This window comes from Papaver somniferum, chromosome 8 (assembly GCF_003573695.1).
Source record: "Papaver somniferum cultivar HN1 chromosome 8, ASM357369v1, whole genome shotgun sequence".
Lineage (NCBI taxonomy): Eukaryota > Viridiplantae > Streptophyta > Magnoliopsida > Ranunculales > Papaveraceae > Papaver > Papaver somniferum.
In genome coordinates, this window is record NC_039365.1 from 17,540,096 (window position 1) to 17,612,184 (window position 72,089).

The 72,089-nt window shown below is 35.9% G+C and overlaps 5 protein-coding genes across 5 annotated transcripts; 3 read left to right on the forward strand and 2 right to left on the reverse strand.

Moving 5' to 3' along the window:
* Positions 1-19,106: 19,106 nt before the first annotated feature.
* On the reverse strand, positions 19,107-20,204 carry LOC113305189. The gene has a single exon (XM_026554278.1). The coding sequence runs from the start codon at positions 20,202-20,204 to the stop codon at positions 19,107-19,109; it is 1,098 nt and encodes a 365-aa protein (XP_026410063.1).
* A 2-nt stretch (positions 20,205-20,206) lies between these two features.
* Positions 20,207-22,485, reverse strand: LOC113305190. Its single transcript, XM_026554279.1, has 4 exons — positions 22,312-22,485; positions 21,464-21,900; positions 21,015-21,352; positions 20,207-20,898 (listed from the first exon to the last, which is right to left on the reverse strand). The coding sequence occupies exons 1-4, from the start codon at positions 22,483-22,485 to the stop codon at positions 20,207-20,209; spliced, it is 1,641 nt and encodes a 546-aa protein (XP_026410064.1).
* A 5,258-nt stretch (positions 22,486-27,743) lies between these two features.
* LOC113304413 (COP9 signalosome complex subunit 1-like) lies at positions 27,744-31,331 on the forward strand. The gene is made up of 6 exons (XM_026553518.1): positions 27,744-28,253; positions 29,245-29,565; positions 29,976-30,092; positions 30,185-30,270; positions 30,499-30,733; positions 30,894-31,331. The coding sequence occupies exons 1-6, from the start codon at positions 27,858-27,860 to the stop codon at positions 31,080-31,082; spliced, it is 1,344 nt and encodes a 447-aa protein (XP_026409303.1). The 5' UTR covers positions 27,744-27,857; the 3' UTR covers positions 31,083-31,331.
* Positions 31,332-32,316: 985 nt separating this feature from the next.
* LOC113305192 (F-box/kelch-repeat protein At3g06240-like) lies at positions 32,317-33,331 on the forward strand. Its single transcript, XM_026554280.1, has 3 exons — positions 32,317-32,347; positions 32,454-32,522; positions 32,715-33,331. The coding sequence occupies exons 1-3, from the start codon at positions 32,317-32,319 to the stop codon at positions 33,329-33,331; spliced, it is 717 nt and encodes a 238-aa protein (XP_026410065.1).
* A 28,382-nt stretch (positions 33,332-61,713) lies between these two features.
* Positions 61,714-68,780, forward strand: LOC113305193 (F-box protein At3g07870-like). The gene is made up of 2 exons (XM_026554281.1): positions 61,714-61,807; positions 67,840-68,780. Exons 1-2 carry the CDS (start codon positions 61,714-61,716, stop codon positions 68,778-68,780), a joined length of 1,035 nt encoding a protein of 344 aa, XP_026410066.1.
* The last annotated feature ends 3,309 nt before the right edge of the window (positions 68,781-72,089 follow it).

Here is a 72,089-nt window from a genome sequence, read left to right on the forward strand (position 1 = left end):
CGATTTAAGTAGAATTTGAATTTTGGAATCATCCACATGAATATCAAACACGAGAGTTTGCAGAAAATTTGGATATTTTCGTAGGAATCGTAAGAAAGCTGGATCCTCCTAATGGTATTGCTACTCCACGCAAGCGAGTTACTGTTACTACAGTGCATGCTCTTTGGAGGAGAAATTTAAATATAGAAAGAATCTATGAGAAGGAAGTTAAAATGATATTCTATTACCGTAATCAACCGTTTTTGTTTTCTCAAATTCTTATTTTTCCAATCATAACCGGAGAAATTGTTATGATATAGCTTATATAATTAGGTTTGAGGAAAATGTTTTGAATAAGTTTTCCAAACCTCGACCACCTAATAGATCTCCAAAATCATCTTATACTGGTGTACATCAATTGTTTCCTACGAACCATCAATGTCTAGTTGAAGCTAGTTGATGGGATATTTTATTATACCGCAAATGCACGGCTGTCGATAGGACAATATATAAATGCGAGTTCGTTCCACAGGGGCTAAAGTGGTTACCTTCAATTCACAATTAAAATAAAAATGATAAGAAGAATAATAAAAGATAATAAAAATAGAAAATAAGTAGAATAAGTCTAGGGTTCCAAGAATCCACCACCATTATTCTGAAATCATTCAACATTTTTCCGTAATACTTTTCTTATTAGCACAAGACAATTTAGGAAACAGGTACATCTTGGATGATAAAACTTTATAACCAATAAAATTCTCAAAATACTAATAATTCTACCCATTTAAGTTTTGGTCTCTAATTAGAAAATGATTACAAAGAAAGCAAGCACAAGGACATATGAATAAAACTATAATTGTTAATGCTCGAGAATATAGAACCAAGAAAAAGTATCATTAAAAATGAGTTGAAATCTCTAACACATAATAGGGCTTCATTAGTAACCCTAGTGGAGAGATTACTCCATTACAAAAGAAAAGAAGAAGAAAAGGGAAAATGAAATCTCTATTATTTTTGCTCTGGACTACGGACCTCCTTTCCTTGATTGAATAACACTGTATATATAGGGACAAAAGAATTTTACCTTCCATTTTAATTCTCATTATTACATTATCAACGCAATAGAAGTTTGCCATGTGCTAAATGATAAACCAATTACCAATGGTAGTGTGCCACATCATCCCTTCCTGCATCACTTTACACCATTTAATATGTGAGAGAATATTCTAGATTAATTCTCATGCATACAACTTATTTTCTCAAATCTCCAAATCTTCATGTATCTATTTTTTGTGATGCATGTAGGTAATCCTTTCCTAATTTATCCTTTGTCAACCATAACTCCTTGGATTTATTTAGTGGGATAAAAGGAAGGATAATTTTGCATGGTCAAGGTGTCGACATTGCTAAGCTTACGTCCACGGTTCCACCTATTTGCTTCAATATTTGTTCCCTTCCAAAGTCCATATTTTCTGCGTACAAGCCCAGTTTTAGCCGTTTTTCGAGTCATAGCCCATTTAATCATAAATCACTTCATTTCCTCCATTTCACCCGCAGAATTCCGCATTTCAGTCCATCGAGCTTTATTCCTTCAAAATACTTAAAACAAGTTTATTAGAAATAAAATGAGTCCTAGCTAATATAATTATGGGTGAAAAAGCGTCGCACTTACGTGCTTATCACTAGTTCATCTTTTCCTGTTGCTGGAACAGAAAAAGACGTTATGATATTTGAAGCAGATTCTAGAGGTAGCAAAAGGTTCAGAATGGATGAGGGAAACATTTCTCACACTGCGAATAAATTGAGGATTATAAATAAAACTCAGACTACCAATGAAATACTGGTTAGCCACTCTGCACCTAGTGAACATATATTTTATCAAATTAACTATTTATGTTGTAATTTTTCATGCTTATTTTTATTTTATTTTCTCATTATCCTTGTTTTACATATAATCTTGGCTTTAAAGGTAGTGGTTTGAATGATTTTCACTTACTTTTAAATCAACCATATTTTTGTTTTGTATTGATGGATGTTCCGTTGTTATATGTTTATAATGGTGTCTTTCCTTTGTATGAACTAAGAGTTATTTGCTTTTTTTTTTATCTTAAAGTTAGATTGTCTATAAATAATTTTTTTTTTTTAAGAATAAAATCCTTAAAATGTGCAGAGTTCAAACTCTCACCCAAAATTATCTTAAAAGTGAGATAAACACTCATTCCCCTGATTTAATCTTTTTATCTGAAATTAAGACATGTTATAAGAAAATGCAATACATTCAAAAGTCTTTTGCTTATCCAAATTATGGATTTAAACTTTTTGTAGGCTTATAGGAGGAATTTGTATTATGGAGAAATGGTTTCCATATTGAAGTAATTCAAAAGGAAAGAAACTTACAGACTAGTTGAGGAATTAGTTTCTTTTCTCGTGCAGGTTGATGTGTTTGTTGGGAAATGGATATTAACTTGTATTTATGGAGCTATTTATGATCATGATAAGACCATTTAATGACCGGTTGTTCAAAATCTTGCTCATGAGTATAAATTGTGGCGGCTCCTCTTAGGTAACTTAAATATTACTTTAGATGCTTCTGAGAAACAGGGTTGACATAATTTTTATAACAAAAAACATGTTTATGCTTCTCAGATACATAGAAATTTAGGTTTCACGGATGTTGTGCATAGAGGTGATCCTTTTATACTTGGTCGAACCAACGAAGTGGTGGACAACTTATTCATGTTCGACTTGATAGAGATTTGGGGAATAATGATTGGCACAACTATTTTTGTATGCTCATTAATCTCCTTTACTCCCTGTTGGATCTGATCATGCATGCTCTATTAATTTTTTCCACAAACTTTGCATCATATCATTATGACAACCCTACTAGTTAGATCATATAAACTTCAAAAATATTATATCCGGTGCATGAAATGCTAATGATTCACTTCAAAATTTAGGTGGAATTTCATGTAAACTAGAGAATACTCAGAATGATTTACTAGATCGAAGTATGAGTATTTTTGGTAGTATTCAGGGTAAAAATTAAGTTTATAAAGAATAAGATGCATTGTCTAGTTAAGCATAATCCTCAAGCTGAGATAAATTCTCAGTATTAGCAAATGAAGTTTGAACTTTCTCATTGGTATGATGTGCATAATCAACATCTTAGGCAAATAACTAAAGATAACTATTTTGCTTATGGGGATCGAAATACCAAATATTTTCATGCTAGAGCAAATTTTCGTTTGAGCAGAAATCATATTGCTTCACTAAAATGTTCCTTAGTCATATGGTGTAAGGAAAGAGACTCTCCTAAATAGTCATTTTCATCATATTACAGCTTCATCTCATCCTCTTAAAGATCTTGATTTGCTTGATCTCATTTTTCCATACATTACTACTTTAAACAATGAACAACTTTTAAAGATACCCGATTTTAAAGAAATAAACCATACAACTTCCATCTTGGAAGATCCAGGACCCGACAGGTTCTAAACCGGTTTTTAGAAATTTACTTGGGACATTGTTGAATCATAAGTAGTCGATGTGACACTATAGTTTGTTAGAATATAATATTTTGATTTTAGTTTAAATTTTACTTTCCAGACTTTGATTCCTGAGTTAGAATGTCCTTCAACTCCTTCGCATTTCGTCCTATCAGAGATCATGGTTAATCGTATGAAACCAATCATTGCTAAAATCATTTGCCTTTCCAGGTGGCTTTTGTTCCAGTAAAATAATAGATAAATACAAGATAACATAATCATTGCACAAGAGTTACTTGATACTATGAAAAAAGGGATTGATAGGGGATGTGGTTGTTAAGATAGATATGTTTAAAGCATTTGACCGTATGAAATGGTCCTTTGTTAGAGATATTTTCAATTGTTTATGTATTGCTGAGAATTGGTACTTTATGATTTATCATTGTATTAGCACAACATCTACGTCCATTCTTATGAATGAAACTCCATGTAAATCATTTAATCCTACTAGAGGACTTGGGAAAAAGGATAGTTTATCACCTTAAATTTTTATTATATGTTTGGATACTTTATCTTGTCTTCTTAGTAATGCTGACATGAAGAAACATATTTATGGAGTTAAGCCAGCTCGAAACGGTTCAATTTCACACTTATTTTTTTGCTGGTTTCTCAGGGCTAATAAATATGAAATCAAATATGCTCAAGTTATTCTGTTGGGATTTGGTCGTGCATCTGGTTAAATTATAAATCCTCTACAAAGTGGCATTAATTTTAGTAAAAATATCCCTAGGTGTCAACAAAAAGATATAACTGACGTAATTCAAATGAAAGCTATGAAACTTTCTGATAGATACTTAGGCTTACCACTTTTTCTCAATGAATCTAAAATTACTACATTTCAAACATTCATAGATCAAATGCAGCATAAGCTAGAAGGCGGTAGAGCTATTCAGATCCAGGCTGTTTTAAACGTTGTAGCTTTGTATCGAATATCGCTTTTGGTCCCATATCGAATACCACTATTAGACAATTGAGTCTCTACAACATCGCTACTGGTGAGGACATTAGTCGAAACAGAAAGGTTTGAACCTGTTAGTGCATTGCTCGGTCGAACTCGCATGTGTTGCTATTTCAAGCATGTTTGTCAATATTAGTGATCAAAACTATATATTTTGATTTCTAGTTTACTTATGACTAAGTCTCGGTCTAGGATAGTTAAGTGTAGTTGAAGCTCCAGATTCCATGAAGATCATCTTACGAAGACGAAGAATTACTCGAGGAACAGGTGGAACTTCATCCGACTAAAAGGTATGTGGAGACTTGAAATTATCTATCACTCAAAAGTTTATTCTATCTCCTACTCTTCAGACAAAGTCGTTTAAGTATGATAGTTTTCATACATACACATTTGCTATTTCGAGCCGAGTTTACTCGCCTATCTTTTTCTCGAAATATGTGTTGGTAAGCTTTCACTTTAACCATTTTCATCTTTACCCGTGACGAAAGTCATGATGACGTTTCAATCTTGAAAATAGCTTTGATGACGATAGTCGTGAATATCAATTGTCATAACATTATAAAAGAATGTTTCAATGATTGAAATGTAGAGTTGAGATTACCATCTATGGATATAAGCATATATAGTGTGTTCGCACATTAGTGTATAAATCCATGTACCGGAAGACAAGTGCGCGCATATGTGTGCATGCGGTATTGGTGAAGGAGACATGTTGAGTACGCGTACCCGTACGCGTACCCACGGAAGTTTTCATACCGAAAATTTCTGCTGGAGTTTGTAAGTTTGCAAACTAGTAAACAATTGACCTTAGGTACATGTACCCGTACGCGTACCCACGGAAGTTTTCGAACCGAAAATTTCTTCTGAGTTTATAAACTCAAATCCGGTAGCTAAGGTACGCATACCCGTATGCATACTCAAGATGGTGATATCTCAAATCGGTAGTTCATGAACTTAAAACAATAAATTAAATGGAATGGAATCTTTGAAAACCGTGGCTATATTGTTCATGAATTGATTCAAGTGGATCAAACCGATTTTGTTTCAATTGTGTTTATGAATAAAGACCTAAGCAATTGAACAACTCTTCAACTAGTTCTTATGAGTCATTTGAACTAGTTATGAGAAAGATGAATACAGTTAATATGAAAGTGCTCATATGGTTAACCATTGATTAACTATTTGTGAACCAACTAAGTGTACACTTTTAGGTACGGTTACTCGAAACTAAATGAATGCATATCATTTGTGTGTGTGACAAGCTAAGTTTCGATATAACGGTTGAAAGATATTAGCTTGGTTGAATCAGGTTTTTCATCTAACGGTGAATATTGAATGCTCTGTTACCAAGGTAACTTAGATTGCAAACCCTGATTTGAAAACTATATAAAGGAGACATCTAGCATCTGGAAAAAATAATCCCCACACCTATTAAGTGATACTAGTTAGTTTGCTAGAGTCGATTATCCTTTAACCTTGGGTTTCTTCTCGAGACCCTGTAGGTTAACGACTGAAAGACTTCATTGAGATTGTAAAGCCAGACGAAACTACTTTTCTTGTAGTTGAGCGATCTGATCTTGCCATTTTCTATCGTACGAGTTCAATTGAATAATTGGCTTGAGATTATATCTCCGACAGGGCAAGATAAAAAGAAATCACAAACATCTTCGTCTCATCGTTTGTGATTCCACAATATCTAGTTTCGCTACCATATGATTTAGATTATTGTGAGGTGATTGATAATACTAGGCTGTTCTTCGAGAATATAACACCGGTTTATCAATTAGTTCCTTTTCACCTTGATTTATCAAAAGACAGAACAAAAAATCTTGGGTATTTCTGCGGGAGACAGATTTATTCAATTCTATAGACTTTTCTATGTGAGACATATTTGTCTATCAAGTCTTCGACTTTGGGTCGTAGCAACTCTTAGTTGTGGGTGAGATCAGCTAAGGGAATCAAGTGCGTAGTATCCTGCTGGGATCAGAGACATAAGGAGCACAACTGTACCTTGAATCAGGGTGAGATTGATTAGGGTTCAACTACAGTCCAGACCGAAGTTAGTTTGTAGTAGGATAGTGTATGTAGCGGCTTAATACAGTGTGGTGTTCAATATGAACTAGGTCCCGGGGTTTTTCTACATTTGCGGTTTCCTCGTTAACAAAATTTCTGGTGTCTGTGTTATTTCTATTCCGCATTATATTTTGTTATATAATTGAAATATCACAGGTTGTACGTTGTATCGATCAATTATGAAATTCAACCTTTGGTTGTTGATTGGAAATTGATTGATCCTTGGATATTATTTTTTTGCACCATCCAAGTTTATATCTCTTTTATTTAAACAAGACTCGCAGATTTGCTTGAGTAAGAATTAAATCAAGAGATAGAGATATAAAACTCTTTGATATACTTTTCTATTGATTGAGTCTAACTATCTAGTTGATTCTCATAAAAGTATATTGGAGTTTGTCCATACAGATTGCTAATTGAAATATTGGGTGAGGTTGTTAGACCCCCGCTTTTTCAGAACCATTAAACTTGGTATAAGCTCGGTATACCTAAAATTTTGGGGAGGTTTAAGGTTTAAAATTTTGGAAAAGTTCAATTTGGCTCTTTTAACCAAAATGGCTTCAAGATTAGTTACTCAACCTGATATTTATTTGCCTAGAGTTCTTAAATCTAAGTATTCCCCGAAACATAAACCTTATGCATACTAATCTTAGGATAAAAGGTACTTGGATATGGAACAAACTATGTAAAGGTCTGAATATTTTCAAGCAATATCACATATTGGAGGTTGTTTCAGGAGAAGATATCATCATTTCGCAAGATAGATGGACTGAGTCTGAATCTCAGCTTCTTCAAAAGCCTATTGATTACCATTTACAAGATAATAACCAGGTTTCTCAACTGATTAACCACTATAATGTTAAAAGTGATGATTTAGCTTTAGCTAAACTGTTTAATCAAGATCAAACAAATATCATTTATAAGATTGAAATTCCTATTGTAGGTACTGATGCAATTAAACGGTATCTAACCACTTCTGCGCATTTTACAACTAAATACACTTATTCGGATTTACTTAAAAATCAATATAATTCTTCACAACAAGATCAAAGACAATGGCTTATAGATGGTCTTCCTAAATTTAAACTTTTCATTTGGAAATGTCTTAAGAATATATTTCCTTTAGAATTTTATTTAAATAGATTTACAATTGTCTCTAACATGGTGTTCTCTATATGACTTAGCTGATGAAAATTTAAATCACATATTTCATCAATGTGATTTTGCTAGAGCAATACGTTTTTCTCTCTGCTCACAGGTACTTTCTGTGCTTACCTCTTTTCATAGTATGAGAGATAGGATAATGATTGGTTTTCTTCTCGACTTATACTTAAATTGAATGATATAATATATGGACTTTACATTATAGTCATGCGATAGATCTAGAAGGCTAGCTGTAAATCTAGTGTTGAACATGTGAAATAACAACCTTTAGTTGCAATCTCTGTAACATTTTTTTATAAGCATTTAACTACCACTTCCTTAACTGTTTCAACTAATTCACATTCTTTTCTCTTAAAGTCTGTAGACTTGTCTAAACATAATGATTATTCACTAATTTTTGTGGATGCTTCTCTGGGATATGTTGTAGGCTACAAAACTTTTTGTTGTGGCTGAAGCATAATCCCTCTTTCATGTTATGGAGTGGGCTCAACAAAAACAACTACAACATATCATTTTTGTTCCTGATAACCAAGCTTTGGTGAATAATATGAGAGGTGCAACATCTTATATTTGATGGACACAATTTTCATATATGTGATTGCAAAAATGACATATTTGTTATTTTCAAACCATTCTATAAATATCTCTGTAGGAAACTTAATAGAACATCAGGTGTTCTAGGTTAGCTCGAAAGTCTAATGTGATAAAAAAAATGTACTATAGCCTTTTGTCAATATTTCTGGATGACTTCTAGTTATGTTTAATACAAATCTGCTGCCTAATAGATGATATTTTGTGCCTATGGAAAAACTTTCGGAAAAAGGCAGACATTAGTTGTTCATATGTTTCAATTGACTCAGAAGTCAAACTATATAACCAAGATTTGGCTTTGTCTCTCACGGAAAAAGGAAATAACCTAAGTTACAATGCTTCATCATCTAGGTCTTTGAATCTGATAATACTACAAATTTCTCTAAAAATACTGGGAGCATATGTATGCTCCCAGGTTTCAGTTCATAGCTTGCTTTAGTATCAGCTAACTTGATTCATGATGAATGAGTGATCCTAGTTGAATTCAACAAAGCTTTTAAAGTTGCCATTTTCGTCACTATCAAAGGACTAGGAGTAACCTCTTCACACAATGTTAAGCTTTCAAAATTAAAGTTTCCAAAAACAGGGCTATCTAGATAAGGTCTTCGAGATCCTCATTTATAGGAGCAGAACTACTAGGCTTTTCACTAATCAAACGACCTAGAATGTATCTTTTCCAAGATCGTTCAGTAATAGTCTCGAGCGGCTTTGACATACACTAAAAAAATAAAAATAAATCCTAATTGAAAGGAAATTATAAACAAACTTTACATAAGATCCTCAAGGTAACTAAAGCGTTTGTCTTTTTTGTGGTATTGTGTTTGGAATTTTCAGTGTAATTTGTAGTCACTTCATTTAAGCAAGCAGCAGGATTTCGTTGAGCGGAACCATATATAAATCCATCCTTAGGATTCCAGGTGTCTAAATGATTCCGTATTGGTACAAATTCAAGCAACATGCAAGATTTTGGGGGGATAAGACAGTTTCGATGGAGGAAACGTTGAAAGTTCAATACTTAAATTTGTTGATCATCAACTATGACTGCGGTGGGCACCTCAACATCTTGGAATGATAGGGTACATAAGTTTTCCTTAATGATGCAGTTGCTAATAGAAGACTACAAGGTTTTCTGTTGGTGGAAGGAGGTAATGTTGTTTCACATTTACAATTTGCAGATGATACCATCATCTTTTTCAAGGGTACAAAGGAGGAGGTTAGAAAACTTCTCATTATTCTTTTGTAATTTGAAGTTCTTACTGGCATTAAGCTCAATTTGGAAAAGAGCTCAATCACTAGTATTAGAGATTATCATTTAGTTTAGGAGCTGGCGGTTGAGCTGGGTTGTAAGATAGAGCTTCTTCCTATCACATATTTAGGAATGCCCATTGGAGATGGTAGAAGGAGTTCTGTGATTTGGGATGAAAAGACGAGGGTACCTAATATACCTCAATCTAAAACTTTTCCACATATAATTCCTTTCTCCGAAATTGGTTATCTATGGAATGAGTCGAGACAATACAACTAATTGGTTCACACTTCGTGTGATCGTCTATGGATACGAGATCGAGACAATACGACAACAAAATAACTCGTATGATTGACTATGGATACAAGATCGAGACAATGTAACAACGAAGTATGATTACTTGATAATAGGTTCGGACTTAACCAAACACAATAGGTTTGCTATTAAGTAATTAGGAATGAACGTTTGTGTATTTTACTTCTAATTATAATAGAAAAATTATAATTGCGGAAATAGAAAAGTAAAAGACACAGCAAGATTTTGTTAACAAGAAAACCGCAAATTCAGAAAAATCCCAGGACCTTGTCCGGAATTGAATACTCTCAGAATTAAGCCGCTACAAGATCTAAACCAACTTCGTATAGTTGAGACCAAGTAACTAAACCTATAGTTCACCTAGTTCCCTCAGTATCCATGTGCCTCCAACTTGCAATAAGTCATGCACTTGGAACAATTCCTTTGGTTCGTATTCCAAACAGTAAAGGAAAAACAAATCTATTCGGTAACAACTATTTTCAAACAAGTGATATGAGTTTGACAAAATGCTCTTCCGTTTATCCCAATAAACTCCTTTGTCGGGTTCTTAGATCTATCTCTTAACACCTATCAAAGTGATTGTCTATGCAATCAATACTCTTAATCACAAAGAATTACATTGATGCCGATCTACTCAACTAATCAATCAAGGTTATCACAAAGATAAACCGATTATAGTTGGATCCCCAACCGATCAAGTTTTGTGCACACCAAAGATTACGAATTCAAATAAGAAATCTTTTTTGTCTTCAAATATTCTTAGATCTTCAATAAACACCTGCACACAAACAACTTGAATCTCTTGTGATCAATCACACAGAGAACAGAGTTTGTTAACAATGGATTATTACATGACGTATTTAGATATACAAACAATCTAAAGATCCTCGGTGATACTTCGATCTAGTTTGAGTGAATCTTATATCAGAAGAGAATATTCTCAAGCATAAACAAACTAGGTGCAATCAAATTTGAACAACCGTTAGTCAATCAAATCAATCGTAAACTAATAATAAACTGCAATTATCTAGTTTCCACCCAACGGTACTCGTAGAGCTACCCAATCCCAAAGAAGTCTTTAAAACGAGCAGTCGTAAGAGATTTCGCCTAATTAGGATACTTTCCTCTCCGAATAGATGGCTCCACCAGTAACTACACAACTAGGTAGTTTTGTTGGCTCTAAGGATTAGTTTTATTGAAATGAAAACTTCAATATTTATAGACCAAGGAAGTTTGGACACCTAGAAATTTCCAAAACTGAATATTCTCAAAGATATGCAGTAAAGGCAAAAACGGTTTTCATAATTACTGGAAATGCACTGTCCAAATATTGACCGAAATCTCAATAGAAAATCTCCAATTAGTAAATGCACATTACTAATTTTTATTTTATAAAGATATGCATTTAATTGCTGGAAATTAAAAGCATATAAAAACTAAAAACCTTAATTAAAAGATTCCCAATTTATTTCGATTTAGGATTCTCCTTTAGTTATTAAGGAATATCTTTGAACAATAAAAGATAAGAGTTATTGCACATGTTCAAAGTATGTCGGCATCTTTACTTTGTAAATCCTTTTTCATATTTACAATCTTGGGTTTCAAGTTTAGAATTTGTTCATCTGACTTCAAAGAACTACGTGATTGATTATCCTATCAAATCATCATTAATGGGTTTCACAGTTCTACCAAAACACAAATCTTCGGTTCTACCTCCATATGGGTACTAAGATCGGTCACTACTAGCTTTCCAAAAATTGGTGGACTAGGTACTAGGATCGGTTACCACATAATTATGGTATTTAACTTGTAAACGGTTGCACAAGTCATAGGATCCGTTACTAATTACTAAGACTTGTTGCACCTCTTACAAGGATCGACTCCCCATGCTTGTGATAGGTTGCACCTTTTACTAGGATTGGTTCCCCAATGTATAGACTTGGTCATCCCAATTACAACATATCGATCATACCATCTCAGGTGATTACATAAGATCGGTTTCACTGATAAAATTCATACCAATATAAAAATCAGGCATTGTGAATAGTTTTACCAAGATACATAAACAAGTTATGAACGATTATACTAAACACACATATTGGTAATCCAAAGATTTGCAATGAATAACAATACCAATAAGCCTAGCGATTTCCCTTTCGATTCATAAAACAAGTTTATGAATTGTAATTCCTTTAAACGAATGTAAAACATTGTTTCCTAGGACGAAATCTTCTCCCATACCCATACATAATCACAATAACATTCATACTATTATGTCGATGTCTTATATACGAAGTTCAAAAGATGGACGTTATACTTCGTATTGTAATTCCTTAATACTATGTCTAACTAAAGTATAATCATTCACATTTTCGCAGTTATGTTTTCAATATGCGCGACTTGAAGGATACTTTAGGAATGAAACAGTTCAGGTTAAATATTACTAACCACAACTAGAAGGATGATGTCGTCGATGTAGCTCTTTACTTCTTCACATTCTTCAAATCTTCACGTAATACTTGTAAGTCTCATATCCTAGTAACTTTCTAGCTAACCTGTACGAAGTTGGCTCTAGTAAATAATCAAGTGACTCTTTAAATGAGTTTTGATTCACTAAAATATGACAACCAAACTTGACATACCAACGCTTGGTGGGTTCAACTGAGCTATGCTCTAACAATCTCCCCCTTTGTAAATTTTAGTGACAAAACTCTTACATCACATGGATAAACAAATTACAAGAATTCATTACACATACGCTTGATTCCAAGTTTCAACAACAAAATAATCTGTATACATTCAATCCATAAATGCCGATGTTGACATTATAATAACAAAGTTAATACTCCCCCTAAAGGTGAGATAGGTAGATTTTCAATCCGCACATCTTTGTTATTTCCTTTGTAGTTAAGATAACCAAAAGTATCAATATGATATGTTACCCCCCCTAGTCTATGCTTCACTCTTTCGTTAGATATAACGTTTAAGCACTATTGGCCTTTCCTTAGTGATACCAAATCACTTGTTTACTCCATATATTTCTCCCATATTTTGTCACAAAATGACAAAGGTACGAGCAAATAAAAGATAAACCGAAAGGATCTTACAAATCTTAAAAGACTTGTAAAACCTATAAGAGTTAAGTACGAGGGTTCCTCACACCATTTTAGATAACCAATATCAAAACTGAAACCATAAAGCAATTTTGTTTTGATATGTTACCAAGGAAACAATTGATCGAAGCAATTTTCCTAATAATTTAGCAAATCAAAAATTGACTTAGCACCTTAGTTTTTTTGCTAAACCGATTGTACATATACAATCTCTTGTTCGATAAGACCAAAATAAAGATCAAAATTAACTCTATTTTTTCTCACCAGGTTATAATTATTCAAATAATAACTTAGACCTTTCACTTTTAAACAAGACAAGTACTAGGTTAGTTAACTAGCATTTCTTGTTAAGGAATTCGATTAGACTTGAATAACCGAAACCTCTACTTTGATAGGTCTAACTAAGATCAAAATTAACTTGGTTTCTCTTATCCGAAATCGAATTGGACTAAACAATTGATCCCGAAAACCCTTTTTGTTAAGCCATAAACAATTCATATAAACCACATAAATCAACTTGCATAATTATTTACCTCAACCGGAAGCAATTGAAACAACATAGACATTAAAGTACTACAATTGCACCGAAATTTCGTAAGCCTAAACAATTGATACCAAACAATAAAGCAAGATAACAACAATTTTTCTTAACCGGAAACAATTGAATCACACACGCATCCATACACAAATTACGGAATAAACATCAATTGTACCGAAATTTTGTTAAGCAAAAGAAATAAATATATGCAATAAAATCAGGTTTTTCTTAAACAGGAAAACGATTAACTAACAAATTCGTTACCTCAAGTTCCACATCCTCTTCTCCCTTGGTTTGCATCTTTTTAGGGATGAATATCACTATGTTATCATCCCATTGCAAGACAAAAAAAAAAACAAACCAATCTTTACCAGAGAAAGGTTGAAAACCGGTTTTAACTAATGTGATGTAAAAGTTGAAACCTCGAAACACATATTATTTTATGCTAAACCAAACGATTCAACATATTATGACTTTTTCACATATTAGTTTCAATCAGAACCCCTTATGATCCTTTGATAGAGCCTACCAACATGGGCTAGAACTTAATCCTGCTAAACCAAAAAGTCACCCAAACCATAAGGGTTCACACAATATGAGATCGAATATTAAGGTTAAGAAAACCGAAATCAAACATCCCATACCATACATAGAAATAATATAAAGCATTCAAGCACAGGCTATGTAATCAAAAACTATCACAAGAAAAATTATAAAATAATAATTTTATTCATAAGTAATAGTTTTATTCAAAATAGACCTTATACAATTATTGAAAGAAATCAAAAACTGATGTCTATCCTCTTTCTAATCTCAATTCTTGTGAAGATTTCTTTCAAAAAATGGATTCAAATTCTTCTGAGCATTTCCTTTCCCAGTAGATGATTTGTTCATCTCAAACAATTGAGAATGAAGATCAACTAGTATTTATTTTGAATCCTTTATCATCAGCACATGTTGTCTAATGCAACTTCTAACAGTAAGAATCTGTTTTCTTAGAGAATCTTGAGGATTATCATGCTGAGATATATCATGAGTTTCATTCAGAACTAATGCACATAGTGCTAAATCATCAAGAAACGATCCTTCTTTTGCCGAATTTTCCATTGACACAATATAGTTTACTTTTGGACAAGAAAAATATATATATACAATGGAAGAAGATCAAGGGATAATTTGGTTTATGGAAACCTAATATATTTTTCCCAAAAGTAAAAGATATCGATTAAGACTATTCTTATTTAAGGAACAAATATGTACATCCTTCCCAGATTTATGCTTCCTCACAATCAGAATTTTGGGCAACAAGTGAGGACGCATTTTTCAACACAATTAGTGTGTGTTGAGGTGAGATTTATTCTCACCATAGGTAAAAAAGATATCCTTAGGATGACTTATAAACACAATAGATTGTCTCAAGTTTTTCTAAACAGTTCTTTAGGAGTTGATTAGACTCACGGGATTCATTACTGTTAGAGTTGGCAAGAAGTGCATTACAGTTAGATATTCCTTTATAGAGTTCTTCCTCCGGAATATCATCAAGAGTAGAGACATAACCCTTGTTGCACTTTTCTGCTAAAACAATGTGTAGCCATATGTCTGGATCTACGGCGCTTGAAACATTAGATTTCTTCACTATCCTTTTTATGACAAAAAGATAATGTATTAGGAACATATTTATCATTAGATAAGATGTCCTTAACTCGTTGTGCTAGAAGAACGATTGTTGAGTCAAGCTCCTTTTCAACAAGTACCTTGTATTCTTGACAACGTTTCTCAGTTTGATTCTTCAGCAGAATTTCTCTATCAAAGATCTTTAACTTTCCTACAAGAGAGTTTCGAGAAAGTATAAAAAGATCATTTGCTTCTATTATGGCATGTTTCTTAGAGTCGTATCTTGGTGGTAACGATCTAAGAATTTTGCATACTATTTCCTTTTCAGGTATAGCCTTTCCAAGTAAGAAAGAAGCATTGATAATCTCAGAAAGTTTAGAGTTAAACTCCTCAAAGGTATCTTTATCATCCATTTTAATATATTCCCATTCATAAGAAAGGGACATAAGTCGTGCTTCTTTCTCGGAATCATTTCCTTCAAATACGGTCTCAAGAGTATCCCATGTCTCCTTAGAAGTTTCACATGACAAAATATGATGAAGAAGATCATCACTTACTACGTGTATAATAACACTAAGACCATCAGAGTTCTGCTGTGCAAGAGCTCTTTCTTCATAACTGTAGAATGCTAAGCGTTTAAACCCTACTTCTGGATATTCTATTCTTGGTCTTTGATATCCGTCTTCGATTAATAGCTAAGTATTAAAATCTCGGGATTGAAGAAAGGTTCTCGTATCATCTTTCCAAAATGGGTAATTCATCCCATTAAATCTTGGTGGTACGTTAACTGAATCATTCATAAGATTAATTTTCTTATAGGTTGGATCGCACCAAACACAAATTGTTAGATCTTTTCGTGTTTGTCTTCTCTGATACCAATTGAAAAGACGAGGGTGCCTAAATATACATCAATCTAAAACTTTTCCACCTATAAGTTCTTTTTCCAAAAGTGATTGTCTATGGACTGAGTCGAGACAATACAACTAATCGGTTCACACTTCGTGTGATCGTCTATGGATATAAGATCGAGACAATACGACAACAAGATAACTTTTGTGATTGACTATGGATACAAGATCGAGACAATGCAACAACGAAGTATGATTACTTGATAATAGTTTCGGACTTAACCAAACACAATGGGATTTCTATTAAGTAATTAGGACTTAAGGTTTGTGTATTTTACTTCTAATTATAATAAAAAAATTATAATTGCGGAAATTGAAAAGTAAAAGACACAACAAGATTTTGTTAACGAGGAAACCGAAAATGCAGAAAAACCCCAGGATCTTGTCCGGAATTGAATACTCTCAGAATTAAGCCGTTATACAAAATCTAAACCAACTTCGTATAGTTGAGACCAAGCAACTAAACCTATAATTCACCTAGTTCCCTCAATATCTCTGCGCCTCCAACTTGCAATAAGTCACGCACTTGGAAGAATTCCCTTGGTTCGTATTATAAACAGTAAATGAACAACAATCTGTTCGGCAACAACTCTTTTCAAACAAGTAATATGAGTTTGAGAAAAGTCTCTTCCGTTTATCCCCATAAACTCCTTTGTCAAGTTCTTGGATCTATCTCTTAACAACTACCAAAGTAATTGTCTAGACTATGCAATCAATACTCTTAATCACAAAGAGTTGTATTGATGCGATCTACTCAACTAATCAATCAAGGTTATCACAAAGATAAACCGATTATAGTTGGATCCCCATCCGATCAAGTTTTGTGCACACCAAAGATTATGAACTCAAATAAGAAATCTTCTTTGTCTTCAAATCTTATTAGATCTTCAATAAACACCTGCACACAAACAACTTGAATCTCTTGTGATCAATATCACACACAGAACGTAGTCTGTTAATAATGGATTATCACAAGACGTCTTTAGATCTAAAAATAATATAAAGATCCCCGTCGATACTTCGATCTAGTTTGAGTGAATCTTATATCAGAAGAAAAGATTCTCAATCATAAACAAACTAGGTGCAATCAAAGTTCAACAACCGTTAGTCAATCAAGTCAATCGAAAACTAATAATAAACTGCAATTATCTAGTTTCCCACCAACGATACTCGTAGAGCTTCCCAATCCCAAATAAGTCTTTAAAACGAGCGGTCGTCATAGATTTCGCCTAATTAGGGTACTTTCCTCTCCGAATAGACGACTCCACCAGTAACAACACAACTAGGTAGTTTTGCTGGCTCTGAGGATTAGTTTTCTTGAAATGCAAACTTCAATATTTATAGACCAAAGAAATTTTGACACCTAGGAATTTCCAAAACTGAATATTCTCAAAGATATGCAATAAAGGAAAAAACGGTTTTCATAATTCCTGGAAATGCACTGTCCAAATATTGACCGAAATCTCAGTAGAAAATCTCCAATTAGTAAATGTACATTACTAATTTTTATTTTATAAAGATATGCATTTAATTGCTGGAAATTAAAAGCATATAAAAACTGAAAGCCATAATTAAAAGATTCTCAATTTATTTCGATCCAGGATTCTCCTTTAGTTATTAAGAAATATCTTTGAACAATAAAAGATAAGAGTTACTGCACATGTCCAAAGTATGTCGACATCTTTAATTTGTAAATCCTTTTTCATATTTACAATCTTGGAACCGATTTGCCACACTTCCAAACAAGTTTAGAATTGGTTCATCTGACTTCCAAGAACTATGTGATTGATTATCCTATCAAATTACCATTAATGGGTTTCACGGTTCTACCAAAACACAAATATTTGGTTCTACCTCCATGTGGGTACTAGGATTGGTTACACAAGCTTTCCAAAAATTGGTTGACTAGGTACTAGGATCGGTTACCACATTTTTCTTTTATTTTTTTTACAGAAACAAAAAATTTATTAGAAAATAAAAGAGTTAATTATACAACCCAAATAATAATCCAAAGAAAAGGAAAAAGAAACTAAAACTAGGTAAGAAAAAAGCAAATCCTAGACAAATCTGTAATATGGTTGCCCTGGGACTTCAAGCCTTAACAAGTTTCTTGGTCTTTCGTTGAAGCTCAAAATCCGCCCCTTCTGCAAATGCACTCCCTTTTTTTAGAAAATGATGAGAAGAGAAATTAATTTCTCTGTAGGCATGTTTGAAGGATATTGAATGAATACTTGCCATCACTCGTTGCCATCTAGCTAGAAGAAACCAAGGGATCTTCTTTTCTTGTAAAGCTGCTACACACATCTTAGAATCAGATTGCAGGATTAAGGTGAAGGAAAGATGCTCAACTGCCCATTCCAAATCTTTAATACAGGAGATGAATTCTGCTACATAGTTAGTGGTAACCCCCAAACCACCAAATTCTGCAAAAATGAATGCTCCAACATGATTCCTCACTACAAAACCATAGCCATCATTACCTGGATTCCCTCTAGATGCCCCATCACAGCATAACATCAATTCATTCTCATTTGGCAGATGAAAATAGATTTCAATAATTCTAGTCCTCTTCACTTTTCTGGCTTGGGTATAACAATATTGTAAGATTGATTTCTCAATGTCAGTTCCACACATTGCTCCTTTTAATCTTACTTCACGTTCATGGATCATTCTTGTAATTCTTAACTTTAATTTGGTTATCACAGGCTTCTCATCATCATAATATATTGTATATCTTAAGAGCCATAATTCAACCATAGCAGTATAAGAGCTTATAATCCATAATTCTTTTATTACAGAAACAGAGTTTTTATGCATTTTCAAGACATCCTCAAAAGAATTTGGTTTGGGGGTTAGAAAAATACCTGAAAGCCATCTCCATATATTGTATTGAAATCACATTTCCATAAGATACGATCTATGTTATCTTCTCCATCATGACAAATGTAGCATCTTGAAGCAAACTGAAAGCCTTTTTTACTCAGATTTTCCTCTGTTGCACAAACATTTCTAGTAATCTTCCAGACATTGGCAGAGATTGAAGGAAGTACTGCAGGATTTCAGATTTTTTTATACCAGTGCAATTTGGGGTGGTGTATTCTAATTTTATTTACAGCATCAGAAACTGTGAATACCCCAGAATGACTGTTACTCCAGATAAGTAAATCTTCACCTTCTTTCAGAGCAGGCAACTGATCAATATTGAAAAATTGAAGAAAGTCTTCATGGAAACACCACTGATTATCAACAATCAGATCTTTAACTTTTAAGTGAAGATGCAATGGAATATAAGGATGATTAGGGAATAACTTGCAAATTGGTTCATCAAAAATCCATCTGTCATTCCATAAAGATATTTTTAAACCATTGCCAACTATCCATCTAGTATTGTCAATGAATTCAGGAAGGAACCATTTAATACCATTCCAAATAGAGGATTTTCTGTAGAAAGTAATACATTTTCCATTTTTATCCATATATTTTGCAAGAAAGAAATTGGCCCATTCATCCTGACAGTGAAGAATTTTCCATAGTAATTTCATTAAGAGTGCTTTATTCATATCTTCAAACTTTCTGATACCAAGACCTCCTTCTTCTTTAGAAGTACAGACATTGTCCCACTTTAAAGTAACACATTTCCTTTCTTCAGCATTGCCAGTACATAAGTAGTTCCTAATCACTTTTTCAGAAGCTTCTAAAACTTTTCTAGGCCATTTATAAATGGATAGATTATATATAGAAATACTACTAAGAACATGATTTACTAAGATGAGTCTAGCTTGAAAGTTTAAAAGGTTACCACTCCAAGATGCTAGTCTAAGATGCATATAATCAACTAAATGCCAAATATGTATATACTTCATTTTACCTTGAGCAAGGAAGACTCCCAAATATTTGTCAGGAAAAGAAGAAATATCCATTTGAAAGTAATCTGCAATCTGTCTCTTTCTTGTATCAGAAGCACCATCTACAAAGCATTTTTTCTCTGTAGCATTAAATACTTGACCAGAAGCAACTTGGTATTCTATTAAAAGTGACTTTATATTTTCAATGCTTTTCTTACCTCCATTGCAAAACAAGAAGATGTCATCAGCAAACATTAAATGAGTAGGATGAATACCATTTCTTATCACCATTGGTTGAATTTTATTTTCCATTACTAATTTATGAATTTTCCTACTGAGAACATCTTGAGCAAGAATAAACAGAATTGGAGAAAGTGGGTCTCCCTATTTGAGGCCTCTACCAACTCCAAAAAACCAATTGGGCCACCATTAAGCATAATAGACAGTTTACTTGAGTGAAGAAGAACCATAATCCAGTTACAGAATTTAGCTGAAAAACCAAACTTTTTTAAGGCTCTGTATAAGAATTCCCAGCTCATAGTATCATAAGCTTGTGATATATCTAGCTTGAGATCTACATTATCCCCTCTTATAGTTGTTGACATTTCATTTACTAGCTCAGAAGCTAACAAAATTTGCTCATGAATGTTCCTATTTTTAACAAAAGCATATTGCTGCTGAGATATAAGATTTGGCAAATATCTAGTCAATCTCTCAATAATAATCTTGGTTATGATTTTAAAACAGAAATTGCTAAGACCAATTGGTCTAAAGCTTTTAGCAGTTTTAGTTCCTTTCATTTTAGGAATCAAGACAAGAAAATTGGAATTCATACCACTTGGAATTATGTTGTTTTTCCAACAGAATTGAACAACATCCAATAAATTACCTCTGATGATATCCCAAGCTGCTCTATAGAAGATTCCAATGAATCCATCAGGACCTGGTGCACCATTAACATTCAAATTAAAAACAACTTTTTTAATTTCATCTTTATCAGGACATTCTTCCAAAAAAGGTTATCAGCATCAGAAATGAGTTGAGTTACAACATCAAAAACTGATTGAACTGATTGGTACTCAAATTTCTTTTTAAAATAATCAATTAGTAACTCAGAAATACCCTGTTCAGTAGTTATAATATCACCAGAATCATTCTCCAATTTAGTAATTGTGTTTTGAGCTTGTCTCATTTTTATACTAGTATGTAAGAACTTAGAATTCACATCACCATCTTTGATCCAATTCAATCTAGCTTTATCTCTCAAAAAAGTATGGTAATTATTAGCAGCCATCTCATATTCACCTCTAGAAGTAACCAAATTGTTTAATAAAGATATATTGGTTGGATCAATGTCTGATTTAATAGTCTCTTCCATAACCTTGTCTTCAGCTTTTTTTAGGTTTTCTTGAACATTTCCAAAAACTTCCCAGTTCCAAACCTTGATGACTTTTTTCAGTCTTTTTAATTTGTTCATAAAAATAAAGATAGGATTACCAGTAATGTCTTCATTCTAAGACTCAATGACCACTTGTAAGAAGGAAGGATGAGTAAGCCACATTTGTTGAAACCTGAAAGGAGTATTTAGAGCTCTTCCAATAACTGTATCAGAACCAATAAGGGGACCATGATCAGAAAGCTCTCTGGTAGCTACATGATAATGCCAACCACTAAAAGTATCTAGCCATTTCAAATTAAAAAGTGCTCTATCCAAGTTACATAAAATTATTTTTTTCCCAACTCTGCCATTACACCAAGAGAACACCAGACCACTTTTAGGAGCCTGAATTAAACCACAAGAATCAACACAATCGTTAAAGTCACTCATTGCAGAAGTAAGAAGACTCCTACCACCCTTTTTCTCATTAGTATTTAATACAGTGTTAAAATCACCTATTATTAACCAAGATTTGTCAAGCAAACTTATTCCATATAAATCCTTCCACAAATCTCTTCTATTCATTGTATAAGAATTAGCATGAATACTAATCACCAACACACCACCTACCTCCACAGTAATACATTGACTAGAAGATTTAACTACATTAGGAGCTTGAATAGAGCAATTCCAAAACAACCAAATGTTTTTTTATTATTTTGTTTAGAATTATGAATAATTTTGGGGTTAATTGGAGTTTAGTACTTACATTTTGACCAAAGTTAATGTTTGGTCTAACATTTGTCCAACTTAGGGCTTGGTACCTCGAAATCACGTTGACTTCCATTGACTCTGTCAGGTCAAATTTTAATGAGTTTATAATTTAATTTATTTACTCAATTACTATTGTATCCTTCATTTTGTTAAAAATTCTTCCCAATGTCCATTCACGGCTGCATCTCTAACTCAAATTCAGAATCAAGAGAACCCAATTCAGCAGACTAAAAATACCTTTGATCATCATCAACCAAAATAGATTACCAATTGCTCATTCTCAGCAGCACCAAACTTTGTAATCTCATACATATCTTCTCGGTTCAAATTAGCCAAACTCCCCATATTCACATTTGAGAAAAACCCCTTTGTTTTTTCACGGCATCGCCATTTATTCAATCTGCAGGAACAACCCTCATCAAATTCTTGACCTGAACCCATTCGATTTCACATCCAGTTACCGCTTTCTCAGATGCAAATGAAGACCCTTCGCAATTCTTCTTTCACAGTTCAACTTCTTTCATAGTTCAAACATCACCAGCAACTCAATTAGGTCACACTTCATTAATTAAAACCCTGCAAATATTCTCGATCCATTAATTCCATTACCAACACCATCTTCTACCATCAATATCAGCTCTAAGATTCACTCTTCTATGGATCTGACAAAACCCCAACAAATTCCATCTCTGTTATTCAGTTTCAGACAACCAGAACCCTTATTTCTTCCTCTCTGTCCATCAATGAATACTACCAGTAGCCAAATCATTGTTCTTCATTAACGGATCTATTCAAATCCATATTATGCTCTCAACTCAAGGTCATTCTCAATTTGAGATTCAATTTCATAGCAGCAGCACTATTCTTTCCCTGTCTCAGATTCAAAGAAAAAACCTATTTAATATTCATCAAATCGGAATAGCATCGAACCCGTCTCTCAGAAAATTCCAGATCAAGGAAACCCCTAATTTCTTCACTGCTGGTCTCGATCGGATCAAATCAATCTTAAGAAAAAAAATATCTAAAATGTAACGGAGGCGAAAGAGGAATGTATCGGAGGCGGAAGAGGAAAGGAATAGAGTATTAGGGCTAAATGGTTAGTGGATATTTGATCTCAACCGTTCGCTAACTGGTTTTATCAGAGCTGTTAGATTCTAGTCATATTGTAAGGGTATACTTGTAAACTCATTATTAATTATAACATAAATTTAATTAAAATACGGTCAAAAACAGTCAACGTGATTTCCAGGTACCAAGCCGTAAGTTGGGCAAATGTTAGACCAAACACTAATTTCGGTCAAAATGTAAGTACTAAACTCCAATTAACCCATAATTTTATGATGCATACCAGGAAGTTTTATTATGCATTTTTGAACTTTAATTTTTGGTTCTACAATCCATATCGGAGATGGTTATTTGTTTTAACTAAAGAATATAGTTTATCCTTGGCCTTTTGTCTCTTAAAGCCTCTAAGATTCCAAAAAACAACTTTCATTTGAAAGGAGGTTGAGGAGGAGGAGTTGAACTCCCTTTATCAACCATATACTTCATACTTTCTTTACTAGCCTTTTTTGTAACTACAGATGGTTTTATAGGAGGCTTTTTCTTTCCAGTTATTTTGCTATTCTCAGTTGATTCAGGGACAAACTGAGTTATAACTTTTTCTTTTTGTAAAATAGTAACAGGTTGAGATATTGAACCAAATTCTAATAAGCTTGAAGTACTGATCTCCTTAATTTCTCCATCCTCAGATTCAGAGTATTCACTATCATTATCTTGTAGAATTTCATACTGATTATTAATAATTTGAATTGCAGGGTTAGTTTTAGGAATTAAACCTGAATTAGAAACCCCTCCAATAACATCAATAAAATGAACTTCACCATTAGTTTTAACTTCTGATGGAGGTAAAGAAAACTTTCCTTTAGTGGTGTTTGAAGTACTTGGACTTGAAGGTTGAAAGATCTCAACCAATTTAGGAGTTAAGCTTGGAACACGTGAGAAACCAACTGTGGAGTAGAAGTATCATTATGTGGATTCTTTTTTGGTGTGGAGTTAGGAGCCTTCTGTTCACCTGTGGCAGTAGATTGCTTGTTAATTCTGCATTCAGACAGTTGATGTCCAACAATTTTGCATTTGTTACAGAATTTTGGTAAGTTTGTTAATGTCACCCCTTGAGAAAAAGCTCCATATCTTGTAACAATCCATAGTTTATTAGGAATTGTTTTTGCTAAATCAATTTCAATTAAAACTTTAGCATAATATCCACTCTGATAATTCAATGTAGCTGCATCAACCTTGATTGGATTACCAATGGTTCTACTAATCTTGAAAAGAGTTTTCTCATCTCAGTATTCTAAACTTAAACCTGGAAACTGAACCCAAACCATGGCTTTAGAAGTACGTTGATTTTCCGATCTGAAATTTGGAATCCATTTCCTAACTCTTAATATCTGATCCAAAACTTCCCCAATTACCAGAGTTGATGTAATTTTCTTCTTCTTCATTATCTAACTTGATCGTAAAAAAAACCTTTACCCAGTGGTATCATTTGACATTTTCCTGTTAATTTCCATTGATTTTTCAATAAAGTAGTAGCTTCTGAAAATTTAATTAGAAGAAAATCCAGCCTCCCAATCAGAGAAAAGTTCCATACTCATATCTATCATTATCTTGATCATCAATCAAGTTAATTGCAGCGTGAATTTCAGGAGTTTTTGATAAGTCAAAAATCGATGGATGTATTTCAGATACATCGTTGTTAACCTCAAAATTCATATTGAGATGAATAAAATTAAAATAAAACTTGAAAAAATATCTAGAATAGAAGAAGAGAGTAAATTGAAACACCAATCATTAGATTCTTACAAGGAATCACCTGAAATTAATGAAGATTGAAGAAAAACTGAGAAAGCGTTGAAAAAAAAGAACTGAGTCAGTCACCTGAAATTAATGATCGGTTACCACATAATTATGATATTTAACCTGTAAGCGGTTGCACAAGTTATAGGATCGGTTACCAATTAATAAGACTTGTTGCACCTCTTACAATGATCGATTCCCCATGCTTGTGATCGGTTGTACCTCTTACTAGGATCGGTTCCCCAATGTCTAGAGCTGGTCATACAAATTACAACATATCGATCATACCATATCAGGTGATTACTTAAGATCAGTTTCACTAATAAAAGTCATACCAATACAAAAGCTAGGCATTATGAATAGTTTTACCAAGATACATAAACAAGTTATGAGCGGTTATACTAAGCACACATATTGGTAATCCAAAGATTTGCAATGAATAAAAATACCAATAAGCCTAGCGATTTCCCTTTCGATTCATAAAACAAGTTTATGAATTGTACATCCTTTAAACGAATGTAAAACATTGTTTCCTAGGACGAAATCTTCACCCATACCCATACATAATCACAATAGCATTCATACGATTATGTCGATGGATTATATACGAAGTTCAAAAGATGGACGTTATACTTCGTATTGTAATTCCTTAATACTATGTCTAACTAGAGTATAATCATTCACAGCTTCGCAGTTATGTTTTCAATATGCACGACTTGAAAGATACATTAGGAATGAAACAGTTCAAGTCGAATATTACTAACCTCAAGTGGAAGGATGATGTCATCGATGTAGCTCTTTACTTCTTCACATTCTTCAAGTCTTCACGTAATACTTGTAAGTCTCATATCTTAGTAACTTTCTAGCTAACCTATACGAAGTTAACTCTAGTAAATAATCAAGCGACTCTTTAAATGAGTTTTGATTCACTAAAATATGACAACCAAACTTGACATACCAACGCTTGGTGGGCTCAGCCGAGCTATGCTCTAACATGGGAGATAGTAATTCAAAAAATGCAGAAAAAGCTTGCACCATGGAAAAGAAAGTATCTAAATAAAGCAGGTCGAGTGGTTCTGATTAGAACTACTCTGGAAAGCCTGGATGTTTAGTTTATGTATTTACATTTTTTGCCAGTGTCTGTGGAGAAAAGGTTAAACACCATAATGAGGAAATTCCTTTGGGGGGAGGATGAGAATAACATGAAGATGAGCTGGGTAAATTGGAAAAGAATTTGTACTCCAAAGAAAAAAGGAGTTTTGGGATTAAGAATTCGAGGTTAATGAATAAATCCTTAAGAGATAAATGGCTGGGAAGATTTTGCAAGGAAAAACAAGCTTGGTGGAGGAAATTGATGTGTGAGAAGACTAAAGCTGATGCAGCTGATTTAGTTCCTTCTCAAGTTAGTGAATCAGTGGGAAGAAGCTTGTGGTTTAATATCTTGAAGGCTAATGATGATTTTTTTGATGTTGTTTCTATTCAGGTGAAGAATGGTATCTCTGTTAAGTTTTGGCATGACTGGTCGATTGAGAAAAGAGCGTTCAAAGACAAGTACCCAAGATTGTACAGGTTAAGCAGACAGAAGCTTTTCTCAGTGTCAGAGATGTATGATGATAGCTGGATATTTGCTTTTTCAAGAGACTTAGATCCAGCGGAACAAATAGATTTCTTGGAGCTCAAGTTTGATATTAGAAACGTTGTATTGAATCACGAAGACGAGGATGTAATTCAGGGAGATTGGTCTTTGAAAGCAATTTATAAGTCACTCACTGACCTGGAGCATGATTGGGATTGTGCAGCTGTTTTATCTAATAAGGTTGCTCCCCCAAAGATCTTATTTCTCGTTTGGGTTGCGTTGTATTCATCAGTTCCAACAAGAAGTATGTTAATGGATAACAGAGTAGATATAAACTCAGATCGATGCCTTTTCTTCTTTCATGCTTTAGAAACTTTAGAACATCTATTCACTCAATGCGATTGGGTTACATATGTATGGGATTTTTTCATATATGCTCTTCACATAATGTGGGTGATGCCGGGAGGTTTTAAGGAATTCATGCTAGGATAGAGTTTGCATACCAGAAACAAAAAATTGAAACATATTTGGAACTTAATCCCATTCGTCATCTGCTGGGAGATTTGGTTGGAACGAAACAGACGTGTTCACGGTGGGAGACCTAAATCTACATAGGAAGTTATTCATGCAATTAAGCTAAACATTCACCCGTAGAGCACGGATACTGATTTCTTTAGGAACGTCTCGATGAATCAAGTTATTCACCAATGGGAGGATGTAATGATTGTGTAACATGTGTTTGTTTCCATTCTGTTTGATTGGTCTTTTGACCATTGTATATATTGTCCATATTTTCTTCTTCTTAATATATCCTTCCTTTTTCAAAAAAAAGAAAGAAAAAGTTTTCCTTAAATTAAAAGAAAAAGGAAAAGAAAAAAAGAAAAGAAAGGGCTTGCGGCGCAGCTTGTTGCTCGCTTGCCTGCTATGTAACTCTTTATGTTTTCTTCTTTACATATTTCATGTGTTTCAGGAAGTCCCAGGTTCGATCCCTCAATGACGTAATATTGCAGGAATTAACATGGAAGGTAGAGTTAGCTTGCCCCCCTTGTGACACAATCTCAACTCCCCATCCGCTTCGACTCCGTTGACTAGATTATCCATAAAACTCGCTGGTAGGCTAACATAGCAACCTGTTCAATTAAGGTACTAGTACGTTGCTGGAGCTTAGCTTGTTAGGCTTCCAACCAGTTAACGTAATACTTTTTATCTAATAACAAATAAAAAAATAATAAACTTTATTTTCATAGACGCCTGCCTGTGAAAAATCCCCAAAATAAATAGAGAGAGAGAGAACTTCAATTCAAGTTCTAAAAGACTCCGAAAGAGAAAATTTTCTAGGGTTTTGTTTGTAAACGAGAGAGTAAAGAAAAAAACCATGGAAGGCGATGATGAAACAACCTCAGTAACAATGATAGATGATGAAATATACAGTAATGGTGGTGGTGAAGATAAACGAAGTAAACCTAATTTGAGTAGTGAATTACTAGATGTAGAAGTATATGCAGGTTTATACAGCGGCAGAACAAAGATAACGAGACTTATGTTCGTTGCTGATAGATGTGGTAATCAAGTCATGAAGTTAGATGCACTAAGAATGGCTTATGATGAGATTAAAAAGGGCGAGAATACTAATCTGTTTAAAGAAGTTGTTGAAAAGATTGATGGGAAGTTGGGGAGCGAGTATTGTTTAGATCAGATCTGGGTTGATAGTGTTGATCGCAAGGCGGAAGTCAGGAAGGAGAAGCTTGAGAGTGAACTCAATGCTTACAGGGTATGGTTTCGAAACTTTCTTAGGGTTTTTTTTGGTACTGTTTAGTTGTTTCTTTGTGTTTGTGTTGATCTTGATGAGATTTTGTTTGGTTACTTTGTTTGCTGAATATTCTTATTTTGATGTTGACACTGTTAGGAAATGTATGGTATGATTTTGTAGGTGAGGGTTTAGGTTTGGTGAATTAGTTGTTGTGATGTATTTGTGTTGATTTTGTAATTAGTCTGTGTTGCTTGATTTTGTAACTAGGTCACATTGTTGACAAAGAATCTGATTGTCACCTCATATGTTATATGAGGATGATTAGGTTTAAGGGTTAGTGACTTTACATTGCGTCTAATTGGGTGTATGGTGTTGTTTATTTGTATCTTTTCTAGTGTTGTTTATTTGTATGGTTTAATAAGAGCATGTCCTGTGTTGGGAAAAAGTTGTTTAATGTGGTGATGAAACATGGAGTTCACTTTTATTGCTGTGATTTGTTTTTTGTGTTTTGCATCCTTGTTATTCGATAACATGGATAGGAAATTGTTTGTTTCTTTTTTAAATTTTAAGCTTCGGTTACAAAATCCATAATATGGAGGCTAAATAAGAATATTCACCAACATCTCTGCTAGTTTTGGTTAATCACTATGGGTTAATTAGAGCATTCCCTGTGTTGGGAAATATATCCTTACGAATTGAGTGTTAATGAAACATGTATGAGCTATTCGAATGTGAACCAGTGGACACCACACATAGACTGAGCTTATATAGGTTTGGGTAACTTGAGTTACAATGCTCTTGATTTTTGTTCAAAATGTTATTGCTGTAATTTTTCCTTGTATTTCCATTACCTGTTGGAAAAAGAACTTTGTTTGTTTTGTATGTTTTCTTGGTTGGCTGATTATTTCAAGAATGATGAAGTAAGAATCAAATGAGATACACAATTGCTATTCTTTCTTTTGTTCCTTTACTCATAGTGACCTTGCATTTTGTGTCAAATGTTTCTTTCCAGACAAATTTGATCAAAGAGAGCATCAGAATGGGATACAATGATTTTGGAGACTTTTACTATTCCCATGGGCATCTCGGCGATGCATTCAAGAATTATGCTCGTACTCGTGATTACTGTACCACTTCAAAGCACATCTTACAGATGTGTCTGAATGCAATTTTGGTTAGTATTGAGATGGGCCAGTTCACACATGTTGCAACTTATGTTAGTAAAGCAGAGCAGACTCCAGATGCTCTGGACCCTGTTGCAATTGCAAAGCTACGGTGTGCGGCTGGGCTAGCTCACCTGGAGAGTAAAAAGTATAAACTTGCTGCTCGCAAGGTTTGTTTTCCATTCCATTTGTTCTTCAACCTTTATTAGACATATGGTAAGGTGCTGGTCACGATATAGTTTCTTTAACATGTACAGTATTGCATGATATAGAGGGATTAGCATATTATTGCATATCTATGCAATGCATTATCTTAGTCTCTTTGCTGACATGAGTAGGTATGCTATTATATTCTTAGTCTCTTTGCTGACATGAGTAGGTATGCTATTATATTTTTGATGGACTCATCTATAACCTTTATATATGTTGATCAATAGAATAAGGGAAACATGGTGAGTATATGAGTACGCCATAAACACTGTGCCTATTCCATAATAAAATGACTTTTGTAGCAAATGTCTGCATGGCCTTATCTTTCACTTTACCACCATACCATTCAGTTCATTACCTCTATTTGCAGTTCCTAGAAACAGGTCCAGAATTGGGTAGTACCTATACAGAAGTGATAGCACCTCAAGATGTGGCGACTTATGGTGGATTATGTGCACTTGCCAGCTTCGACAGGGCCGAGTTAAAGGCATGCACCTAACCTTCTTCTGTAATATAAATACGGTTACAGGTTAGAGATCTGAACAGGTTATATTTACCTCTTGATAATTTGTTTTGCAGAGCAAGGTGATAGATAATTTCAACTTCCGTAATTTCTTGGAGCTAGTACCTGAAGTAAGGGAGATTATTAATGATTTCTACTCGAGGTAAATTTATATGATTTGGGTCTAATCTTTTTGTCTCCACCTTCTTTACTTCTTTAAAGACCTCTTTGACCTTGTGCTGAACTATTGTGAATTGGGATTTTCTCTCAACCACATTTAGTATCAAGTATTAGCCTTACTTGTTTGCTCAAGTAGTTTCTTCAACCTTCTTTGCTTTACATCTTTTACGATCTTGAGTTTTCGTCACTGACATGTTTTCCCTCATTGCAGCCGTTATGCGTCCTGCCTTGAGTTTCTTGAAAATCTCAAAGCCAATCTATTGCTGGACATTCATTTACATGACCATGTCGAGACATTATACAGTCAAATCCGTCACAAAGCTCTCATCCAATATACTCATCCATTTGTGTCTGTTGATCTTCGTATGATGGCTGATGCCTTTAAAACTGATGTTTCTGGGCTAGAGAAAGAACTTGAAGCTTTAATTACTGACAACCAGATTCAGGTATTTTTTCAACTAATAATTCCTGATTCTCTTTGAATCCCAATACATATGCTAAAGGTTTTTATTTTGTTTTCTTTCTAGAGTTGTTAGTTTTTGAAGCTTTGATTCTCTTCTGCCAGTTTTTTTATCTATATCTCATGCTTCTGCTTGATATATACAGGCCCGCATCGACTCTCACAACAAGATACTATATGCAAGGCACGCTGATCAAAGGAATTCGACTTTCAAAAATGTTTTACAAAGTGGTGACGAATTTGATCGTGATGTAAAATCAATGCTGCTGAGAGCCAACGTTCTGAAGTTTGACACCGGCAGTCATCACAGGCATCCACATCACAGAAAATTTTAAAACTCTTAGTTGCGTTATCTTAGGCATTCTGATATGCTGTACATGGTCGACTTGGCTGGCCTTTTGAGTGGAGCCTCTGGATGTTCAAAACCCTAACAGATAGTTAATTGCGTACATTAATCCTTTTGGTATCCTATTGTTGGGATCATGTTTATAGTCGGGTTCTTTGGATTACTGTAAACTATAACTTGTTTTGTTTCACAGTAGAGGTTTCCTTTTTCAAAAAGCACACTTATATTATTACATTAAACTGAGTCCATAGATGAGTGAGGTACTAAGCATGTTAAAGGATCACTGCACCACTCACATAATCTAGAAGAGCAGCTTTGCTGTAGCAATAACTGATTTATTGCATCTTCTGGAGTGTACTGTACAAAGATGCTGTTGGTCGTACCTAATTTCTTGGATAGAGTGGGCTTACCCAAAAAGGTGTAATTCTTCCAGCCTGTGATATAAGCTTGCTCTGCCATCCTTTTAGAGGTTGGTCATGATACGATGTGCAGGTCTTGCATCCCTCTCTCCGGCCACAAGTGTAATATATCAGGTCTTGCATCCCTCTCTCCGACCTCAAGTGTGATATATCAAATTTAGTGGCATGAATTGTTTCCGTTTCTCCGAACCATATAAGCACAGCTAGAGAAGTGGTCCAAAGATTCTAGGCCTCTGGTATAGAAGATGCAAGTAAATTGCAAAACTCTCTAAAAGTTCTTTCTGGTGCATTTTCCTGGAGTTAGCTCCTTACACCGTTATGGTGGCATGTAAAAAAATTTGCGTTCTCCTATTGGTGGACAAAAAAACCACATCCCTTCCAACGATTCCATTACCATGGGTTAGGGAGTACTGCTCAACACGCAAAACTAGAAAAGGAAAGCATGTGAGAGTAGTAGAAGCGATTTAGGGAAGCACTTTTTCACATCCGTGAATTCATCTCCTCTTGCCTCTTGGGCATGTGCGCTGAGTGCTGTTTGGGCCCATTAGTTACTGTAATAACCACATGGCCGGACCGCCGTAGGCACTAGGCAGAGTGGATTTACTCTGACTGCTGCTTATATATATATACATACCACAAACATCAAAACCCTAGGAAAAAAAAGACCATCTAGATCACATCCAAGATAACCTGCTTACTTCCCTACGTACTAGAAGAAGCAGCAGCAGCAGCAGCTATGTCAATTTTCCCGGAAGACAGTCAAATATTTATCTTTCTCAAGTTACCACTGAATTCCATCGCAATATGCAGGTGCGTATGCAAGCTTTGGCACGATGTACTTTCAAAATCTAAATTTATAAAAGATCACCTTGATCATACTACCCGAGGTCATCACCCTAGCCTCGTGTTTAAAGGTATCGATTCAAGTTTTTATTCCATAGACTACGCTTCATCATCAAAACGACGTTATAATGCTGTTCAGCTGGATCATCCATCTCCATATGAGGCAGGTATTCAATTTGGAAGCATTGAATTTGATATCTTGGGTTCTTGTGATAGCTTGATTGCTTAGGTCTTTATAGGGCTTCACCTATTGACCTTCAAGGAGATTAATAACATTTGTGTCTGGAACCCTATAACCAGAGAATATAAGAACATTCAAATACGGCCACCATATTATTACCACTCCTTGTTAAACGTAGTTACCTATGGATTTGGTTATGACAGCAGCGTGGATGATTACAAGTTTGTAAGAATTGTCTACCGTGAGAATTGTAATCATTCTCAACTAGAGGTCTATACATTAGGATCGGGTTTATGGAAAACTATTGAAGAAATTCCTTATACGTTCTCTGAGACAACAGATCGTCCTGGTTTGCTTTTGAATGGAGCTTTTCATTGGTTATGCACCGCCGAAAAGACCTCCTCCTCATCTGAAGTTATTGTTAGTTTTGACATTAGCAATGCGAGACTCATTGACGTGTCTATTCCTGAAGAAACTACGAAGCAGGAAAAACTTGTGGGAGTATTGACAGACTACCTTTGTTTACTGAGCAGCACCAGAAGTCGCATTCATGTGTGGGTTATGATGGATTATGGAGTGAAAGATTCGTGGGATAAGCTATTTAACTTTGAATCTTATAATTTAGAGTGGAGTCCGCTATGGATTCAAAATAGTGAAATTTTTATGGCAGCTAAGAACGAATCTTTTTCGTATGATCCGAAGAAAGACATACTTAGATATGCGTTTGTTTTTGCCCCCGCGAAGGATAATCTAAGATTGGAGAAACAGACAACGAGAGTTTTTGTTATTATGTGAAGAGCTTAGTTTCCCTCAAGTCGGGGACTTATGTGCAGAAGAGGATAGTCGAGCGAGATAGGAAGAGGCGTAAGCTAGCATGATTAAGGTAAAAGATTATCATATATATAGGCTTATATGCCTGCAACTATTTAATTCGTAGACAACTGACACTACACCAAATCAAGAATTTGCTCATAGTAAAAAAGCATTACAAAAAAAATACAAACTAATTTTCTTAACTAAAATAAATAGTTACCGGAATGCAGTTATATAATGTGTGAGAATTTTGGCTAACTCTTTGAATTCATTAGGAAAATTAAGTTGGCTAACACTTTGATTTCATTACAATATCTATGCTAACTATTTACATTTTACACTTCATATTTATTTTGTAATGTACATACTATGTTATAAACATTATTACTGTTAAGATTACCAATAAACAGACGACACATGTCTTTTGGTTCGAGAATTTTTCTAACACTATTTTCGTTAGAAAATTTGTTACCTCTGATATGTAACAAATGACACTTTTTCGGTAGTCGGACCTGACATTTCCGATCACCGGCCCTGACATTTCCCGGCAGTCAGACCTGTCATTTCCGATCACCAGGACTGACAGTTACCGTCACCGGACCTAAAAGTTTCCGGTTTAAATTGCTTTTTAATCTAAATATAATCCATAAAAAATTGAAATCACAAAAATAAAAGAATTGAACACAAGAAATATATAATATATATTATGAAATCAAGAAGCACAGACAGACTTCACATAAAAGTAATTATGCAAAACATCACAGAAAGTGTAACCTAAGAAGTTATACACAAAGTGTGCTCCTCAAAACAAAAAGCAGGATATGTCTCCACTGCACAAAAAGTATAACTCAAGAAGTTTTCATTCCTCCAAAAACTCCACTGCACAAAAAGTAGTAACTCAAGAAGTTTTCATTCACCACCAGACTCCACAAACTCCATACGCGACACAGGCCAAACTACCCATTCTTTTGCAACATAATGTCGCAAATAATAGCAACCATCACCTTGAGGATTGTCAGGTACAGGACAGTCACCATCCTCGATCGTCTCAAGACACACTTTCCTCTCATCTGCATATAACAAGACTCCATTGCAGTACTCTCCTTCTGTGCCATACACAACATGACCTGTGGCAACAGTTTCCCTCTTTCTGTTGAAAAGAAGCACCAACTGATTCCCGTTGGGATTTTCCATACCAGCAGTACCTGGGTTTCTGTTTTGGTCAGGAAATTCAATATTGTTGTGGCCAGCAGAATGTTGGTTTTGTTGCTGCTTTGCCACAACTTGCATCACAACCTAATAAACAAAACAGTTAGTTGCTTTTGTGTCCATCTCCAACAGATAAGAGACTAATGTAAATAAAGTTGTAATATTAACTTTAGATGACTGGTCTAACACTTCTTCTACCACAAGCATCAACAAACAAACAAGACACACACTTTGCTACTGCATATGCATCAATAGAAAAATAGACATCTAAACAAGACTAGTCATTATCAGGTATGAACTTAAACAGGTATTGGATAATGAAAAGCTACAGAAATGCATTGATAACTCAAAAAGGCTCTTTACAAGGCCGTAAATCCCCTAAATAAGAAAGCATCCCCTTTAAAGTTTAAGCACATGCAAAAGTAGAAGAGGCGACTCCGACTTCCAAATAGATTTTTTATAATGCTTCAAAGAAAATCTAATTTTGGTGTCGTGGATCTATTCATCTAGCAGAAAGTCAAGCCTGCTTGCATTACTCACTTGGAAACGGAGGCCACAAAAAATATATATATATTTGCCATTTGTGTAAACATTCATCTTGCATTTATGTCAAAAGGATATCCCTAAGGAAAGGAAAAATAGGGTAGTGTGATGTGATGTAAATGAAGTTTGGGTTGAAGTTTTGATCTACTATTATAATGTTATTTTTTTCTGATTTTCTCGGTCCATCCAATCTAGTTCCAATTTTTTTTTTCCTCCTATAGTCTCATGCATCCAATTCTTGTGAAATTGAATTTGTTCAATGTACCTCAACCAAAAATGGCAAACCCTTTAAGACATGATTACAGTACTATGTACCGCGATAAAAAGAATAACACAATTATAGCATGCAAAGAAAATGTAACACAAACCAAGCAGAAAAAAGACTAGTAATGCCATAACGCAAAAAGCACCATTTATATGGGCTGATATCATTTCATATAGGACAAAAAGATTTTAAACGATCCTGATCGTTGGATTGACTAAATGGTATCAGCTGGTATAATAAGAGGAGATAGAAATTATTTATATGGGCTGATACCATTTCATATAAGACAAAAAGATCTTAAAAATCCTGATCGTTGGATTGACTAAATGTATCATCTGGTATAATAAGAGGGGATATAAATCAATAGTAATGCTGGCTTCAATCCATATAAATACATTTTTCTTTTGACCAGAATCCGGATTCTATTCTTATTCTTTTAATGGGCCTGTACATTGGGGTAGTGCTATTTAGGCCCATTAGTATAATAAGCCTGTACACGACCGGAGGCCGGAGGGAGCTAGCTGCGCATATACATGCATCTCCTACAACAACCCTACTAACAATAAAGATTATCTGGATCATATTTATATATCTAAGCTTACTTCCCTACGTACAAGAAAGAAACATCATCAAGCCTCCCGGAAGACATTCTAATGGATATCAAGTTACCAGTGGAATCAATCTTAAATTGTAGGTGTGTATGCAATCCCTGGCGTAATTTAATTTTTAACTCTAAATTTACTAAACATCACCTCAATATTACTACCAGAGATCATCACCCCAACCTCGTGTTTAAAGATACAGAATCAAGTGTTTATTCCATAGATAATGCTTCATTATCAGCTCGACTTTATAATGCCGTTCAGCTGGATTATCCATCTGTATCAGAGGGAGGTATTAGTATGTTATCTATTATCTTGGGTTCTTGCAATGGCTTGATTTGCTTAGGTATATATAAGGAAAATCAATCGAGCAAAAACTATATATAATAGTGCAAGTATCCATGCCACACGTTACAATGATCGAGGAGATTAATAGTATTTGTGTTTGGAACCCGACAACTAGAGAATATAAGAAAATTCCAATACGTCCCGTAAAATTTTTACTACTCCAAATACAAAGTAATTAACTACGGATCTGGCTACGATAGTATCGCGGATGATTACAAGTTTGTAAGAATTGTCCACCGTAAGGGATATAATTATTCTCAACTAGAGATCTATACATTAGGATCGGGTCTATGGAAAACTATTAAAAGAATCCCTGTTGTGTTACCACAACAACTTAATTCACAATAAAAAATAGGGTTTATTCTTAAATCACAAGGATAAGAGCCTGGGCGAAACGATAAAATGATGAAGAACACAGAGATACTGAAAATGGTTGATTATTCATTAACTCCACCAACCGCCTCTCTTACAGGTTTATAGTAACAAACCGTATTTGGTAAAGATGACTAATCCAGACAGTACACCTGTCTGCATCTAATCGGTAGCTCATAACTCATTAAGACACCCAACGATTACTAACGGCTAACACAATAAATACAACCCATACACAGATGCATGTAAGACTATTACTAAGGGAACTCAGGCACATAACAATGCCACCCTCTCTGGAAAATCCTTGTCCTCAAGGATTAAAATCAGGAAAATGTGCATGGACATTTGCAGAGTCTTCACAAGTAGCATTTTCTGCAGAAGCATTAGTCATTTAGTCCATTGAATGAGCATCTGATCAATCTGTCGACCTGCTATGGACATAGTTCTGGTATCCAAAATGGCAGTTGGGTGGAGAACAATGTGACCCTCATGATCAACAACTGGGAGAGAAGGAGATGGAGTGTGAAGAGTACCAATCTTCTTTTTGAGTTGAGAGACATGGAAAACAGGGTGGATCCTTGAGCTGAGAGGTAATTGCAGCTTGTAAGCAACAACTCCAATCTTCGGAAGAACTGTGAATGAGCCATAGTATTTAGCAGAGAGTTTGTCATTTTTTCTCAGGGCAATGAAGGACTGTCTGTAAGGATGTAATTTCAGGTAAACCATGTCACCAACATCAAAGTTTTTGTCTACCCTCTTGGTATCAACATATAGATTCATCCTTTCCTGAGCTTTATGAAGGTTTTCCTTAAGGAGATTTAGAACTTCATCCCTTTGCTTGAGGTAGTCCTCCACAGCAGCAACAGATGTGTTCACCGTAGAAGGAAAAACAAGATGTGGAGGCTCATACCCATATAGGGCCTTGAAGGGACTCATCTTGAGGCTAGTGTGAAATCTGGAGTTATACCACCATTCTGCTAAGGGTAGCCATTTGCACCAATTTTTTGGATTGTAGCTGGACATGCATCTGAGTTAGGTTTCCAAGAAAGCATTAACCCTTTCAGTTTGACCATCAGTCTGAGGGTGATATTCAATATTTAGATTTAAGTGTGTTCCCAATACCTTGAATAGTTCCTGCCAAAACAAACTAGTGAAAACCTTATCCCTGTCAGAGACACTGGAGCTTGGTAATCCATGTAGTTTGAGTACTTGATTTATGAATTCCTTAGACACAAATAAAGCTGTATGGGTGTAGAAGATGAATGGAATGACTATACTTAGTCAATCTGTCCACCACTACTAAGATGACATTCTTCTTGTCCCTAAGTGGTAAGCCTTCAATGAATTCCATGGAAATGTGTTTCCATGGTTGAGCTGGTATTGGCAGTGGCTGGAGAAGACCTGCAGGATGTTGATGTTCACCTTTATGTATGTGGCAGATGTCACAATTGGATACAAAAAGATAGACATCTTCTCTCAGTTTTGGCCAATAGAAGTATGCTTTAGCTCTAATGTAGGTAGCTTGAATACCAGAGTGGCCACCTATAGTGTAAGAATGCACTGAGGAGACAATAATATGTCTTGTATTTGAAGCAGAGCCCACATAAATTTTTTATTTATATCTCAGAACACCTTCATGATAATAGAATTGTGTTGTTGCAGAAGGAGTAATTAAGAGTTCTGATATAAGTTGTTGTGCTTTAGCATCACCTGCATAGCTGGAAATAACATATTGAGCCCAAAGAGGTTGAGTGACAGTGGTGGAGAAGCATGCAGCTGATGGATGAGGTCTTCTTGACAAAGCATCAACAACTGTATTTTCTTACCCTTTCTTGTATCTTACTTCATAATCAAAACCAAGAAGCTTAATGACCCATTTATATTGTACCACAGTAGCAATATTTTGCTCAAGAATGTACTTGATACTTTGGTGATCTATTTGAATAATGAAATGGTGTCCTTGTAAGTAATGTCTCCACTTTGTAACAGCTTGAGAAATTGAAAGCATTTATTTTTCATAAGTAGATAAAGCAGCAGCTCTTGGGCCTAGAGGTTGGTTGAAAAAAGCAATTGGTCTTCCTTGTTGCATGAGAACTGCTCCAATTCCATTTTCAAAAGCATCAGCTTCTAACACAAATTCTTTAGTGAAATCAGGGAGAGCCATAACTGGAGTGTTTGTCATGGCCAATTTGAGGTTGTTGAAAGCTTCAGTGGTTGTAGGGGACCATGTGAAAACATTATTTTTGAGAAGCTCAGTGGCTTGATGAGAAGTCCATAACCTTTAAAAAACTTTCTGTAATACCCAGTGAGACCTAGAAAACCCCCTAATTATTTAAGTTTAGTAGGAATACGCCATTCAGTCACACTGCTGATCTTAGCAGGATCAGCCTTAACACCTTCTGTATTGATAATATGACCCAGAAACTCTAGTTCTTGTTGAGCAAAATAGCACTTAGAGAACTTAGAAAATAGTTGGTGCTGCCTTAGAATGTCCAAAGTGATTTGCAGGTGTTGAACATGTTCTTCCAAGCTAGAACTGTTGATGAGAATGTCATCAAAAAAAACTAGAATGAACTACCTCAGGTGAGCAGCAAACATATCATTCATGAGTGCTTGAAAAGTGTCTGGAGCATTAGTGAGACCAAAATGCATTACTCTAAATTCAAAGTGTCCATGGTGTGTTCTAAAGGATGTCTTGAAAATATTAGCCAATGCCAATCTGATTTGGTGATAGTCAAACCTAAGATCAATTTTAGTGAACCACCTTGCACCATGAAGTTAATCCAGCAACTCTTCAATAATTAGGATTGGAAATTTGTATTTAATAGTGATGGAGTTAAGTTTCCTATAATCAACACAAAATCTCCACGTGTTGTCTTTCTTTTTGACTAAAAGAATAAGAGCTGCAAATGGGCCGTGGCTTGGTTGGATGACTCCAGAAGATAGCATGTCTTTTACCAAGTATTTTACAACATATTTTTGAATATAATGTCACTTATATGGTCTCACAGAAATAGGTTCAGAGTTTGGTTTCAGGGGAATGGAATGATCCAAACTCCTTTGTGGGGGCAACTGAGATGGTTCATAGAACACATCCTTATATTGTTGTAGAAGTATAGAGATTTGAGGTGGTATTGGTGTTGAAATGGGTTGAGTGGAAACAAAAAATAATTTAGATATGACATCATGGGTGTGTTTGGTGAAAAAATTCTTAACTGCATTACCACTCATGTGCATCAAAGTAGCTTTTTGGTGACTACCAGAGAGTGTGATCTTCTTACCCTTATGTTTAAGATAACATCACCTAGTTGTTTGAGCCAGTCAGCACCTAACACCATATCAAATCCTCCAAGTGGGAGCAGTCTGAGAGGAGCACAAAATTTGTGATCTTGCATTGTCCACTGAAGTTGGGAACAAACACCAGTACTGATTGTCTTCTCTCCATTAGCTACTATGATTAGGAGGTGAGCAGTGGGTGAAATGTCATATTGCAAAGTTTTAGCTAATTCAGAATCAATAAAACTATGAGTACTCCCAGTATCAATAAGAATTGAAATAACTTGTTTCTTAAGAAAACCAGGTATTCTAATTGTTTCACCACTGACATGCCTTGTGAGAGCATGAAGAGAAATCTCCATGTCAGAATCAACAGGTGAAGAAGGATCCTCTATAGGATGGTCTTCAAAAATCTCCTCAGGTTCTGCTTGTACAGAAGTATCCACCATAAACAATTGCTGTTTAGCACAAACATGACCAGGTTTGTAGTATTCATCACAATTATAACAAAGACCTTGCTCTCTTCTCTTTCGAGCTTGCTCTTGAGTAAGTCGTCGAATAAGAGGAATTGGAGAGTGTACAACTCTAGGTGGTGGAGAGGCTGGTGGTTTGGAGGTTGAAGGTTGTGTAGAAATAGGCTTGGGAGGAAAATTATTTGAAGTAAATTGTCTGGAGGAAAAATTGTTTGTAAATGCCTTGAGTGGTGGTTTATGAGATTGTTGCCGATGTAGGACAGTTTGTTCTTCCATATTAGCAAGAGAGTAGGCGCGCAAAAGGGTAGTGGGGTGAAACATAAGCACATAATTTTGAATGTCAGGCGTTAAGCCTCCAATAAAACTGTTAATGAAATAGTTCTCTGGTAAATCAGGGTGTAAAGTCAGCAGAAGAGACTTATAGTGTTCAAACTCCTCAAAGAATTCATATACATTAGTTATATGATCTAGCTTATTGAAATTACCCACAATATTCTCATTAGCCGGATTTTCAAATTGCAAACAAGCATGGTGACTTAATTCAAACCAGGAAATAATAGAGCTGAAAGATTGCAGGTTTAAAAGCCATGTTTCAGCCTAACCATCAAGATGTATTACTGCCATGTTCACCTTCTGCAGTTCATCAATGATATTGTGGAGCTGGAAATAATGATTGCACTTTTGAATCCAGGAACATGGGTGTTTGAGGGTGAAAACAGTTTCTGTTGATTTTGGTAATTTCGAGTGTGTGGGTGAGAAACGAGTCTAAACCCTAAACAATGTACTGCAAGGGAGTACTTTGATTTGAGAGATCAATCTGTACAAATCCGGCCTAAACCAAGAAATAGCCGTTCCGGACTTGCTTCGGTCATAAAGTGAAGGCGAAGGTTGGTATAGGGAGGGAAGCAAAGAGAGTGTTGAGACCAGAATGGTTGATTCGGGAAGAGTAGTTGTTTGACGACTTGTATCAGAAAGTGGAAAGCTAATAGATGGGAAAGCTAACAAGTGATTTCTGAGTGTTGTATTCTCCTGACCAAAACCCGACCTTTGGTGGAAATAGGTGAGACCTATTCATACAAGTCGCAACAAAAACGTACCCTGGTCTCGTAAGAAGTGAAAACAGTTGAGTAAATGGAAGAAAGCGGTAACGGGTAATGCCTGGAATTGATGTTTCCATAATGAAGGAAACATTTCACCATTACTTCCTATATTTACTAACCGCCTCACTCTTATGACACTTTCTTGTAACGGGCGTAGTGTACGCCGCACGCTGCAAACCGCCAGACCAATACCCTGATGAGCATCCCCCAGTTTGTGACATGTTTTGATGTCTCGAGTGTTTTCGTGGAAAACGTGTAGCATGTTGCTATTGTTTGGAAAGTTAAGATTGAGAGGCTTTCCGGTTCGGTGGTGACATTCGACGGCCGAGATTTCGCATCTTGAGAGGAAGGTTAGCAGTTGATTGTAGTTACCTTCCGTTGGTAACCAGTGGCGCGACCACGGTGCTGGCATGGCTTGCACATGCTCTTGGCATGGCTAATTAGGGTTTGGTGCCGTGACCAAAGAATTGGCATAGCTAAGTATGTGCCGTGGCCAAAGAGTTGGAATCGTAGCCAAAGGTTGCCACAAGTCGTTTGGTGGCAAGTTTGTACGTCTAAGATATGCATCTCAGGAGGAAGAATAGTTATTGATTATTGCAACCTTCTGTTTGCAGCCAGTGGTATGAAGGCATGGCCGGCATGGCTTTGGCGTGTCCAAATTAGGGCTTTGGAACCGTGGCCATGAGTTGGCATCGTAGACAAGAGATTGCCACAAGTCGTTTGGTGGCAAGTTTGTATGGATGAGATATGCATCTCAAGAGGAAGGACAACCGTTAATTGTTGCCACCTTCCGTTTGGCAGCCAGCGGCATGGAGGCATGGACGGCATGGCTTTGGAATGGCCAACTTAGGGATTTCGCGCCGTGGCCAAATTAGGGTTTTGGCACCATGGACAAGAGTTGGCACCGTAGCCAAGAGATTGCCACAAGTCGTTTGGTGGCAAGTTTGTACGGCTGAGATCTGCATCTCGGGAGGAAGGATAGCCGTTGATTGTTGCAACCTCCCGTTTGGCAACCAGCGACATGGAGGCATGACCGGCATGGCTTTGGCATGGTTTATGCACAACCAATCTAGGATTTTGGCATTGGGCCAAAAGTTGCCATGCGTTTGGTGGCGAACTTGGACAGCTGAGACTTGCATCTCAGAGGGAAGGGTGGACTTTGATTATTGCAACCCTTCGTTTTGGCATCCAGCGACATGGAGGCATGGCCGGCACGACTTTGGCATGGTTTAGGCGCGACCAAGCTAGGATTTTGGCATAGTTTTAGGCGCGGCCAAAATTAAGGTTTTGGCATAGTTCAGGCGCGACCAAAATTAGGGCTTGGCATTGGGCCAAAAGTTGCCACGCGTTTGGTGGCAAACTTGGACGACTGAGATTTGCATCTCAGAGGGAAGGTTGGACGTTGATTGTTGCAACCCTTCGTTTTGGCATCCAACGACATGGAGACATGACTTTGGCATGGTTTAGGCGCGACCAATCTAGGATAGTTTTAGGCGCGGCCAAAATTAGGGTTTTGGAATAGTTCAGGCGTGACCAAAATTAGGGCTTGGCATTGGGCCAAAAGTTGCCACACGTTTGGTGGCGAACTCGGACGGCTGAGATTTGTATCTCAAAGGAAACGGTGGTCGTTGATTGTTGCAACCCTTCGTTTGGCAGCCAGTGACATGGAGGCATGGTCGGCATGGCTTTGATACGGAGATGTGGCTGGCATGGCATGCCATTGGCACGGTGGTGCGGGTGGCATGGTTGGCATGCCTTTGGCGCGAAGATGTGACTGGCATGGCATGCCATTGGCACGGTGGTGCGGCTGGCATGGTTGGCATGCCTTTGGCGCGGAGATGTGGCTGGCATGGTTGGCATGACTTTGGCGCGGAGATGTGTATGGCATGGCATTCCATTTGCACGGTGTTGCGGCTGGCATGGTCGGCATGCCTTTGGTGCGGAGATGTGGCTGACATGGAATGCCATTGGTGCGAAGATGTGGTTGGCATGGAATGCCTTTGGCGCAGAGATGTGGCTGGCATGGTTGGCATGCCTTTGGCGCGATGATGCGTCTGGCATGGTTGGCATGCCTTTGGCGCGGAGATGTGGCTGGCATGGCATGCCTTTTGCGCGCAAATGTGGCTGGCATGGCATGCGACTGGCATGGTTGGCATGCCTTTGACACAAAGATGTGGCTGGCATGGCATGCCATTGGCACGGTCGTGTGGCTGGCATGGCCGGCATGCCTTTGGCGCGGAGATGTGGCTGGCATGGCATGCCATTGGCACGATGATGCGGTTGGCATGGTTGGCATGTCTTTGGCACGAACATGTGGATGGCATGGCATGCCATTGACACGGTGGTGTGGATGGCATGGTCGACATGCCTTTGGTGCGGAGATGTGGCTGGCATGGCATGCCATTAGCACGTTTGGCTAGCATGCGTGGCTGTCATGTGTAGAGATGACGCCAGTCAGTACCGAGGGCTCTGCCGTGGAGCATGAAATATACATAAAAAAGGTACCCCGGTAATTTTACGCAAACATGTTGAATGGTTCAATAAATGTGCTAGTGGCGAAATTATTACTCAAGTGTGACGTCACTGTTTGACTAAGGTTTTACGATTTTAACCCTAAGATAAAAACCACCATCAACAATGGGTTATCACCATCAAATCGAGGGAAGTCTAGTTTGGGTAGACACTGATGAGTGTTTTTTTTTCGATCTTCATGATGTGTTCGTCTATTGGAAGACTCAACTCGGTTTGGATCCATTCCATGAGACTCTCTCTGAGATTTTTTTTCAATACAAGACTCCATATGTGATTTGAATTCTGTAATCGTGTTCTCCATCTGGAGTTTGAACTCGTCTTTAGTTATCATCTTGTCGATCTTGTCATTCAATGAGTTGATTTTTAGCTTCTGTGAATTGTATTGGTCTTGAAGATCTTTGCAACTTGGATTACCGCTTCCTCCCATAGTGAAACAAGGATTGAACGGTTCTGATGGCAATTGTTGTGTTACCACAATAAATTCACAACAGAAAATAGGGTTTATTCTCAAATCACAAGGATAAGAGCCTGGGTGAAACGATGAAGAACACAGAGATACTGAAAATGGTTGATTATTCATTAACTCCAACAGCCGCCTCTCTTACAAGTTTATAGCAACAAACCTTATTTGGTAAAGATGACTAATCCAGACAGTACACCTGTCTGCATCTAATTGGTAGCTCACAGCTCATTAAGACACCCAATGATTACCAACGGCTAACATAATAAATATAATCCATGCACAAGTACATGTAAGACTATTACTAAGGGCAGTCAGGAAAAGCGCACTCAGGCACATAACAATCTCTTACTCGTTCTGTGGAACAACTCTTGATCGTCCTGATTTTATTTTATATGGAGCTCTTCATTGGTTTTCCAAAGTAACCTCCTGCTCATCTGAAGTTATTGTTAGTTTTGATATTAGCAATGAGAAACTTATCAATGTACCCATTCCTGAAAACATAATTGTGCAGCAGTATATACATTTGGAAGTGTTGACAGACTGCGTTTGTTTAATTAATAGAAGTTCCAGGTATGCTACTGATGTGTGGGTAATGATCGACTATGGAGTGAAGGAATCATGGACTAAGAAATTTACCTTTCTCTTTATTCATCCTTGTGAGTTGAATATGCTATGGATTCAAAACAGTGAGGTTCTGATGGCAGTTAAAGACAATATTGTTTCATACGATTATTCAAGATATAAACATAGTGATTTTTCTCCCATGGAGAATAACACAAAATTGAAGATTTCAGACAATGCCAGTTATTGTTATAACGTGGAGACTTGGTTTCACTGAACTCGGGGACTTATGGGAAGAAGAGAATAGCATGAAGAAGCCTAAGCTAGTATGATTAAGGTAAGGTAAAAGCATTATACAAAGATAAATTAAGGGTTGTGGATAGTGGTGCTCAGGATTTGTCCAGACAAAGATAGCCTATGTTAGTAGTGGTCAGGATTTGTCCAGACAAAGATAAATCAAGGGCTGTGGTTCTCCTGACCACCCCTACAACTCGCACACGTGGCATTAATTCCAATATTATGAATGAATACTTAAGTCAATATATGGATTTTCAAAAATTATAACGGGGAGGTTGATGAGTCCTAAAAAGTGCATATTTCTATATATTTTTCTTGGCATTTAACTCATCTTTTGTGCATTAATTCTATATTTTATCCCATATTCTGTATTTTCTTTGTTTTCAAGAATAAATATTTTTATTAACTAATTTTGCATTTTTAGGTAATAAATAAAGTTTGGATGAATAGCGGAGCGGAAAAGAGCAGAAAAGTGGTGAAAAGCCGGGAGGAATTACACAAGGAAACCGCGAAGAATGTTGTGCACAAGACCAGAAGGATGAAAATGGGTTCACAAAGGAAGAAATTGTTCTTAAAGAAGAAGTGGGCTCAAGATTGTTTAAGCCCAAACACATTTCCTAAACCCAAACCCATTTTCTAAGCCTAAAATCAATACCCAAACCCGTTTCCCCTCTTAACCGTCAGATTGGATCCATTCCATCATCCAACGGTCGCTTCATCACAGTGCATCAAACTCTGAAGCTCCTGTCTAACACTACAGCACCTAACTCCATCTGGAGCCATCAGTTTTGTTGTGTCTCACAATCCTACGGTCGCTGCAAGCATTGCCATCTCAGCCGATAGATTCGATCCAGATGTGTCGATCCAACGCTTTAACTCACTGAACATCGAATTCTGATACATCCGCTCAACACCCTAGTACCTAACCCTATTCCTACCCAACCAAACACCCCCTCACTCTTTTCCATCGACTCCATCTTCTCTTTCTCCCCTCACCTCCTCTGCAACCTCCATGTCCGCCACCATCTCCTCCACCTGCTATCCCAACTGCTCCGCCATCACCACCATAATTACCACAGCGTCAAACAATGATAACCCATCATTGTTCCCCTCTCCCTAGTCCGTCTACTTTACTTATTCCACACATTTTCAACCGAAACCCTAAAGTGTGAAATAGGTAAATTAGGTCGATCTAGAGGCAAATTGAAGGTATGGGAAGCAAGAGAAGACTAATTCTAAGCATGGGTCGAAGTTTGATTGGAGTTAGAGATTAGGTAAATTTCTAATTTTAATTTCTAAAACCCTAATTTTTCTGATTTGAGAAACTTTTGGGGGAAATCAATTGAATGTTAAATTGAGGTATGGGATATTCTATTAGGGTTGTTATCAACATTAGGTAGGATTATTGTAATTTAATTTTGATTTTCACCAAACCCTAATGGGGACTGTTTTGGTCCTGTTTTGGGGGAATTGATTGTAACTATAAATAGATGTATTGGTGATGTAATTGGGGTATGCCCGAACTAGCCAGTGCTTCACCCAAGAGGACTGGAATAGCCATTGCCTCAAGGGTTAGTTTTTATTTTAAATGATGTTGTAAACTTCAATTGTTTTTATCCTATCCATGCTCTGATCTTGTTGTGCTTGAATTGTCTAGGATTGAATATCCTTATAGGTTGTTAAAACACTAAGCAAGCTTCTCTGCGGGTAGTTGCAGTGTGAGAGCCCCAACTACCACAAGGTTTAGAATTCATCTTAGTGCCTTTAACCTCCTTTCTAGACCAACCCTTAGATGAACAGCCGACTTTGAACCGCAACTATCATCTAGTTATTCAGAAATCCTGGAAGCTGACTGATAACTAACAAGGGACAAGAACATAGTTGGAAGACCTGCCTTTGTTTCTTTATCACTTCCCTTGGCTAACAGCCTTGGTTTATTTTTCTTTGTTCCTTTGCCACTGTCATTCACTGCTTCTTTGGTTCACTGTCACTTGTTTCTTCACTTCAATATACACCCGAGTCCCTGAGGACAAACCCTGCCTTGCACACTCACTACAACAGACCCTGTGCACTTGCAGGTATCATTTCTGTGATTCTTTTAGAGAGCCACCAAGTTTTTGGCGCCGCTGCCGGGGACTGGTGCTGTGTAGTTGAAAAAAAAAAAAACCAAAAAAAAAATAAAAAATTGTGCTCTTGCTTTTCTGTTTTCAAACTTAGCTGTAACTTAGCTTGTTTAGTGTAACTTAGTATAACTGCATCTGTAACTTAGTGTAGCTCTTAGTGTAACTTAGCTTTAGCTGCATCATATAGCATCTGCATCTTAGCTGTAAGCATTGCATCCATATCTGCATCATTTAGCATCTGCATCTTAGCTGTAAGCATTGCATCCATATCTGCATCATTTAGCATCTGCATCTTAGCTGTAAGCATTGCATCCATATCTGCGTACCTGCATCATCTCTAGTTTGCATATTGTCATCATAACTTGCATCTGTCACCTGCATATTCATCTTTGCATTGCATACTCATTGCATCTTGCTGTCCTGATTGCATATCATATTTGCATATTAGTCATCTTTACATTCTTGCAGTCAATCTTGCGTTACAGTTCTTGTTCACTGCCTTTCTTTGCTGTCCTTGACATTTTTGTTGAGTGACCAGGTACTGTGACCTTGATGTGAGGCTGAGAACAAACCTCTGGTGCTGTTGTGCTGCTGTGAAGCCCAAATGGTGCTGCTGCTATTACCTGTGGTGCTGCAGCAGAGCTGCTGTTGCTGAAGCTGTTGCCCCTGCTGTTGTTGCTGTGACCTTGCCACAAACTGACCTGGTGCTGCTTCTGTTTCCTGCCAGGCCAAGCCTATTGCTGTTGCTGAGTTGATCTTGTGTTGTTGTCTGCTGCTGCTGTAACTAGACCAAAACACAACTGGGCTACACAAGCTTAGGATGATCCAAAGCCCAACTGGGCTTTTGCAACCAAACTGAATAGCTGGGCTGTGCTTAAGCAAGTAAGCCTAAACCCATTAAGAGAACCCAAACTGTGGGCTTCCATTTTTCTTGTGGGCTTGTAATATTAAACCTAACATTTGGGCTTATATTTTCTGTTGGGTTTGTAATTAATTTCTTGTGGGCTTGTTTGTTTAATTTCTTGTGGGCTTGTGGTTTTAGATTGATTTGGGCCTGTTGTTTTAATTAAAGAAAACTGAACTTTTGAAAGCCCAGTTGGGCCTCATATTTTAGTTAGTAGCTAGCCAAAGCCCAACTAAATTTCTGGGACTGTGGGCTTAACATCCATTTGAAAACTAAACATTTACACTGTGGGCTTGACCCAAAAACAGAAAACGTTTTCAAAGCCCAGTTGGGCCTCGACCTTTGGCTATTTAAGAGCCCGAATTTCAAATTGTTACCTGGGCTTGTTTCTGAACTGTGGGCCTGAACCAAAGTTCGAGTGGGCCAAAATTTCAAAATTCCAAAAACCAACAGTGAGCTTTACTCACCAGCAGTGGGCCTGTTTTTCAAAAACATAGCTGGGCTTCGCAAAACCCAACAGTGGGCTTGGTCTCCTTATCCCATTAAAAACCAAAATTTTTCTTTTTCCCTAAAAAACCAAATTTTATTCCAGCAACCCATTAAAACCAAAAGGCCTTGCTCCCGATTTTAAAACCAAATTTTTCTTTTCAAAACCCATTAAAAACCAAATGTCTCCCGACAAAACCAAATTTTTCCCGAAAAGTCCAATCCCATTAAAAACCAAATTTTCTTGTATATAATCCAGTAAATAAAAATTTTAAAAATCCTTTTGTTCTTTTTGTATATATTTTGCTAATCCAATATGATCTCGGCTGACATATGTTGGATTCTTGCCTTGAATAACGGAGTTCTAATCTTGCTTTCCTTTTTCTCTACTCAACATGATCCTCTTCACATGTTGTATTATAATTTTGTTCATATTTTGAAACATTGAGGACAATGTTTAGTTTAGGTTTGGGGGTGAAAAGTAGATACTTTGATAACATGTTATAATTGAAAACAAGAACTCATTCTTTTTGAAAAAATTGAAAAATTGAAATTAAAAAATTAAAAAATGATAAAAACATAAAAATGGAGCTCATTTACCTTGAAATGTTGACTTTTGTGCAAATATGTAAATTTTAGGAGTCTTAGTCTAGATATTTAGGCACCCTGATTCTAGCACAATTCACATGTGATAAGAAACTTGCATGCGAACGATCTACCATTACATGTATAGCCTCGATCTTCAAGGTGTTTGATAGGAAGTTAGATTGCTAATCACTTTAGAATACTGAATGAGACTTGACTAGCTTGTTCTTTGGTTGGCTGGGATAGAAGTTGGAGGATACGTTAAGAAAAGCAACCATATAATTTGACCGGATGCATTCGATAAGGGCCACCTCTTGCTAAGAGTCATGTAATTATGTTTTTTTTTTGTTCATGTATCAAAAGTGTCACTATGTTGTAAAGATCAAAGTTATTTCTTGAAAAAAAAAATCAGAAAAATCAGAAAAATTCAGAAAAATCAAAAAAATATCAGAAAAAAAAAAATCAAGTATTTATTTATTCCATGTTTTGTCATGTTAAAAACAATAGTTCTCTCTTGTTCCAAAAATAAAAGAGAATAATCAATGTAAATAAGAGTCATGTAAAGAGTCATCTTTTTGTTGTAAATAATCTTGTAATAAGCAAGGAGGGTGAAACCATCGATGTATAACGCGGGTAAACTGAAATATCACCAACTCATTGGGTGAACATTCACAATTCTCGTAAAGCCGGACAGCTAGCTTGGCTTAGAATTCGGTTCTTAGCCTAAAAACTATCTCTTGGTGATTAGTAGTCATAACTTCAGGTCATTCTAGAAACATGTGTAGATACACTTTACACTCTTATCACGTGTCTTTATTTGTTATCAGTGCTAGGATTGTGCCTTTGATAGCTAGATTGACATCTCCATTTTGCTGTGAGCTTAAACTGTCTTGCACATGTCACATTTGATGGAATATGAGCTTATATTTTGTCCTAGAACTTTGTAGGTACGTTCTAAGCAAACCTTCACGAGACTTCACTCGTCCACTAGGGACACTTAGTGGTTTAAAAGGCTTAGTGCAGATGCTAAATGCATTCGAGAGACCAGCGACAGTGGTATAGGTAGGATTTCCTTAGTTTTGTTTTACTTGAGAACAAGTAAAATTCAGGTTTGGGGGTATTTGATGAGTCCTAAAAAGTGCATATTTGTATATATTTTTCTTGGCATTTAACTCATCTTTTGTGCATTAATTCTACATTTTATCCCATATTCTGTATTTTCTTTGTTTTCAAGAATAAATATTTTTATTAACTAATTTTGCATTTTTAGGTAATAAATAAAGTTTGGATGAATAGCGGAGCGGAAAAGAGCAGAAAAGTGATGAAAAGCCGGGAGGAATTACACAAGGAAACCGCGAAGAATGTTGTGCACAAGACCAGAAGGATGAAAATGGGCTCACAAAGGAAGAAATTGTTCTTAAAGAAGAAGTGGGATCAATATTGTTTAATCCCAAACACATTTCCTAAACCCAAACCCATTTTCTAAGCCTAAAATCAATACCCAAACCCGTTTCCCCTCTTAACCGTCAGATTTGATCCATTCCATCATCCAACGGTCGCTTCATCACAGTGCATCAAACTCTGAAGCTCCTGTCTAACACTACAGCACCTAACTCCATCTGGAGCCATCAGTTTTGTTGTGTCTCACAATCCTACGGTCGCTGCAAGCATTGCCATCTCAGCCGATAGATTCAATCCAGATGTGTCGATCCAACTCTTTAACTCACTGGACATCGAATTCTGATACATCCGCTCAACACCCTAGTACCTAACCCTATTCCTACCCAACCAAACACCCCCTCACTCTTTTCCATCGACTCCATCTTCTCTTTCTCCCCTCACCTCCTCTGCAACCTCCATGTCCGCCACCATCTCCTCCACCTGCTATCCCAACTGCTCCGCCATCACCACCATAATTACCACAGCGTCAAACAATGATAACCCATCATTTTTCCCCTCTCCCTAGTCCGTCTACTTTACTTATTCCACACATTTTCAACCGAAACCCTAAAGTGTGAAATAGGTAAATTAGGTCGATCTAGAGGCAAATTGAAGGTATGGGAAGCAAGAAAAAACTAATTCTAAGCATGGGTCGAAGTTTGATTGGAGTCAGAGATTAGGTAAATTTCTAATTTTAATTTCTAAAACCCTAATTTTTCTGATTTGGGAATTTTTTGGGGGAAATCAATTGAATGTTAAATTGAGGTATGGGATATTCTATTAGAGTTGATATCAACATTAGGTAAGATTATTGTGATTTAATTTTGATTTTCACCAAACCCTAATGGGGACTGTTTTGGTCCTGTTTTGGGGGAATTGATTGTAACTATAAATAGATGTGTTGGTGATGTAATTGGGGTATGCCTGGACTAGCCAGTGCTTCACCCAAGAGGACTGGAATAGCCATTGCCTCAAAGGTTAGTTTTTATTTTAAATGATGTTGTAAACTTCAATTGTTTTTATCCTATCCATGCTCTGATCTTGTTGTGCTTGAATTGTCTAGGATGGAATATCCTTATAGGTTGTTAAAACACTAAGCAAGCTTCTCTGCGGGTAGTTGCAGTGTGAGAGCCCCAACTACCACAAGGTTTAGAATTCATCTTAGTGCCTTTAACCTCCTTTATAGACCAACCCTTAGATGAACAGCCGGCTTTGAACCGCAACTGTCATCTAGTTATTCAGAAAGCCTAGAAGCTGACTGATAACTAACAAGGGACAAGAACATAGTTGGAAGACCTTCCTTTGTTTCTTTATCACTTCCCTTGGCTAACAGCCTTGGTTTATTTTTCTTTGTTCCTTTGCCACTGTCATTCACTGCTTCTTTGGTTCACTGTCATTTGTTTCTTCACTTCAATACACACCCAAGTCCCTGAGGACAAACCCTGCCTTGCACACTCACTACAACAGACCCTGTGCACTTGCAGGTATCACCACCCTATACCACCAACCCATCACTACCCTATCTCTCTCTAACGTCTACCAATTCCTTTCACTGATTTCCCCTACTGCTAGGGTTTTGAAAATTGGGAATGAGAATTGATGGACGTGGCAGAGAAAAATAGCTGAGGACGGAGAAAAGACAGCAAGCAGAGGAACAACGACGACATGGGTGTGATTTAATTAATCGAATTAGGTGAGTGGAACCCTAATTTTGTCACTGTTGAATTTGGGAATTTGGGGGAAAACATTGTAAACCCTAATTTTGAATTCTGGGTATAAATAGAAGGTGTGGGTATGTGTTGTGGTTATGCCTGGATTAGCCAGAGCATCAATAGGAATAGTTTAGGTTTTATTTTGTAATTTACATTTCCATGAACTTTTAGTTTTAGGGTTTGTCAATCTTTCAGTTCCACAATTTTCAATTCAAATGCACTGTTAAATATTTGTTGTTCATAACTCCAACATGTTTTGAATGTGATTGTGTGATTGTTACAATTTTCATTAAGATCATGTTCATGTTATGTTCTTATGTTAGCATCAGTAGGATAGTTTTATACATTGTTGTCTGACAAACAACATGTTTAAGAACTTCATCATGTTTTAATTCTACTACTAAGGTAGAGATGAAACTCTAGATAAATATAACCCTATTGTATGAGCACTTCTTCTCCATGACAGTTTGATGACAAGCATGTTTTAATTTCCGAAAAGGCTATATGAACTGAATGTAGTATAATCTTAGATTGCTTGTACCTTAGAAAGACAAGTAATGCTAGGGGATTGACATATGATAGCTGAGATTAAGGCATCGCTGTGATAGGAGAAGACTAGTATATCATCTTAGAGAATTATATGCATCTAGGGGTGGAATTGAAGCCTTAGTTCTCACCTTATCCCTTAGCTTCCATCACTGCCCTTGGCTCACAGCCTTGGTTTGTTTGTCTTTGTTTCATTGTTTCTTTGTTCTCTGTCACTGTTACCTCATTGCTTTACTTACTGCCTTGTTAATTTAGATAATTAGCTTAAAAACTTCAACTATACACCCTAGTCCCTGTGGATTGGACCCGTATTTGCACAAGCTACAACCGACACCGTGCACTTGCGGTATAACCATGTAGGCTTCTCTTATTCTCTTATTTTACACACATTCCCAAGCCTACCAAGTTTTTGGCGCCGTTGCCGGGGACTTGGCTGCTGTGTGGTTGAAGTTGTTACTTCCCTGTAATTTAGTTTTTCAGCATCTTAGTGTAACTTAAGTGTTTTGTATTGCATCAACATATTGCATCTTAGTGTAACTTGCATCATCATCTTGCATACTGCATCTTGGTTTGCATATCATTGCTGTTATCCCTCATTGTTTCTTTGCTCCACCCATTTGCTTCAAAGAGACTGATCATCTCTTCTTTGAGCCAGCAGGTGACTTGTGGTGCTGCTGAACTTGTGGTGCTGCTGTTGCTATGGAGCTGCTGCTATTGCTGCTGGTGATCATGTGCTTGCTGTACTCCTGCTCTCCTGCTGAGCTGTTGTGCTTGTGCTGCTGTGGTGCTCCTGCTTGTGCCAGGCCAAGACTGCTGCTGAGCTGCTGTGGCTGCTGTTGCATCCTGTTGCTGCTGAACTACCCCTCTTGCTACCTTGCTTCACTGCATACTTTGCACTGCCTTCACTGCATTCTGTTTAGTGTTTCATCTAGCATAATTTCTTGCACTTGCCTGCTGTTAGCTTGCTTCATTCTATCTTGCATCTTTCATACCTTCACTGCCTCATTACTTTTCTAGCATCTTAGCTGCATCTTGTCCTGCATCACTGCATATTTTCATCTTTTTCCTCAGTCATAAGTCAGCTTCACTGCATATTTTCAATTTTCTGCACTTCTGTAATTGCAACTGAGCACCCTGTGTTAGCTGCAGTTGTCTGTCTGTAGTTAGCTGCATATTTCTTTTGTTTATCTGCTACTACATCATCTTAACTGCTACTGCATATTGGTCATTGGGTCATTGTCATCTTGGTTTTGTACCAACTGAACTCTGAAATTTGCTGATGTGAATGCCTGAGTTGTGTGCTGAGTTAGCAGTGTCATCTTGAATGCCTGAAATTTGTTGTTGTGAGAACTAATTCTCTCATCTGAAATTACCAGGTAGTTGTGAAGTTGAGAAACAAGCCTGCAATACTGCTGCTGCCAAGGCTGGAAGGAAGAGGAGCTGTGGGCTAAGGCAAAACCAGACCAAGCCTGGAAGAGAAAAGGGGCAGCAGCTGTGGGATGAAGCTTACCCAGCTAAGCATACAACCCAGTTCACTGGGTCTGGGGTATTGTATTCTCCCATTACAAATTCTGGGCTTGTAGCAAATTCTGTTTCTGAAACTTTGAGAACCCAAGTTAAAATGAATTTCTGAACTGTGAGTTTCTGAACAAATGGGTCTCTGAACTTGCTTCTGAGCTGTGGGCTTAAACCCACTAGTAAAACTGAATTTCTGAACTCTGGGCTTGACCCACAAAAATTTTGTAAAACGTTTTCATAGCCCAGTTGGGCCTAAGCTTTTGGCTAAACTGCTAGCCCAAAACCCAACTGAAACTGAACTTCTGGGCTTGTTTCTGAACTCTGGGTTTGACCCAAATTTAAAATTTGAAAAACAAACTCGAAGCCCAAGTGGGCCTCGTACTTTTAATCTCTGAGAGCCCAACAACCAAATACCCAACTGGGCCAGAACGAATTCAAACCTTCAAACACAACTGGGCCCCTGAACCCAGTTTGTGGGCTTGATTAATTTGTTTTTGAGTTTGTTTAAAACTGTTTTGGGCTTGTTTGAATTTACTGGGGCCTGTAATTGTAACTCTGAAAACCAAAATCTAGGCCAACTTTTTAAACTGAACTTTGGGCCTCAAACAAACTGCAACCCCCCCCCCCCCCCCCCCCCCTAAGAAAACCAAAGTTTTCCAAAACCCATAAAAACCAAATGTCTCCCGACAAAACCAATTTTTTTTGTATATAATCAAAAAAAAAAAATTGTTTATTTTGTACATATTTTGCTAATCCAATATGATCTTGGCTAAAAAAATGTTGGATTTTTGCCTTGAATAACGGAGTTCTAATCTTGCTTTCGCCGACATCCGGGTATTCTCTTTCCTTTTTCTCTACTCAGCATAATCCTCTTCGTATGTTGTATTATAATTTTGTTCATATTTTGAAACATTGAGGACAATGTTTAGTTTAGGTTTGGGGGTATAGAGTAGATATCCCGATAACATGCTATAATCGAAAAATAGAACTCTTTCTTTTTGAAAAAAAAAATTGAAAAAATCAAAATAAAAAATGAAAAAATTGAAAAAAACATAAAAATGGAGCTCATTTACCTTGAAATGTTGACTCTTGTGCATGTATGTAAACATAAGGATTCTTAGTCTAGATATTTAGGCACCCTGATTCTAGCACAATTCACATGGTGATAAGAAACTTGCACGCGCACGATCTACCAATACATGTATAGCCTCATCCTTGAGGTGTTCTATCGGAAGTTTTAGTTGCCAATCACTTTAGAATACTGAACGAAACTTGACTAGCTTGTTCTTTGGTTGGTTGGGATAAAAGGTGGAGGTTACATTAAGAAAGACAACCATCGAATTTAACTGGGTGCATCAAAAAGGGCTACCTCTTGCTAAGAGTCATGTAATTTTTTGTTTCCTTTTGTATATGTATCAAAAGTGTTACCATGTTAAAAAAAAATAAAAAATATGATGTATATTCAAAAAAAAAAAAAATTAATATCAAAAAAAAAAAATTCAAAAAAAAAGATCAAGTATTTATCAATTCCATCCTCTCTTGTTCCAAAAATAAAAGAGAGTAGTCAATGTAAATAAGAGTCATGTAAAGAGTCATCTATTGTTTTATTGTAATAAGCAAGGAAGGGTGTATGCCATTGATGTACAACGCGAGTAATTGTGAAATACCTCCAACTCATTCACAATTCTCGTAAAGTCCGGACAGCTAGCTAGATTTCGACCTCAGTTTTTAGCCTGAGAAACTATCTCTTGGTGATTAGTAGTCATAACATCCGATCTTTCTTTACGCATGTGTAGATACACTTTACACTCTTATCACATGTCTTTATTTGTTATCAGTGCTAGGATTGTGCCTTTGATAGCTAGATTGACATCTCCATTTTGCTGTGAGCTTCTACTGTCTTGCACATGTCACATTTGATGGAATCTGAGCTTATATTTTGTCCCAGAACTTTGTAGGTACGTTCTAAGCAAACCTTCACGAGACTTCACTCGTCCACTAGGGACACTTAGTGGTTTAAAAGGCTTAGTGCATACGCTAAATGCATTCGAGAGACCAGCGACAGTGGTATAGGTAAGATTTCCTTAGTTTTGTTTTACTTGAGGACAAGTAAAATTCAGGTTTGGGGGTATTTGATGAGTGCTAAAAAGTGTATATTTCTATATATTTTTCTTGGCATTTAACTCATCTTTTGTGCATTAATTCTACATTTTATCCCATATTCTGTATTTTCATTGTTTTCAAGAATAAATACTTTTCTTAATTAATTTTGCATTTTTAGGTACTAAATAAAGCCTGGTTAACTCACGGAGCGAAAAGAACAAAGAAACGGCAAAGACTCCCGCAGAAAGGCAGCGAAGAATGATGTTTGCAAGAGCCGGATCAACTGGAACTGGGCTTGAAGAGGAAGAATTGTTCTTAAAGAATATATGGGCTTGGCATACCCAAGGACCAAAACCCTCACCCAAACCCATTTCCAATATCCATACCCGCCTTCATATTCAGCCGTCAGATTGGATCATCTCAGCATCGTACGGTCGATTCATCATAGTTCATCAAAATCTGAAGCTCCTGAAAAACACTATAGCACCTAACTCCATCTTGAGCCGTCAGTTTCGTTGTACTTCCGCATCCAACGGTCGCTCCTCGCTTCCTTCCATCTCGTCGTTAGATCGATCCATCATCTCCACATCCCAAGGCTCATCCTCGCTGTTCATCCAATTTTCTACAACCGCCCAACACCCGAGCACTAAATATCTATACCCAAACCAAACAACCCCCTTCTCTCTTCGTTCTTCTCTCCCTCACCTCCTCTGCAACCACCATTCCCACCACCTTCTCCTGCTGCCTCCACCAACTCGAGCAGAGCTCGAGAAATCAAATCATCACCACCCTATACCACCAACCCATCACTACCCTATCTCTCTCTAACGTCTACCAATTCCTTTCACTGATTTCCCCTACTGCTAGGGTTTTGAAAATTGGGAATGAGAATTGATGGACGTGGCAGAGAAAAATAGCTGAGGACGGAGAAAAGACAGCAAGCAGAGGAACAACGACGACATGGGTGTGATTTAATTAATCGAATTAGGTGAGTGGAACCCTAATTTTGTCACTGTTGAATTTGGGAATTTGGGGGAAAACATTGTAAACCCTAATTTTGAATTCTGGGTATAAATAGAAGGTGTGGGTATGTGTTGTGGTTATGCCTGGATTAGCCAGAGCATCAATAGGAATAGTTTAGGTTTTATTTTGTAATTTACATTTCCATGAACTGTTAGTTTTAGGGTTTGTCAATCTTTCAGTTCCACAATTTTCAATTCAAATGCACTGTTAAATATTTGTTGTTCATAACTCCAACATGTTTTGAATGTGATTGTGTGATTGTTACAATTTTCATTAATCTCATGTTCATGTTATGTTCTTATGTTAGCATCAGTAGGATAGTTTTATACATTGTTGTCTGACAAACAACATGTTTAAGAACTTCATCATGTTTTAATTCTACTACTAAGGCAGAGATGAAACTCTAGATAAATATAACCCTATTGTATGAGCACTTCTTCTCCATGACAGTTTGATGACAAGCATGTTTTAATTTCCGAAAAGGCTATATGAACTGAATGTAGTATAATCTTAAATTGCTTGTACCTTAGAAAGACAAGTAATGCTAGGGGATTGACATATGATAGCTGAGATTAAGGCATCGCTGTGATAGGAGAAGACTAGTATATCATCTTAGAGAATTATATGCAGCTAGGGGTGGAATTGAAGCCTTAGTTCTCACCTTATCCCTTAGCTTCCATCACTGCCCTTGGCTCACAGCCTTGGTTTGTTTGTCTTTGTTCTCTGTCACTGTTACCTCATTGCTTTACTTACTGCCTTGTTAATTTAGATAACTAGCTTAAAAACTTCAACTATACATCCTAGTCCCTGTGGATTCGACCCGTATTTGCACAAGCTACAACCGACACCGTGCACTTGCGGTATAACCATGTAGGCTTCTCTTATTCTCTTATTTTACACACATTCCCAAGCCTACCAGAGGTTTGAACTCATGACCTATTGTGTCATAAGAGTGGCCTCTAACCAGTGTTCCACCTTGGTTGGAATTAATAGAAAAGATAAATCAATGGTGGTGGTTTGTTCAACTTAAATATCATAATTTTTTTATTAATTAGTGTTTCACTAATTGCACATAATAAATAATCTATTCATTATAAAGTGTTTTATTAACTAGTGTTTCACTAATTGCTCATAATAAATGACTAATTATTTTTTAATTATAAATATTTTCTTAATTAATTATAATATTTATTTTTATTAATAAGTAATTTGATAAATAATATCAATAGACATTTTTGGCGACAATGATTAGTAGAAGAGGTGGAGGCCGAAAGATTAGTGGTGGTTAAGGGCGGCGCCAAACACATTATATTTATTTTTGTTCTTTTATCATAAAATGGGATACAAAGTCCATTTTTCACATGTATCCAAATTGCCAAGAGTTTTTTCTCCCTCTTTCCTCAAAATCCTAGCTCCGCCACTGGTTTGTGGTGCAAGAAGTAGTGACGGTGAGTGTTGGTGAGTACTGATGGACAATATTAATTTTATGTTGTCGTTACAACATCGATAACATCGTAGTGTGGAAGATGTGGTTGGTTGTTTTTTACATTTTTGATAAAGGAAGGTACCATATATTTCAAGGATGATATCATACAAGATAATATTTTCATGATCGTAGTTCGATCACCCAAATGGTACCCCTGTTATCTTTGGTACTATATCGTATAAATCATGATTTTTTAATGTTAAAATAAAACTGATTGCAATACAAAAAAGAATATATACACGGAAAAAAAATGAAACTAATCAATTGACGATATTTTGTTCAATCTAAACCTCATACATGGCATTTGTGATTGAAAATTAGAACTGCGTCCAAAAACCTACATGGGGTGGGCGGCAGTGATGGCGGCAGTGGTGGAGTCAAAAATTGACATTAAGGAGGCCAATTTTTTTTTTTTAAAAAAAAGAAACATGTCAACTTTGGTGGACTAAACCATAAATATATATGGACAAAGTACTATTTATAAAATAAACTAAAAAATTTATGTAGTTATTAAAAATTTAAGGGGTTAGAGCCAGGTTAGTCAACCCTTGGCTCTGCCACTAGGTGGTGGTGGATAAAAAAATGGATTCATATGGTTTTATGGTGGTGTCGGGTACTGGTGAACAAAAACATATTATGCTAATTTCGTAACGCCACAAAATATGTAACATTATATTATAAAGTATAAAACGTGGTTGATCATTCTAATGTTAAAATAAACTCGATAAAACACATGTCCATTTTAAAAAATTCGTGCAATCAATTTCCATGTTACGTAATAACTAAACGAACGACACGAATCAAGATCAAAATATATGAAATTATTTATTATCGATTTGTCTATGTAAAGAGTGGTCAAGATTTGTCCTTGACAAAGATAAATTTATCGCTGGGGTTTGTTTAACTTAACCATTTTTAAATGTTTTATTAATTAGTGTCTCATTGATTGTTCATAATGATTAATTAAATTTCTATTATAAATGTCCCTTTAATAATCTAACATAAATACATAATTTTATTAGTAAATAATTGTACTAAAATCTATATTAATTCTAATGGTGGTAGTGGAAGTAGGGTTTGTATAAACGGTGGCGGGTGTTTGTGAATGGTGGAGGCGGTAACATTACTATTAGTGGAAGAAATAGTGGCGGTGGGTGTTGGTAATAGTAGTGGATAATAATATTTTTTGCTTTTTAGTGAGTTTTATTGAGCGAGTAAAAAAAAAATCTTCACAAAACATGTAACATTGTATTGTGAAAGATGTAATTGGTTGTTTTTAGCACCATTGAGAAGGACAAAAATCAAATATTTTGAGGATGATACCGGAACGTATAAGACAATATGATCATGATTGTTGGATCACCGAAACGGTATCCGTATTATATAAATGCAATTGGTGTACCCGCATAAGAGAACATTATCGCTCTCTCAAGTACTATTACATTTTTTTTTTCCTGAAAGACCATCAATGTCGAGTTGTTTCGCGACAACTACCTAAAAAGACAACAACTTTCACTCAATTCCCGATATAAAACATTATTGACCGGGAAAATGTATTTGCATTCTAAAATATTTTTTGAAAATTATGTTTGTTCATCAAAATCATCATAAAAAACTCTAAATCATAAATCTAAATTTCGCCTCCGATATTTATAGATTATTTTTTATATTTTACATTCTCAAATCATGCGACATCTTGATTACAAATCAACAATATCAAATTACGGATCAATATTTATAGGTTTCATTCACAGGGTTAGAAGGTAGAGTGGATACAGATGGGTATATCACAGAAAGCAGAACATGACTGAGAATACTTCAATAATTTGGTCAAGAAATAAGGTCAAAAATTTAAGATTAACTTTCTATAGGACTAATTAGATCGACTTCGATAGGAGCCGACTAAAATATGGATTAGTAATAATTTCCACGTAAAAAAATTTCAAAACATAGTTTGGATAACTATGCTTATGTAAAGAGTGGTCAAGATTTGTCCTTCCTCAATTGCTATGTTATGTGAGAAGAAGGTGATATCTAAGATTGAGGTACAATTCAAACCTATTAGATTCATACCATTTACAACTGGACGCCTTGAAAAAAATTGACGTGTTATTATTATTACAGGTAAGGGATACATTGACCATACTTGCGCAAATAGCTCACTTCGCAAATGATTGGTGTTGCATGTACTGTCTAGAATGCAACGATGAATTTGAGGAAACAAGGCACCAGAAGCAGTGTCCGGAGTATTTTGGATATAGTAACTTAGACCCGATGTAATACTTATTTTCTTTTTTATTTTTAGTTTTAGTTTTACCACAATCTATTTATTTAATAAAAATGAACATTGCAAATACATAACATCAACAAAAATTATACAGATTGCGTTTGACAATAATGGCTACCAATGGTCTGGAAACGGCAAAAGAAACGAATTGCTGTAGAAGAATTGTTGGGATATACGGCGGATTACTTATTATGAATGAAAGAGGTATAATTATTTCGATTATGAAATCACATAAAGTTTACAGTAGGAGATGACATCAAGTTTAAAGTTAGTAACAAACATAATATGGCTAACTAAAATATTAAAAATAAACAGGATATATAAACTTAGAAAGCCGTGGGACTTGAAGAGACCAATTTTGAAAACTACAATCTTAGAAAGCAACGATCCACAATACCATATTTTTTTTTAATAAATATTCAACGTAGAAGATGTCAACTTTTGGTGAAGGATCTATTGACAACCTGTAAATTTGAAATAGGATCAGGGAGTACAATATGTGTTCAAGGTTCTTTATGAGGTAATGTGTCGCCAGATTGTATTCCAAATGAAGGTAGGAACATATGGAAGTGACAAAATGTCCAAGACTTTTGAAGTTACCAAAGCCTTCGTTAAGAGAAACTGCTGGGCACAATACTTTGTTGAAGATTTAATGGCAGAGGTTTGCATATATACAATCCCTTCGAAAAGGTAATTGGTACACATTTTAAACATTGTCATCTAATGAGTGTTGAAAAATTACAGGAAAATCATGTCACATTGGAGAGTTTGTATCATCCGTTCGATGCAAAAAAATATTATTCTCTGCCTATTTGGAGGATCGACAACATGACCATGATAGATGAGTCAGCTGGAGCGAAATAGGAGCATGGGGAGACTTTTATGGACGATATTGATTAGTTGATTTCACTGAGATGAGCGCTGTTGACGACATATTTCTAAAAAATATTTAAACTTCCATGTTCATGTAGAGCATTATCTCATTATAAGCAATGAACCTAAATAAAAAAGTGTCTGGAAGTTAAGTTTATATTTCTTTCGTTTGAGCAAATCTCCGGCGGTAAAATATTAAAGGAAAAAACAAGAAAAAAAGAGAGGAAAATCCCGACTATTTTTATGACAAACCAATATTAAATCATAAGGAGTTGATAAGTATTCATGACACAAATTATACGATATATTAAAAATGAACCAACGACACGGGTTAAGGGCTAGTCTAGAATACAAAGCATAGTTTGGATAACTTAGCCCAGATAAAGAGTGACTGAGATTTATCTAGGAAGAAGTTGAATCTACGATTGTTGTCTGTTCAACTTAAAAATTATAAATTTATTATTAATTAATGTATCATTAATTGTTTATAATGAATGATTAACTAATATTTTATTATAAATATCCTCTTAATTAATCTCATAAATAAATACATATTTTTATTAATAATTAATTTTACTAAAAATCATAGTATTACTAAATGGTAGTGGTGGAAAAAGTAATGAGTGGTAGAAATGGTGGCGAGTGTTTGTGAGTGGTGGAGGCGGTAACATTACTGGTGGTGAAACAAATAGTTTATGGTGGTGGTAGTTGGTCAATAGTGGTGGACAATAATAGTTTGTGTCTTTACAAAACATGTAATTAATATTGTATTTTGAAAGATATAGTTGGCTGTTTTTAGCACGATTGGTAAGGACAAAAACCAAATCTTTCGATGATGGTACTAGATATATAAGACAATATGATCATGATCGCTGGATCACCCAAATGATATCCTTACTATATATGGTACCCGATCGAATAAATCATGGTTTTTAGCGTTAAAATAAAATTAGCTACAATATAAAAGAGAACGCGACAAAAAAAAAAAAAAAATAAATTAATTGACGACTTTTGTCCAGTCTAAACTTTATACTTTACGTTTGTGATTAAAAATTAAAAGCACGCCCAACTGCGGGGGTGGTAGAGTTGGCGGTTGGAGAAAGAAGTAGTATTCGGTGATTTTGTGGCGGTGGCAGGTGATGATGAGTAGTAATATATTCTGTTAATTATGTGTCGCCATAAATCGGTTAGCATTATAAAGCAAACAAGATGTGGTCGATCGTCTTAATGATAAAAAATAAATTTCGTTAAAATACATGACAATCAAAAAAACACTAGAATGCAACGCGATATGATTGCTGCAAATGAACAATATGAGTCAAATTCAGTACACAATAAAATAACTTATTATTGAGTCGTACAGTTACGGCATGGGTTATATCCTATTTAGGTGATTTTTTTTTCCGTTTCTTTGTTCTGTAATATAAAACAAAGTTGACCGAAGTTAGTCAACATAAAGAGCGATCTTGATTTGCCCTCCCAATTGATAAATACTTGGTTGTGGTAGATTCTATGAATACACGCTTTAATTGAGAAATTAATCATTACGTGTTCTCTTTTTCCCATCTCAAAAGTCAGAAACAAAGCGGAGAATTTGATCGAAAGAAAATAATAAACCTACATTCCTATAAAACTAAACATAAACAATTGATTCTCTCACTCACATCCGGTATGAGAAGTGGATTCAAAAACTTTAGTTCTCCACTTTTGTGCAAACCTAAATAAGAAATAAATTTGACAAGGAGATATAAAACAAAAGAACTTAGATCCAAGATATACTTCCGCTCAACCTTCTTTCCGTGATGATTTGGTATCATCCTCGAAATATTTGATATTTATCTTAATTTATCAATTATTTTTGGAATTGTCCTCAAAATTTGTTTAGGGAGAAGATAAGTCAATGGTTATTTACATAAGTGTTTATAAGTGATTATATGATTGAAATTTAGAAATTCACCTCATAATAAATGTTTTATTAATTATCATAATAAATATATACTCCCACAAAACAACTTTGTTAATAATTACATCAATAGATATTAGGGATGGTCAGTGTGATATTTGTGAGTGGCGGTGCATGAATCCAGTGACAATAATGAACTGGTGGAAAATGTAGTGGTAATGGGTGGTTCTGGTGGTGGTACTGCAGTTGGTCAATGTAGTAGTGTGTAATGTTTATTCAGTGTCGCTATGATGCAACAACATTATATTATAGAAGTTGTGCTTAAATTTTTTAGTGTTAAAATAAGCTCGGTTATTATAGAAATAAAAATAATAATAAAAAAGTATGAAGAATAATTATGATTTTATAGAGTAACGACAAAACTGAGATAAATATTCTTATTTATTTTTGAAACCGTACTGTTACGTACGGGTCAAGATCTAGTAATCATATAAAATTCGGGTTAAACTTCTGAACACCTATCATTATTGTTTTTCCGACTCATTTTATTTTCTGCCATTTGTTGCAGTCTACTACGGTGTTTATTTTTGTAATGCTTAGAGTTTTATTTTTTCATGCCTTAATCTGTTAATGGTTAATGTCAACAACTTTTAACAAAAACGATCGTCAACAATCTACATTTGCTAGCTAATATTTTTCCATTTTCAAAATAAGATTATACTGCATTAGAGAACTAGAAGTAGAGCCGTAGGTATAGAAGAATAACAAAACACGAAGAGAAAAGCAAAACACGAAGAGAAACTTGGGGATATGCCCAATAATCGACTGTCTATTTGGGGATAATGCCCCAAGAATCCAGTTTTCGGGAACATGTTCAAAATAACGGTTTCCGTCAAGGAACCGTTAAATAGTGAATTTATCATAAATGTGTCTGAACTTTCTCTCTGCTGATTACTTCGAAGTTTTTTCTGTCAAATATGTACCCGAATCTTGTAAAAGTGTTAGTAATCCTAAGTGTATGCGAACGTTGACTACTTAACGGTTTTGGATGAAATTTGGACGGCTGGGAACATATTCCCGAAAACTGGAATCATGTGGCATTTCCCAATGACCGCCGATTTTGGGGCGTATCCCCATTTTCCCAATATTTAATCCCCAACTTGAAAATTTAGTAAAAGAGTGGGCATTGTTGGTTTAATATGTAATGACTCGTATAAAATGGACTGAGTCGGCCGAATACATACTATTTTTCTTTTATCGATTAAGATTTTTGTGTTGATGAGTTCCAAACTCAGTTAATTAGTATCATGGGTTGCATATATATACACGACCACTATTATTTTTAAAAGAAAAATTTATGTGACTTATGTATTACTATTAAGTACTCCCTCCATACCTATTATATAGACGGAATTTTCATTTTTTCTTGTACCACTATACAGGCGGAGTCCAAATTTCAAAACGATTTTTAACTTATATTATTCCTATTTATTTGTTTGGCAACCATCAAAATTGATTATGTGTCCCTAATATTGGATATATAATTAAAGATAAAACAAGAAAAAACATAAAAATTTATAAAATCAATATTTTTTCTTAATCTAAAAGAATTGGTCCCTCCGCGTATATGTGATACGCAGGGAGTATAATGTTTGTTCAATGTCTGAAATTAGTATTTTTTTTCTCCCACGGGATGACCAAAAGCAGCAACCATCACAGACTCACAGTTTCTTCTTGGGCACGTTACGCACGTATAAAGTGCAGCGCTGTTTGGGCCCATTAATATTTAGGCCCAATACCACCAAGTGAATTCTACTATTGTGAATTAAACTGCGACTATATTGATGCGTATCGCAACTTCAGCAACGGATTTGGTTATATATGATAGTAGCGTGGACGATTACAAGTTTGTAAGAATTGACCATCATGAAAGGAATAAATTTTTTATGAGGTTTATACGTTAGGATCGGGTGTATGGAAAACTATTGAAAAAATCCCTACTCCTTCAGAGAAAAAGATAATTTTTACCGTAACATCAATGATCGTCCTGGTTTGTTTTTGAATGGAGCTCTTCATTGGTTAGGATTTACAAACAGCACCACCAAAAAAACCTCCTTGTCTCAACTTATCGTTACCTTTGATATCAACAATGAAAGATTCACCGATTTGCCTATTCCTGAAGAAACCAAGCAGCAACGTTCAAGGTATGGACATATGGATTGGTTTTTTCTTGAATTTATGCAGCAAGATTCGACGTATAACCATATCGGAGTGCTGATGGACTGCCTTTGTTTAATTCACAATGGCCCAGATTATATTGAATTATGGATAATGTTGGATTATGGAGTGAAAGAATCTTGGACTAAGCAATTTACCTTTAACTCTTGATATTCTTCTCGTTGTGATCTAGTTTATCCACTATGGATTAAACATGGTTACATTCTGATGGTAAGTGACAACAGTTTTGTATTATATGATCCGAAGGACGAAGAAGTTAAACATGTGGATGTTGTTGCTCTGGAAAAGGACTATACTAAAATGAAGAAATCAAACAATGCTATTCATTGTTATTACGTGGAGAGCTTAGTTCCACTTAACTCGGGGACTTATGTGGAGAACAGAATAGTCGTCGACCAAATCAAGAAGAAGCCTAAGTTAGTATGATGAAGGTAAAAGCATCATAATATCTTATACAGCTTAATTATGCTCTTGCTACTACACGTTTTTCTGATTCATTAATTTGTACTGCTCTACATTGCTTCTTTATTGATTGTGTTTTCCTTTTTTTAATGGTAGATACGTATTGAAAATTAGATACGCATAATGGGTACAGTTCCTCGGGTTTTTGTGGTCGAAACGCTGCGATTGAGGTAGGGAACTAAGCTATTCAGGTTTCCTTCACCAAGATGTCGGCCTTGGCATTTTCTTTTTAGTGTGATTGCGCTTCTAACAAATTTTATTCCTATAAAGGAAAACTGCGAAATTTAAAATCAGCATTGGGTCATGAAAAATCTATACCACACAACTATTCCAAAATGATTTGTTTCGGCCCATTAGAGAATCTACAAGGCCGGATCCTGGAGGCAGAGTGGAGCATTTTTAGGTCGTCTATGAATGCTGCATATATATATATATATATGTGTGTGTGTCTACTTTCACACAAAAATCCTAGTTACGCATCAAACCCTATAAAAAGGAGAAGATTTGTCTAACTTACATCTAAGATAACCCTAGAAGAAGCAACAGAAGCAGCAGGAGTTATGTCTAGTCTTCCGGAAGACATTCAAACGGATATCTTTCTCATGTTACCGGTGAATTCCATCGGAATATGCAGGTGTGTATGCAAGCCCTGGCGTAAACTAATTTTTAGCCCTAAATTTATCATGTGTCACCGAGATCTTCGTCCTAGCCTCGTGTTTAAAGATACATTCAAGTGTTTATCCAAGTGTTTACTCTGTAGATTATGCTTCATTATCAACCCCAACTACGGATAGACGTTATGATGCCGTTCAGCTGAATTACCCATCTTTACATGAGGCAGGTCTTTATTATGATACTATAGCATTTAATATCTTGGGCTCTTGTTATGGCTTGATTTGCTTAGGTCTTTTTAGGGAAACAGCTTCTGAAACTAATAACTTTAAGGAGATTCACCATATTTGTGTTTGGAACCCGAAAACTAGAGAATATAAGAAAATTCCAATACCACGTAACTTTAACCACACCATATTCAACGTAGTTAACTACCGATTTGGTTATGATAGCTTGGTGGATCATTTCAAGTTTGTAAGAATTATCCACCGTAAAAAATCTAATCATTCCAAACTAGAGGTCTATACATTAGGATCGGGTTTATGGAAAACTATCGAGAAAATCCCTTACTTGTTCCACAAAACAAAAAGAGAGCATCCTGGTTTGCTTTTGAATGGAGCTCTTCATTGGTTAGGCGGTACCACCACCAAAAATCCCTCCTCCTTCTCATCTAAAGTTATTGCTAGTTTTGATATTATAAATGAGAGACTCATCGATGTGTCTATTCCTGAAGAAACTATGCAGCGGTATAAACACGTGGGAGTATTGACGGACTGCCTTTGCTTAATTAGCAGTTCCACAGATAGTTTTGATGTGTGGGTAATGCTGGATTATGGAGTGAAAGAATCGTGGACTAAGAAATTTATCGTTTTTAATGCTAATGTGTTGAACCCGCTGTGGATTCAAAATGGTGAGCTCCTAATGATAACTTACCACAATTTTGTTTCATACGATCCTAAGGATGGAAAATTTGAAGATGTGCTTGTTTTTGCCCCCAAGAAGGATAATATAAAAATGAGGAATTCAGATAATGCGAGTTACTGCTATTACGTGGAGAGTTTAGTTTCACTTAACTGGGGACTTATCTGAAAAAGAGATTGTTAACGGAGACGTGAAGATGGCTAAGCTAGCTAGGATGATTGAATCGTATGACTAGGGTATACAGCCTATGCTATATACTACAATTATTTAATTTAATAACGAAAAGGTTAGTTGGAAAGTGGGGATTGGTCTTACCACACAAAAAAAAAAAGAAAAAAAAAAGTGGGGGTTCAAAAGTTGGAAAAATGCCCCAAAACTGGGTGCAATGTTGGAAATCTGCCCCAACATTTAAAAAGTTGGAAAAATGTCCCATTCCGTTAGAAATCCAGTTAAGTCACATGTGTGAGCTTATACATGCGAAAAAAAAGTCAAATATATCCTTCAGAATTCAGGGTTTGGGGTTCAAAATTCAGGATTCAAGGTTTAGGGTTCAAGGTTTAAGGTTCGGGTGGTGGTGGCGTCGGTTTAGGGTTCAAGGTTTTGGCACGTGAGAACTCGCACACGCGGAGTTAACTGAGATTTCTAACAGTGGGGCAGTTTTCCAACTTTTTTTAACGTTGGGGCAGTTTTCCAAGATTGCACTCCAAATTGGGGCAGTTTTCCAATTTTCCCTTTCTTTATACATGACTCATATTATAAATTAAGTTCCGGTTGAACGTTTGAATTATTCATTTATTTTTCCGGTTACTTGATGCTCCTTTACAATGCATGCTTTGAGCTTCTTTACAATGCTTTGGGCGTCTTCCAATTTTCATGCTGTGGATAAATCAGTAATGGAGTCGCATTAAAATAAGTAAGCTCTCTAGAAGCCGTTTGTTTTTATTTTTTAAATGTAAATATGCATTTTTTTCCCGTTCTTTTGTTATATATTTTAGCTTCTTATGGAGTCAAAAGAGATAAAATAGTCTAAATTATAACTTTTTGTTTGTTTTGACTCCACTAGCCAAAGAAAATCTTCTACCTGTCGCCAACCAGTGAATGCGGGAAAATCCGTCAATAATGCATATAGCAACTGACTGGAAAATATTCATATTCGCTATCTACTTATTTACACTTATCCAAAAAAAAGAAAAAAAATTCAAAACATTTACCTTAACAAGTCATTAATCCAGTGAGTCTCCGAGAAATTCACCTCAACACATTCATCTGGGCTGTCGCAAAATTGCGAGCAACTTGCAAATTAGTAAGGGTGATGATAAATTTTTTTTTTTAAAGGATTTCAGAAGGAAACATATCCCAATTCTTGCTTACATGTTTTTTCCTAGCTAGTCTAAAGCATCAGTTTGGTGATTACACTTCCTATCAAAATCTAAAATCTAGATTTTTCTAAAGAAGAAATTCTAATTTTACAGTTATGCACAATATTTTTTTTTGTCCAAGGCAGTAATGAAGGAACATAATTGATGGCTTGAACAAGAGTAAGATTATATGATACATAGATTACTTTTTCCAGCTGCAGTTGTATAGTCCGTTGTACATCTGAATAGAGAGCTTGAGCTTCTGCATGTATGACTGAATCGGCGTATGTGATCCAGCACCTGGCTTCTCCAAAGACTCCATTGAATTTTTACCAGATGATTCCGCAGCGTGTAGAATTTGAATGATCGGTTTTAAAGCATCAACAAATACGAAATCAAAATCTATAACTCTTAAGCAATTCAGTTGTTAGTTGTAATGTTGGTTGATTCGTCGCTATACAAATAGCTGATTTTGAGGAGTATTATACAAAGAATGGGTTTGATTCAGAGCTTCAATGTGAGTTTTTATTGTCTTAGCTGCTCAATACTTGCTTGCATCTTGCTTTCCAAACCTGCCAAAGCACTATTGTATAATTCTTATCATGAACGTATAATACAAAATTTTTGACTTAACATCCAACCAACTTACCAGCCATTTACAAAACATGAGGAAAACAAAGAAACCACATTGCTCTTGTAAAAGAACAATGACAGAATAAGTGTTCCATAGTTTCTTCAGAAACCATACAGATTGCTAATCGAAATATTGGGTGTGGTTGTTAGACCTCCGCTTTTTCAGGACTAACTCAAATATACTTTCAAGAGAATCAACTAGACAGTCATACTCAATCTTAAGAAAAGTGTATCAAAGAGTTGTATCTCAATTTCTCAATTCAATCTGCAATCAAACAAATAGGAATTTGCGATCCCGTTTGAATATAAGAAATAACTTGGACGGTATCAAAAACCAATATCCAAGTGTCAATCAATTTAATCAACAACCAAAGGTTGGATTCACAATTGATTGAACTTACGCACAACTTGTGATATTTCAATTATATTGAAAATATAACGCAGGAAAAAAATAACACACACCATAAGTTTCGTTAACGAGAAAACTGCAAATGCAGAAAAACCCCGGGACCTAGTCCATGTTTGAACACCACACTGTGTTAAGCTGCTACACACACTAGCCTACTCCAAGTTAACCTTGGACTGGAATATAGTTGAGCCATAACCAATCTCACACTGATCAAGGTATTGTCGCGTTCCTTACGCCTCTAGAACCACCCCAGATTCTGCGCACTTGATTACCTTAGCTGATCTCACCTACAACTAAGAGTTGCTACGACCCAAAGTCGGAGAGTTGATAAACCAATTTGTCTCACACAGAATAGTCTATTGAATAGATAAATTTGTCTCCCGCATATATACCTATGAGTTTTGTTCTGTCTTTTGATAAATCAAGGTGAACAGGAACCAATTGATATACCGGACTTATATTCCCGAAGAACATCCTAGAAATATCAATCACCTCACAATAATCTTAATCGTATGGTAGCGAAACAAGATATTGTGGAATCACAAACGATGAGACGAAGATGTTTGTGACTACTTTTTATCTTGCCAATCGGAGATTAAATCTTGAGCCAATCTTAGAGAAGATAATACTCAATCACGATAAGAAACAACAACATATGAACACGCAACTACAAAGAAAATAGTTGGGTCTGGCTTCACAATCCCAATGAAGTCTTCAAGTCGTTAACCTACTTGGTTTTAGAGAAACCTAAGGTTAAAGGAGAATCGACTCTTGTCGCAACTAGTATCACACAGGAGATGTGGGGATTCAGTTTCCCAGTTGCTAGAGTTCTCCCTTATATAATCTTCAAATCAGTGTTTGCAATCAGTGTTACCTTGGTAACAAAGCATTCAATATTAACCGTTAGATGAAAACCTGATTAGACTCAAGCTAATATCTTTCAACCGTTAGATCGAACTTAGCTTGTTACACACAAATGAAAAGTGACTTCATTTAGATATGAATAACCGTACCTAAACGTGTACACCTTGTTGGCTCAATAATAATGACTTCATCTTAACCATAACTAGTTCAAAT

Bases quoted from the DNA above. Each gene is read 5' to 3' on its own strand.
- LOC113305189 (XM_026554278.1), bottom strand. From the start codon at position 20,204: ATGGAAAATAAAATTCAACCAATGGTGATAAGAAATGGTATTCATCCT.
- LOC113305190 (XM_026554279.1), bottom strand. From the start codon at position 22,485: ATGGGTTCAGGTCAAGAATTTGATGAGGGTTGTTCCTGCAGATTGAAT. The intron at 21,901-22,311 runs GTAATCTATTTT...ATTACTGTGGAG, and splicing joins CTGCTGAGAATGAGCAATTG to GTAGGTGGTGTGTTGGTGAT. The intron at 20,899-21,014 runs GTATTTCTGAGT...CTTTTTTGGAAG, and splicing joins TATTATAACTACTGAACAGG to AATGTCCTGATAAAGATGAA.
- LOC113304413 (XM_026553518.1), top strand. From the start codon at position 27,858: ATGGAAGGCGATGATGAAACAACCTCAGTAACAATGATAGATGATGAA. The intron at 29,566-29,975 runs GTTTGTTTTCCA...CTCTATTTGCAG, and splicing joins ATAAACTTGCTGCTCGCAAG to TTCCTAGAAACAGGTCCAGA. The intron at 30,271-30,498 runs GTAAATTTATAT...CCCTCATTGCAG, and splicing joins ATTAATGATTTCTACTCGAG to CCGTTATGCGTCCTGCCTTG.
- LOC113305192 (XM_026554280.1), top strand. From the start codon at position 32,317: ATGCAGGTGCGTATGCAAGCTTTGGCACGAT. The intron at 32,348-32,453 runs GTACTTTCAAAA...TTTATTCCATAG, and splicing joins TATGCAAGCTTTGGCACGAT to ACTACGCTTCATCATCAAAA. The intron at 32,523-32,714 runs GTATTCAATTTG...TGTTAAACGTAG, and splicing joins TCCATCTCCATATGAGGCAG to TTACCTATGGATTTGGTTAT.
- LOC113305193 (XM_026554281.1), top strand. From the start codon at position 61,714: ATGGCTACCAATGGTCTGGAAACGGCAAAAGAAACGAATTGCTGTAGA. The intron at 61,808-67,839 runs GTATAATTATTT...TTTACTCTGTAG, and splicing joins ACTTATTATGAATGAAAGAG to ATTATGCTTCATTATCAACC.